This window comes from Pistacia vera, unplaced genomic scaffold (genome assembly GCF_008641045.1).
Source record: "Pistacia vera cultivar Batoury unplaced genomic scaffold, PisVer_v2 Contig489, whole genome shotgun sequence".
NCBI classification, from domain to species: Eukaryota; Viridiplantae; Streptophyta; class Magnoliopsida; order Sapindales; family Anacardiaceae; genus Pistacia; species Pistacia vera.
The window spans coordinates 272,003-343,548 of record NW_022196322.1 but is presented as its reverse complement, the minus strand read 5'-3'; the positions used below and the strand labels follow the sequence as shown (position 1 = coordinate 343,548).

General features: G+C 35.8%; 6 protein-coding genes and 1 pseudogene across 9 annotated transcripts; 3 read left to right on the top strand and 4 right to left on the bottom strand.

Moving 5' to 3' along the window:
- Positions 1-16,734: 16,734 nt before the first annotated feature.
- Positions 16,735-20,232, top strand: LOC116104952 (replication protein A 14 kDa subunit A-like). 2 transcript variants are annotated; one of them, XM_031391378.1, is made up of 3 exons: positions 16,735-16,787; positions 18,870-19,131; positions 19,900-20,232. In XM_031391378.1, exons 2-3 carry the CDS (start codon positions 18,873-18,875, stop codon positions 19,962-19,964), a joined length of 324 nt encoding a protein of 107 aa, XP_031247238.1. In that variant the 5' UTR covers positions 16,735-16,787; positions 18,870-18,872; the 3' UTR covers positions 19,965-20,232. The 2 variants fall into 2 exon arrangements, with proteins under 2 accessions (XP_031247238.1, XP_031247237.1); XM_031391377.1 differs by lacking the exon at positions 19,900-20,232 and adding an exon at positions 19,516-19,892.
- A 5,380-nt stretch (positions 20,233-25,612) lies between these two features.
- Positions 25,613-30,923, top strand: LOC116104951. Its single transcript, XM_031391376.1, has 5 exons — positions 25,613-25,798; positions 25,894-25,943; positions 26,352-26,457; positions 26,561-26,619; positions 30,812-30,923. Exons 1-5 carry the CDS (start codon positions 25,685-25,687, stop codon positions 30,861-30,863), a joined length of 381 nt encoding a protein of 126 aa, XP_031247236.1. The 5' UTR covers positions 25,613-25,684; the 3' UTR covers positions 30,864-30,923.
- A 4,452-nt stretch (positions 30,924-35,375) lies between these two features.
- LOC116104942 (heterogeneous nuclear ribonucleoprotein Q-like) lies at positions 35,376-41,610 on the top strand. 3 transcript variants are annotated; one of them, XM_031391369.1, is made up of 9 exons: positions 35,376-35,572; positions 37,422-37,881; positions 37,960-38,076; positions 38,467-38,607; positions 38,783-38,956; positions 39,481-39,688; positions 39,772-39,947; positions 40,530-40,615; positions 41,131-41,610. In XM_031391369.1, the coding sequence occupies exons 2-9, from the start codon at positions 37,456-37,458 to the stop codon at positions 41,264-41,266; spliced, it is 1,464 nt and encodes a 487-aa protein (XP_031247229.1). In that variant the 5' UTR covers positions 35,376-35,572; positions 37,422-37,455; the 3' UTR covers positions 41,267-41,610. The 3 variants fall into 3 exon arrangements, with proteins under 3 accessions (XP_031247229.1, XP_031247228.1, XP_031247227.1); XM_031391368.1 differs by having other exon boundaries at positions 37,082-37,881; XM_031391367.1 differs by having other exon boundaries at positions 36,705-37,881.
- A 518-nt stretch (positions 41,611-42,128) lies between these two features.
- Positions 42,129-47,684, bottom strand: LOC116104955 (F-box/kelch-repeat protein At1g57790-like). Its single transcript, XM_031391380.1, has 2 exons — positions 47,612-47,684; positions 42,129-43,494 (listed from the first exon to the last, which is right to left on the bottom strand). The coding sequence occupies exons 1-2, from the start codon at positions 47,641-47,643 to the stop codon at positions 42,390-42,392; spliced, it is 1,137 nt and encodes a 378-aa protein (XP_031247240.1). The 5' UTR covers positions 47,644-47,684; the 3' UTR covers positions 42,129-42,389.
- On the bottom strand, positions 45,474-46,957 carry LOC116104953 (uncharacterized protein At3g28850). The gene has a single exon (XM_031391379.1). It carries the CDS (start codon positions 46,861-46,863, stop codon positions 45,697-45,699), a length of 1,167 nt encoding a protein of 388 aa, XP_031247239.1. The 5' UTR covers positions 46,864-46,957; the 3' UTR covers positions 45,474-45,696.
- Positions 47,685-49,112: 1,428 nt separating the features above from the next.
- LOC116104937 (F-box/kelch-repeat protein At1g57790-like) lies at positions 49,113-51,601 on the bottom strand. The gene is made up of 2 exons (XM_031391360.1): positions 51,523-51,601; positions 49,113-50,478 (listed from the first exon to the last, which is right to left on the bottom strand). Exons 1-2 carry the CDS (start codon positions 51,552-51,554, stop codon positions 49,374-49,376), a joined length of 1,137 nt encoding a protein of 378 aa, XP_031247220.1. The 5' UTR covers positions 51,555-51,601; the 3' UTR covers positions 49,113-49,373.
- A 1,144-nt stretch (positions 51,602-52,745) lies between these two features.
- On the bottom strand, positions 52,746-53,878 carry LOC116104936 (annotated as a pseudogene).
- Positions 53,879-71,546: the final 17,668 nt, after the last annotated feature.

Genomic DNA, 71,546 nt, shown 5'->3' with positions numbered 1-71,546 from the left:
GTGTTTTTCTATGATAGGGTTTATGCCCATAGAAGGGAATTTACTTCCAATTCTGGATGGTTAAAAGAGGAGAGAGTTGAGTTAGAGAAGAGTTTTTATGTGCACATGAGTTGCTTGATGAAATGTCTAAGTGAAATCTGCCCTGTCACTGCCGTGACTTCTAAGTGATCTTTGGGCATGTTACGGATTGAACTGGGCTGAGACACAACATAGAAGTTATAGCTCTGTTTCTAAGCTTTAAAACGAGACTAAAACCGTAGAAATCCGAGGTGTATAACGCAAGTTATAGTCTTTTTAGTGTGACCTGTGCAGAATGACTGTTTTGAGGAAATCTTGCATTTGGCATTTCAAAAGTGCATTAATAAGTATGAACCATCCATATGCATAATTTGTGCATTAAGAAGTAGTTTGAGAAAGAAATGAATGTTGAGTATGAGCTACCTGTGAGTACTGCTTAAGAGTAAAGAATTTTGAAGATAAGCTATACTATAAGTAATAGCTGAGTAAGAAAGAGTAAAGAATGTTGAGAATAGCAACTTTAAGAGTAAAGAGAATGAGAATACTCTGATAGCAAAGAGAAAGTTGGGAAAGAGTAGAGAATTACTCTAAGGTTAAGCTACATTATGATGAGTAGCTAGAGAAAGAATAGAGTCTTGTGCACAAGAGTTAAAGAGGAGAATAGAGTAAGTTGTGCGATGGGGAACCTGTGAGTGAGAGTAGAGTCACGCAGAGTGGAACACGAGATCAGCCTGCCTCCGGTTAGATGAGGCGTGACCGTCAGCAGAGTGGAACATGAGGTTCAGCCGTGCCTCCGGTCAGATGGGGCCGTGACATTCAGAGAGAGAGAGATTGTACACTCACATGGCCAAAGGTTCCGAATCCATGCATAACTAAATCCGATCGGTAGCGAGATGAGCAGAAGTCACGTAGAGTGGTAGCGCCCAGCCGTGCTCCGGTCAGATGAGGTCGTGACATTCCAATGAATAAGAATGAGAAAGAATAGAGATGAGACAAGCTAAGAGTTAAACTATATTATGACTACTAGTTTGAGAAGGAGATGGCAAACATGAGAAAGAATAGAGAGAAATACGAGGATAGAGAGTAGGTTATGCGATGGGGAACCCGTGGTCATGGGTAGAGTATTCCCGCATGTGCGCCGCATTGAGAGAGCGGCATGAGTATGAGATAGAGAAGTGTGTGTAGCCCGTGAGAGTGCATGCGGATGAGGGCTATACCCGAGTACCCGAGTACCCGAGAGAGAGATTATACACTCACGTGGCCAAGGGTTCCGAATCCATGCATAACCAAATTCGATCGGCTAGATGAGTAGAAGTCACGTAGAGCGGGAGCGAGTCCGGCCGTGCCTCGGTAAGATGAGGCCGTAATTACTAAAGAGAGTTAACAGAAAAGAATTATGAGAAAGAGAAACAGAAATGAGAATGAGATAATAGAAAGAATTAAAGAATGCGAAAGTTTGAGCTAATAAGAATAGAGAGTAGAAGAAAGAACATGCAGTTCTGTATTATTTGCATGTAGAGCTTATACAGGCGAGAACCATGATTTTCCTTCATGGTAAGTATGATGAGAATAAGAGAGAACCATGATTGTTCTTCATGGTAAGTAAGATAAGAGAAAAAGAACAAAGAGAAAGAAAGAAATAAGAGCAGAACAGAGTTAAAGGAGAAGAACAGTATTAGAAAGAAATATGAACAGGGAGAAATAGAAATGAAGAACAAAGTAGAGTAAGGATGGGAACCAAAGGTGAGTTGCAGGGACAGGTAGTAGAGGATTTACTTACTGAGCATTGTTGTGCTCACCCCGTTATTCTTCTCTGTTTTGCAGGATTTAGGAGCAGCGATCGGATGGACGTCGAGGAGCGAAGAGTATTGGCACTACTGTCCACCAGCTATGATATTTTGTATTAATTAGAAAGTTTTTAATACATGGTATTTTGTATTTGTAAAGAAGTATATTTTTATGAGTAAAGAAAAATTTGAGCCCACTATCTTTCATATTATATACATATCTATATTTTACATAGCACGTATTATAAGAATAGTACTAAAGAGAAGTTGTTACAGAAGCTGAACCACCTTAAAGTGTTATTTCAAATTTCAAATTCAATCGTCCAAACTTCATGACGCAGAAGCCTAATTCTCGAGTAAAACTATAGCACTAAACCATTTCTGTGTTGAAACATTTTTGACCCTGCAAGACATAGAAAATTCCAGCAGTAGAATTGGTTTACAGAGACATCTACGTCAATGTTCTGAAAACCGGATCGGACAATGACCCATTCAAGGGTCTGATTTTTTATTTGACTAGTTGGATCAATCGGTTGGGCCGTAATTTATAAAATTATATTATAGTCCCTAAAGGTTTGAAATTCATCAAAAACACCCCTATAATACTCCCTTAAGGTTTGAAATCTATCTTAAAAAACCTGTTGCGTGAAGATTCTGGTGAGTGGTGGCGGCAGCGATGATCGACGATCAATTGAAGCTAGAATCTTAGGGCTTTTGATGTGTAGGTGCTAGCGACTCTGATCGTGGTGCTAGGGAGTTCTATCGGTGTCAAAACTCGTCGGAATCAACAAAAGAAATCCGACGTCGCGTAAACTTTAGGTGGAAGGCGATCGACGAAGGCTGGACGACGGCAACTGAAAATGGATGGGTTTGGTCGTGGAGATGTTGTCCGTCGAATGGGGGTGTTTTCTCTGTCGAAAGATGCCAGAATCCAGCGGGGTTTAGCTGTGATTGGACCGCGATTCGACACTATTCCGATGGTCTAACTGTGGTCCAATCCTGTTTAAATCAAAATAGCGGTTTTTTATATATATCAGACCAGATTTGCCACCGGTTACCAGTCAAACCGGTCCGATCAGGCAATCCGGTCCAATTTTTAGAACATTGATCTACGTGACTCTGCAAACCAAGGGGCATTTAAGGTACTCGAAATTACAGAACCACCTTCAAAAAATGCCAAGTCTCTCTACAAAACCTTTTCAAAAGCATTAACCCTCAATTCATGGACCCCACTCAAAGCCGCCTCGCACAAAAACGCTTGTTGCCAGTAAGTGGCCACCAGTCTTGCCAACACAAAAAACACCCAAAACTAGCCCTTCATTTCTCAACTGGGTTATGCTCAACTTCGATATTAACGACGAGAAGGTTCCAATTTTGGGAATGGAGTTGGAGAAAGAATAGACCGAAACAAGGCTATAGAGCCAGCCAGTGAGAATGGGCTTGTACTAGGCCTCAATATAAGGTCTGATTGAAGAGAGAGCAGAGAGTTTGGAGGAATTGAGGGGTTTAAGAGAGGCTTTACATGTTAGAGGGAGATGAGTTTTGGTGGAGAAGATTTGAGTTTCAACTTGAAGAAGTGAGAACGAGGGAGAGAGAGTGGAGTTTCATGGTGAAGAGAGACAGAGATGGGCATTTTTTTGACACAGGTTGAATCCAATTCAAAAAAGGAGAATTTATACTCATTAAGGTTTAGAAATTTGAATTTAACACCCTTTTTTCTATTGCTTAATTTTTATTTTTTTTTAGAATCAAAAAAATTAGATACAGAGTTTGATCATATCAATTAGAAGCTTCCAATACTGACTTCTTCGTCATCTCATTATAATTAAACAAAAATGTTTGTTGGATCAATCTATCCGAATAAAATAAGAATATATTTACTTTTCATAAGGTGATTCATGTATAAAAAGACTTATTTGTCTTTATTGAATTAAAAAGTAAAAAAATAATTTAACGGTGAGAGAGAGAATGGTTTCAAATTTCATTTAATTCTCTCTCTCATCATTAAGTCTCAAAATCAAATTCAATGAGATATTTTCAAAACATTGTATTTGTTATTTGATTTGTTACCAAGAACAAATCCAATATTTTAATTTAATCATATGATAAGAGTTATTATACACTTGACTCATGCCAACAATTATAAGTTTAATCATAATCAAGATATTTGTGATAAAAAATTAATTTCAAACAATATCTTGATTGTTGCCGAAAATTGCTTCCAATACCGCGTTTTGCTTTTTGGATTTCATAGTTCCCTTCCAAATCGAACAATGAATAAGGTTTTCCTTTCAACACAAAAATTAGCACATATTAATAAACAAAACCATACCAAACAAAATATGAACACTTGGATTACAATGGTTGGCTTAATCGAATTTTAAGTTGTCTATGCATAGATAAAAAAACCTCTTGTACAAAATCTATAAACATTCTCTTGATAGAGATCAATATATATATGAACACTTGAATAATGCAGTGGTGGAGCAACACATAGCCCGTAGCCCACCATTCATTGCCTAGATACCCTTCGACTATCTATGCAAAAGGATGCGTCACATTCTCTTAATAGAGATCAATAAATATATTAATATTTTCGTTTATTTTTAAAATTAATACAATCTAATTTTATTAAACAAATACAGAGAAAATGACTTTTATCATAATGACATGGCATACTCATTCGATATGAGATTTTATACTTGATTACTTGTATAAATTTATATTAAAATATTTTATATGAGACTTTATACGCATAATATTGTATATACAGATGTTGATACAGAATTCTGCACCAACCAGTGTGATCTGATCGACCTTGCCAAGATCGAAATCAATGTGTGCGTGATTAGTGAAAATCAATGATGACTATGAACGAAATGAACTAACAACAAAGAGATTTTTAAAATGGTTCGGCCGGGTTAACAGCCTACGTCTACTGTGTTTTTGTATTTATTGTGAGAGCTTACAATGAGATTTTTATCTGAAATTCGTAACCCCCTCCTCATTGTCTAGGGGGGGGGGGGGGTTATATACAAGATTTGTACAAAAGAAGAAACAAAATTTAGGGAATTACAACTGATTCGAATCATAATTCTGATATCCTTGCGATTGGGTGCTGTGATTACGCAATGATTACCGTTGATCCAGTCTTTCCCACAATATCTAGGATCTGAAATAATATGGGGATTGATTGAATGATTCCTTGAATTGTTCGCGACTAGCTTATTCTGGGTTAAGCTATAGCTCAACGAGCTTATACTGGTCGATCAATCATAATTGTCGAGCTCATTCTAGATCGAGTTATATTCTCGAGTTTGCCTGAGCATGGCGAAAAAACCACACACAACATCTACTCCCTAGTGTTCGATGCTCATTTCGAGCTTCGAAGACTATTGCTCAATTTGATGCCAAGCTCAGCTTCAACAATGAGTCTCCAAGTGCGTGCTCGACTGAGGCCCCATGATCGACCTTTTGCTTGGCCGACATACTTCACACTTGGATCTTTATTCCTCATGGGACCTGTCAAAACTCAGAATATGAACAGTCAGAGCATACAAGTAATTTTCGCATGGTCATGCTGCATTAAATGTGGCAGCCTTTGTCAGTTATGTTTCGTCATGCGTGGGCAACGATAGTTGTTCATGCATGAGTCGAGGCGACATGCAGCAATAGTTATCATTATAGCAATCTGACAGTTCGTCACTCCTTACAGATGGTCAACAAGTGGCCACATCTACGGTTGAGATTGCTCAATGAATGAAGGGTTAGGATTGACTGTAAGTCGATGGCCATAGTAAACTCCGCCCCTTCGTCTCCTATGTGAACCACTATAAAAGGTGACGAAAAACCTTAGAATAGTTACTCCGAAAGTTATTCTAACTCTGGTTCTCCTTTGTCATTGTTCTTACGTCGTTGCAGTGGTCTTTCTCACGAGTTCTCAGCACTTTTCTTATTCCGGTAAGGCTCTTTTCCTTATTTTCTTCCGTTTTTCTGATTTTTGCGTCAAAGGGTGGTTACTATAGTGGTCACATTGGATGTTTTAAGGTTTTTGTAGGGTTTTTGGTTGTGTCTCTAGCAGTCTCACGAGTTAAAGGTGGTCGTGGGTATCTCGGGTAGGTCGTGTCCTTTCGTTGTATTACGCGAGCTATCTCGGGTGCTTGAAATAGCAGCGAGTGTGGAATGGTTGCCGATTTGTTCGAGATCTGACACATGTTCACTTCTTTTTTCAGGTACCTAGAAGCAGGCTACAATCATGTCTTCCTCTAGTAGTCATACCATAGACCGAATGTTCGATTCGTCGGTAGGCTCAGCAGCCCTTAGGGATGTGTCTCCCGAGGTTTCTGAAGAATTCTTCGCTCAAAGCTCGGACTACGACACTATGAACTTGTCCGAATGTGCTTCGATTCAACTGGCTCACTCCCCATCGTCTCCAGCCCATAGGCTATGAAGAGAACCATAATCCTCAATCACCCTAGGGGATCTTGAATGCATAAGAGCAGTCTACGCACTGCAGCTTAACTTGATGGTTTCGGGGGGATATTCTTGGAAGGACCCCCCATATGGGTGGGTAGCAACCTTTGAGACTCTCTTTAGGTGCGAGATATCCATTCCCCCGCACTTTTTCATCGATAACGTGTTGAGGTGATTTGACATTGTTCCTCTTCAACCGACAGCCAATTCTTATGTGATCATTATCGTGATGTAAATTGCATACATGATCGCTGACTTGCACAAGTCATCCGTCGAAGAGCTCGTCCACTTGTACAGGCTAAAAAAAAAGGCAAGACTAAACGTATTACCTTTCCAAAGCAAGGAGAGTACGTTTCAATAGGATGGTCAACATCCCAAAGAAAGTTTCACACTAGGATTCTCAGTTCTTTTTCTACGAAGCCCAGGAGACCGGTGTCTTCGCTACGGAAGCGAGTAAGGCTCATGCTTCTTGTGTTTGTGCAAGGATTGTTCTCAAGCTATACATTTTAACTAATCGTCATCTTGTTTTGTAGTTACGTTGAGCAGAGTTATCTTCCAGCTGTGAGTTTATAGAGGCTGCAACGTTTTAGCAATCTACTGAATAATTAGCGCAATGTTAATAAGCTTCTTACGTTTCCTCACCTGAAAGCGTGTGGCTTTTGTCGGGACGAGGCCAATTTTCTAGTACTTTTTGAGAAAGGTTAAGTTGTTACTTGCTTGTGTTTGCTTTCCCATGCAAATAGATTGCTAACTCATTTGCCTTTTTCCTCGCAGAAATATGGGCCGAAAAGCCAAAAAAGAACAAAACGGCTACCTCTGCGGCCATCCCGAAGGCTCCGGCTATTTTAGGGACGAAGCAGCCCGCGGACATTGCCAGCTCAAAGCATGTAGGTGGCGAGCTTAGGGGAGTTATAAGCACGAAGAAGCCCACGACTGCCACTAAGGCAGTTGGTGGGAAAAGCGTTACAAAGTCCCGAAAGGGGCCAGCAAAGAAGACATCTGAGCCAACTGGAGGCTCGGGAAAAAATAAAGCACCCGAGCTGCAAATTGGCTCAGGCAAAGAGGTCGCCACACAAGCCGGCAGCCAAGAAGAAATTTGCTCCTACTAGTGAGGCAAGTGCTTCTAGGGGGAGTAAACCTAGCTCATCCCAGCCAAAGAGTAAGGAGACAGACGAAGCGGCTCAAGTTGCGGTCGATGGGTTGATCAACCAACTCCTTGACCATATCAATGTTTGGGCAGTGGTGGCTAGGGATTGTATCACCCTGCAAACATTTACGGCTGTTAGGGACTTGTCTCCCTCCCAGATGTTGGCTTTAACCTGTAGCTACGTGGCGAAGGTAGTGGTAGTTCACACCCCTTTTTCTTTTGCATGTTATTCTTGCTTCTTGCTAACTCCTTATCTCCTTTTTTCAGGTTGCCATGGCGAGCAGACTTCTATATGAGGAATGCAATGACACTTTAGAGGCAAACCACCAAAAATGGCAGGCTGCAGAGATGGTGAAGGAGGGCGCTCTGGCTAGGCCAAGCTTGCGGAGAAAGAGAAGGAGAATGAGGCTAGACGTGGTGAGCTCGAGCGACTCAGAGGGTAAGTCGCGACCTTCTAGGTCAAGGAAAGAGAATTCCTTGACAAGCTTAAAGTGAGCAAGGCTGCTCGGGCTGAGGCAAAAGCTAAGGCAACAGAGGTTGAGGAGGATTTGGTGCAACAGCGAGGTGCTAACAACAAACTGAACTTTAGGTATCCTTGGCTCAGAAAGCTGTCGCGAGCTAGGATGCCAATTCCAAACAGTCTTTGCTCGACCTTGGCCGGGAGTTGGCAGGTTGCTAGGAGGCTGAAGCTGAGGCTAGATAGCTCAAGCTTTGGATTGACGAGCTGAACGAGGCCATTACTACTTGGGCCTGGGAAACATTCGTTTTCCTTGTCCGAAAATTGTGAGAAGCCCATCCTTTAATCAACTTCTCTTTCCTTCCCCGAGCTTATCAGAAGGAAGTGGAAAGGATGAAGGTTGAAGCTCGAAAGGAGAGCTATGTTTACTCAAACCAGTCCGAGGAAAAGGACAAGGACCAAGGGGAGGCAAGAAGAAGGCTGAGCCCTAGCTTTAGGTCGAGGATCCAACTCTTTAAAACATGATTCCACCAACTAAGGTTCCTAACCTTGGAAAGGAAGTCACCGCCCCTTCTATTGACGAGCCATCTCTTCCTCTCGGCGACGACCTTCTTGGACAGGTCAAGGATGAAGCTCCTGCTCCCGCACCCGCTGAAGAGTTACTTTTTTTTTTTTTTTTTTTTTGCCTTTGTAATTAAAATTAATCAATGAAATAAACATTTATCGTTTCCATGTCGAGCAATATTTATTATACTTCTATGGAGTCGATTTGTCGTCCTAACAGGACTTGTAACACTAAAATCCGAATTTGCTTAAAGTTACGTGTAGCTCGTTTCTTAATAAGCTTTTTTGAATTTGTACGAGGAAATCTTATGCGCCGTTCAACTTCGATTTTGGACCTTATTGCCCTTTTCAAGTTTTTTGGGCGCCGACTTAAGGCTGATTTCCTTCGACGTGTTTTTCCTTTAAAAAAATAATTTCAAGTTTAACTTCATTGATTTGGTGATGTTTCACCCTCAAAGAGTTGGATTTTGGCATGACTTGTTCGGGATAAGCTACCTTTCCTAGACTCTTGACTCCGAGTTTTTTTTTTTAGAATATCATCGCTTAGGTCACGATTTAGTAAAATGCTTACGATCCTAAGCTGTTTACAATGACTCAAAGAAAATAATGAATAATACCTTGTTTATTGATCAAGTATTTTGGCCATGAATGACCTTACAACGAACGTGAATTCAGAACATAAGAACAAGTGAAACCCGAGCTGCTTATTGGTAGTACCTTCGCAAGTGCTCAGCGTTCTAAGCTTGCATTATTGCTTTGCTGTTAAGGCGTTCCAGGTGAAAGGATCCTGGTGCAAGCTTTTCAAACATCCTAAAGAGACCCTTCTATTTGGGCCCAAATGCCCCCAAGTTCGGGTTTTGAGTACCCTGAACAACTTTTTTGAGGACCAGATCGCCCACTTCAAAGTCTCTATTTTTGACCTTAGCATTGAAGTATCCCTTGGCTCGCTGTTGATACGAGGCGAGACTCAACTGAGATTTGACCCGATGTTCTTCAATCAGGTCTAGCCTCAGGCGGAGAAAGTCTTCGTTTGCTCCTTCGCCGAAGACTTCTCTTTGGAACAAATTGATTCCTACTTCAACTGACACCATCTCCTCACATCCATAAGATAAAGAAAATGGAGTTTCGATCGTCGAGCTCCTAGCAGTCGTTCTGTAGAACCATAAAGCTTCTGGCAGCTCGTCAGCCTATCTCCCTTGAAGGTCATCGAGCTTCTTCTTTATGGTGTGCTTGATTACGTTGTTCACAGCCTCTACTTGTCCATTGACTTGAGGCCGATAAACAGCAATGAAACTCTTTTTTATGCCGAGCTGCTCGCAGAAGGTCCTGAAATCTTCACTGTCGAACTGCTTCCCATTATCGATTATTATTGTGTGGGGAATCCCAAACCGACAAATTATGTTCTTATAGACAAAATCCTTCAGCCTGCTCGACGTTATTGTTGCCAGTGGTTCAACTTCTACCCATTTGTGAAATAATCCATGGCAACTACCATGAATTTAACGCCCCATTTTCCCTGAGGCAATGGGCCGATAATGTCGATGCCCTAGATCGCGAATGGCCATGGGCTTGTCAGAGTGGTCAATTCTTGCAGTGGAGCCTATGGAATATCTACAAATCTCTAGCATCTATCACATCTGTAAACATAATCTGCTGCATCATCATAAACCGTTGGTGAGTAATATCCCTGGTGGAACACCTTATAAGCTGGAGATCTGCCCCCTGCGTAGTTCCCACAAATTCCCACTTGTATTTCTCTCAGAATATAATTTGCATCCTCGTGGTCAATACATCGCAGCAATGGTATATTGAATCCACGCTTATACAATCTATCGTTGATAAGCGTGTACCAAGCTACTTTCATGCGAAGTGCTTTAGCTTCGGTTCTGTCCTCTGACAGTGTGTCGTTCTTCAAGTAAGTGGTGATTGCATTCATCCAATTGTACATTTGGCTTGTGGTTAACATTGGATCTTGTAGAGCGGAGATGCTTAGTTTCAGGAGGAATTTAACTGGGATTGAATCGGGCTTCTCATTGTTCATTGCTGAGCCCAAGTGAGCCAATGCATTTGCCTGTGAGTTTTTCTCCCTTAGGATCTGGTGAATGGTAAAGGATCTAAACTATTCGAGTTCGGCCCTTACTTGTTAGAGGTAGGATGCCATTCTATCTTCCTTTTTCTGGTATTCCCCGGTAACTTGATGGACCACGAGCTGTGAGTCACTATAAATCTTGATGGACTCTGCCCTCATTTCCCTGGCAAGTCGAATACATGCGAGCAATGCCTCATACTCAACTTCGTTATTGGAGGTGTTGAACCCAAACCTTACTGTGGCTCTGATTGGGCCTCCTTCTGGACTTTCGAGTAAGAGGCCCACTCCTGCTCCTTTTTCCATTCGAGGAGCCATCTATGTACAGAGTACATAGCCATAAGTCATCACTCTTTTGTTTTCGTTTCTCGATCTCTCCTGAGGTATCTACCTCTAGCAGGCTTGGCTTGGCTTGGCCCGACCTCTGGTTGATAGGAGAACTCGGATATAAAATCTGTCACAGTCTGGCCTTTGATCGATGTCCTCGAGATATACTTGATGTTGAGTTAACTCATCTCCATTGTCCGTTGGATCAATCTACCTGCCGCCTCGGGCTTTTGCATTATCTTCTTCAAGGGGAAGTTTGTCAGCACATGGATGGAGTGTGCCTAAAAATAGAGTCGCAGCTTTCTAGTGGCAACAACAAGGGCATAGGCTGGCTTTTCCATCTCCGGGTAACTTGTCTCCGCGTCAAGCACTCTCTTGCTCACATAATACAATAGCCATTGTATTCCTTCCTCTTTGCGTATCAATGCCGCTCTGACAGTGAATTTTAATACTGACAAGTACAGTAGTAATGGCTCACCTTGGATGGGTTTTGACAGTAGGGGAGGTTGTCTGAGGTGTTTCTTTAGCTCTTGGAAGGTTTTTTCGCACCCCTCTGTCCATTTGAAACCCTTATTTCCCTTCAAGGTCTCAAAAAATGGTAAACACCTGTCCATGGCTAGGGAAACGTACCTATTGAGTGCGGCCACACGTCCAGTCAGGCTCTGTACCTATTTTAGCCAATTAGGCTTTTCATGTCAAACAGGGCCTGAATCTTCTCTAGGTTAGCTTGTATACCCCGTTGGTTCACTAAAAAGCCTAGGAATTTTCCAGAGCTTACCCCGAAAGCACATTTCAATGGATTGAGCTTCATTTGATACTTTCTGAGGATGTCGAACATTTCCCCCAGGTGCTTAATGTGACTTTTGGCGACCTTTGACTTGACGAGCATGTCGTTGATGTATACTTCCATGGATCGGCCGATTTGGTTGGTGAACATTTTGTTCACCAAGCATTGGTAGGTCACCCCAGTGTTCTTGATGCCAAATGGCATAACCCTGTAACAATAGGTTCCACGGTTAGTAATAAAAGAAGTATGTTCTTTATCGGGCTGGTACATCAGGATTTGGTTATATCCCGAGTATGCATCCATAAAGCTAAGTACTGCGTTTCTCGCTGTCGTGTCTACTAGCTGGTCGATCCATGGTAGTGGAAAACTGTCTTTTGGACAGGCCTTGTTCAGATTCGTGAAGTTGACGCAAGTCCGCCACTTACCATTTGACTTCTTGACTAAGACTGGATTGGCGAGTCAGTCAGGGTACTTCACTTCCCTGATGAAGTTGATTTCCAAGAGTTTGTCGACTTCATCCTTGAGCGCTTGAGAGTGCTCTGTATCCATGACCCTTCTTTTCTACCTTATGGGCCGAGCCTATGCGTCGAGGTTCAACTTGTGGTACATCACCTCGGGGCTAATCCCAACCATATTCGCGTGCACCTACGCAAATATGTCAAGGTTCCTCTTCAGGAACCCGAACCCGACCAAATTATCAGCCATTTCTCTGGTCAAATTGTTACCGATTTTCAACACGCGGGTTTGATCTTCCTTGCAAACACTTATTTCTAGTAGCTCTTCGGTCGGTCCCGCTGCGAGCTCTTCTCTGTTGATGCAAGGATCTATAGTGTCCTCTAGCAGACCGAGGTTCGGCTTGGATTCTACGATGATCATTGTCTTTGGGTGTGACTATTTCTGTACGGCATTTATAGCCCGATTATAGCATTCTCAAGATTCCTTAGTGCAGCTCTTGATTGTCGCGACTCCCCCGAAGGTCAAAAATCTCATCGCTTGACAGTACATCGATGTAACTGCACTTAAATCATCCAAGATTGGCCTTCTAAGGATAACGTTGTACGTGGTTGGGTAGTCCACCACTAAGAATTCGGCCATCACTGTTCTAACATTTGGTTTTGCCCCCAGAGTTACGGGAAAGTCGATAGTACTTTGGGAACCAGGTTGTCAACGGTGAACCCATAGAGTGGTGAGGGGCACTCTCATAGGTTCCTTTCTGTGAATCCCATTCCTCGGAAGACTCCCAAGAATATGATGTTTGTCGCGCTCCTGTTATTGACCATAATCCTTAACACTTTTGCATTGTCGATCCTGGCCGCGATTACAATCGCGTCATGATTATGACGTGGGGATGCTTCACACTCGTCAACTGTGAACCCCACTACCTCTCTTTCCTGTTTGGGCCGCTTGGGTTGCTTCTTCTCATAGCTCATTATTCGGGGGATCGAGTCCGTCCTCGCTTCCCAAGCATACGGCTCGCAAGCCGGTCTTGAGCTCCCCATTATGTCAGGCCCTCCATAGATCATATTCACATAGACTTCGTTAGGATTTGGTTAAGCCTGTTGAGCTGGAACCTGATCTTGTCCTAGGGCTTGACTACTTTGCTCGCCAAGGTTTTCGTGAGCCGGTTCTGCCTTAACAAATTCTTTCAGGTGGCCTATTCTTATCAGGTCTTCGATGGCGTCTTTTAGGGCTTGACAATCATTCATGTTGTGCCCGATATCTCTGTGGTACCGACAATATTTCTACCAATCTCTTCTGCGTAGAGCCCCCATCATCCTTTCTAGAGTGAGCAATCTCTTCGCCTCTCGGGACACTTCGTAGATGTGGGCGATGTCTTGAGTGAGGGGGATGTATTCTGCATACCGCGGGAAAGGTTGCCTGTCACAATGGTTATCTATCCTTTGCTTCTTCCTAGACCTGTTGCAATCCATATCGTTGCAATCTTGACTGCCACACTTATTTGAGGGGCGATCTCTTTACTCCCTGGTATTTCACGGCCATCTGGTAGAATTTAGCCAGACTCACATGATCTTTACTCTGAAGCTCTTACCACAGCTCGTGTTAGGTCTAATCCCTGCAATCAGCAGAGTTTGAATGGATTCATCGAGGGCGTTAACGACTTTTGCCTACTCATTTTGGAACCTCGTTAAATACGAGGTTAGTGATTCGTCTTGCTCTTAGCGAATGTTGCTCAAGTAGCTAAGCGGCATTGCGAACTGCCTCCTCCCTTGAAATTGTTGTAAGTACAACGAGGAGAATTGTTGCCAGGAGTTGATAGAGTTCGTCTTGAGCCTTTTGTACCACCTCTTGGCATCTCCGACTAATATGACTACAAAACACCAATATTTCGCTAAGTCACTGACCTAGTGTAGCTCCATCAAGTCGTTGAAGTTGTCAAGGTGGTCTCTGGGGTCTCCTTTCCCATCGAACTTGCTTTCCAACGCCCTGAATCCTTGTGGGAGTAGGGCCTAACAAACTTCCTCTGTAAAGGGGGAACTTATTACTTCCTCTGCTAGGTTGTTCTGGCGAGTTTTTAGATCATCAAACATCCTCTGCATGTAATCTAAGTCTTCTTTTGGTTACCCTGGCTAGCTCTGTTAAGTCTCACCTCGAGCAAATGAGTCTGCAAGTCTATTGCTTGCAAAGCTCCTCCAGCGTGTGCATTGATGCGTGAGGTCGAGTCATGATGGCTGGGTTGATATGTGCTATCATACTCGTCAATGCGTTGCTCACGACGTCGGTCATAACCGGAACATCGGTTATTGCCAGATTGACGTACATGACTCGCTTCGCGAGCCTGTGAAGATCAATCTTGCCTTGTATATGGGTTAAAACTGGCATGTTGACGTTTGGGATACCACCGAGCTTCTCGGTGGTATCCATCGCCTTCGCTTTCCCTCAACGGTTGCTTCATCGACTGCCTCCCAGGGTTTGTTTGCCCACAAGACTGAGGTGTTGATCTCCCCTTAGCGATGACGAAATAGACTGTCCAACTGTAGAATTCATACCTGTTGGGATTGCATTGGCGAAACGCGGTTGGTCGTGGTTTTGGGCAACTAGTTGTTGGTTCCTCAGCTCAGCCATGTTCTATTGTACCGCTTATGCAACCATTGTCCTAATCATCTCCATCAGCTGGCCGTTCTCGAGGGCTGACGTCCTTGCCCTCTAATTGTTCGCAGTGTGCTGAGTTGGCGGCACAGGTGGTTGGCGTCTGGCGTTCTCCTGTTGCACCTCCTGGTGGGTGGTTTCCACGTTCTCATGATTTTCAGTGGTAGTTTTCGATTTGGTGTACACCATTTTGGTCTTAGAATAGATAAATTGCGGTGAATGTTTGTCGGAATCTTTGAAATATTGGCGGAAACCCTTCTTCTAACGCCAAAATATTGATACAAAATTTTGCACCAACCAGGGTGATCCGATCAACCTTGCCGGGATCGGAACTGATGTGTGCGTGATTAGTGAAAATCAGCGATGAATATGAATGAAATGAACTAAGAACAAATACATTTTTAAAGTGGTTCGGCCGGGTTAACAACCTACGTCCACTTTGTTTTTGTATTTGCTGTGAGAGCTTACGATGCGATTTTTATCTGAAATTCATAACCTCCTCATCATTGTCTGAGAGGGGTTTATATACAAGATTTGTACAAAAGAAGAAACAAAATTTAGGGGATTACAACTAATTCGAATCATAATTCTGATATCCTCACGATTGGACACTGTGATTACGCAGTGATCACCGTTGATCCAGTCTTTCCCGCAATATCTGGGATCTGAAGTAATATGGGGATTAATTGAATGATTCCTTGAATTGTTCGTGACTAACTTATGCGGGGTCGATCAATCATAGTTGCTGAGCTCATTCTAGATCGAGCTATATCCTCAAGTTGGCCCGAGCTTGGCGGAAAAACCACACACAACAATAGATATATATAATCATGATTTAAGGTGATTAAGAGTATTTAAGAAAAAGTACTTTGTTATCAATATTCAAAACACATATACATAAAACATTGATACAGGAAAAACATTTTCTTTACAGCTCTCTCTATTTTATCCACACAATATTCCGATCAATAAACAAAAAACATTTTTTTATCTACCTTTCTCTTTTTTATCCACACAACATTCAAATCAATATATATATAAAACATTTTTAATCCAACATTATCTATTTTGTCCACACAATATTCAAATCAATTACAAAAAATATTTTTTATCCAACCACTATTTTATCACAATATGAACTAACGTATTCATTTGTTGGCAAAAATGAGATAAAATGGTGTGCCTTTGTATGAAAATATGTTGAAAGAAGTTCTTACACTTGCAATAAGGGATTACACTTTCAACTTTGGGAGATAAAACGGGTACCTTTACATGTTTTGTTTTGTTTTTTTTTTTTTAAGCAATTTAATTATTAAAATAAATTAATTCTTACTTTCCAATAAATTAATTATTATTTTCTAACCTCTATTATTGGAAACATTAAAGTAATAATTATTACTCTCTCATCCTTTCATCCTTTCATAATGTAAATTGCTTTTCCTCCAAAAAGCAGGGCTTAGGAGCTAAAAATAATTTTAGTTTACTAAAGGGTAAATTTGTAAATTAATCTTTCCAAAAAAGTTTTTGATTAGGCCAATTGATCCAAATAGCACTACTCATAGTTAAATACCCAACAAAGTTAAACACCTAATTAAATTAATCACTTCCTATTAAACTTATTTATGCTAAGTAACTAACTAATTAATCTAAAGCTAATTTGAAATGTGAGCAGACCAACTGGTTATTCCGTTCTAGACTTTTGAACGGCTGAGTGTTTTTAGGAGTTAGAATTAGGGATTTACGATTTAGGTATTTTGGGCTTTTTTTTTCTATAATTTTCAATGGATGCCCGTGGTTATATCCAGCCCACCCGAAAAAAAGGACCGGACTAGATACAAGTCCAAAATAAACGGGTTCATATTTATGGACCCGTACGCTATATTATTTTGACGGATAGGGGTCCATCCACAGATACGGGCCCAAACTCTCAGGTATAACTATATATAAGGCTCCCCCCGACCCTGAGGCCTCCAGTCCTTTTCATTTTCATTTTTACGCGCCTTCAAAATCCCGCGCTTTCTGCTCAGAAAAAGGTACCGCAAAACCTAAACTTTCTTGGATTGATAAAAAAATTTAATTTCTGTAGCTTAATTTTCAAAGATTGAATCTAAGTGTGTTTCGTGCGTGTATTTGTTATTTTTGTAAGTCTTATTTTGAATCTTTAAAGTTTGGTTGTATTTAACTGTTCAGAAATTTGAGGTGATGAGATTTGATTGTGTATTTTGTGGTTATACTTGTTCTCTAGTTGAATATAAACGTTAAACACTTAAAAGTGTTAGAAATTAAAATGAAAAACCAAAACGGAGCCAAATTTAAGACCCTAGAAATTGAAAAATTGTTCAAAATAGCCTAATATTTCTCTGTTTGGGTTAGGGTTTTGTCAAACAACCACCTAACCAAACGGTTTCTGTGCTAGGGTTTTGCTGTCTTTTTCAACCTGGTGTTTTCTATCTCCTTGCCTACATTTATATAATTATTTTTCCTTCTTTTGACGAATATGATATAAAACATCCCTCTATGAAATTGTTTCACTCATTCTTCTTGTTTTGATTTGAATCGACTATAGTACAGTAATGAGTTTGGTTTGTTTGATCTTATAGTGTAATGGGTTCTAGTTGGTTGGTAAGGTGCAGGACTTTTTTCAATTACGTGGGTTGGAAATGTTTGTGCTTCAATTGGGATTTAGCTTTTCTGAGGAGTTAACAACATGTGTGTACTACGGTATTGTACAATATATGAGATGTGTCTTGAAAATGTACTGAATAGGTGCTGCTTTGTCAGGACTTGGAAAGTAAATATTTGCTCACTAGAGCTAGAAAATGGGGTATTGTGAGTTATGAGTGGTCAACTTGTTTATGTTTTACCTGGGCTTAGTATGTATTACAGTGAGTTAAACTATGATGTTTCCGGTAAGGTGTTGTATAATATAGGAATGGTCAAGATTGAAATGACTTTGAAATTGTATCAAATAGGTATGGCTCGCAAAGGAAGATAAGAGTTCGCTTTTCAAGTTAATTAGATTTTACCTAAGATTGTTCTCTGATATTTGATGCTACAGTATCATTTCAAATCGGCTAAATTAGCGGCATGGACATTTTATATATTAACAGTATAATCAGTATTCACTTAATGCTCATACATATAGATTGGATTTAAAAGCTGTAGTATCTGTAACAATTTAAAATTTCAACAATGCATTATGCTATTTCCAGCGTATGCTTTCATGTTCGCAAGTGATGTATCCTTTTCCTTTTTCTTTTTGAAATTGCTGAGAGGAAAAAAAAATTATGTGTTATGTTATATTCGAATATATGCCTAAATTCATGTAACTTTTATATAAATGGAAGATTCTCTGTACAGTTAAGAATCGCTGAAAATTAATATTGCAAATCCAGGTATGTGTTTAGAAGGAGATTATATGGACCTGGATTTTTTTTTTTTCGTAGTGAAAAGCATTTTCCAATAGGCGAACGTTTATGCTGCTATTTTACAATGTTGTCAATAGCATTTGACTGCATATAAATTACAGATTAGGAACTAGAGGCTTTTTGACCTTTTACATTGCTGTTCACTTCTTTTTTTTACTGCATTAAAATCGCTTATTTGTAATTCCACCTCATACAGATCAATTCCTCATTTCTCATATCTTTTTTTTATGCACTTTTCCAGATATTTAGTTTGCCAATTAATTGGCCATTGTTTTTCAGAAACTGTCATATATGTAATCTTAAATATTGAGAGATTTGTTGCTAAATTGTTTTTCAACCGGTTGAGCATCATCATCGTCTTGATTATCATTCCGAATCTGATTTACCGGTCTCTATGAATACTTTTACTATATTTTGATCCCTAATTTGAAAATCGCTCACATTGTAACTCCTTGGAGCCATATCTTATGGCACAAATTCAATAAATAATGTGTGGATAATGTGAAGAGGAAGATACGAAGAAGTTTAAAAATCAAAATTGATTTTTGAAATTAAAAATAAAATTCTTGGAAAGCAATTTTGAAAAGCTTTTTCAAAAATAAGTTTATTCTGACTATCTTTCCATTTGGCTTTACAATAAGTTTTACTGCTTCTTTTATTCAAGGTGTGCCATTTTGTATTTTGCAGGATATGGATACATCAAACCCTGCAGTTTTTGTCAATGGAGGACTGCTGCGGATGTATGTCGGACGGCGGGTTCGAACAGTGATTCAGGTTATACAATCTGACAGTGGAGGTGTGACTGGAAAATCCACAGATGATCACCAGCTAGTTGTGAAAGGCTCCCAACCAACATTTCCTCTGACAAATTTTGTTGAGGTTATTGGCATTGCTGATAGTGATAGATCCATCAGAGCTGAAATGTGGACCAACTTTGGGAACATATTTGGTATGATTTTCTGCTACTTTACCATCTTTTTGTCTCAATATTTGTCAATCCTATAATTTTCTTGTATGATGGCATGAACAGTTTGATAAATTTGCTGTAGTTTCATAGATCTGCTGCTTGAAGATGACATTGTTTCTATAAGAATATAACCTCTTCTCAGCAGCAGTAGCAAACATCATTTGCATTGGCCTTCTGCTTCAAGAAACTGCTTGAAGCTTTAACAATGCCATTCAACAAATTTTAAATGGGACTAAAGTTATTGATGCCTGTAATATATTTTTAAAATTACTGTTAGAAATTAGGAGTACTTAACTTGCAGTATTGTTAACAAAAACATGTTAGCATGTAGACACGTTTTGAACATATTCTTTTGGTGCCATCTAGGAATTCTTTCGACAGACCAGGTTGTAACTTTTTCTATAAGATTTGTGGTGTCTATTAGCTTCCAAAACCTCACAATGACATCAAGAGAACGTTATGGTAACTCTGTGTTGATTGCTGATCCTATGAGCTTTTGAATAAGGGTAGATAAGGATGAGGCCGTCCTCATCAGCAATCCCAATACACTAGTGTTGAATTTTCCTGGTATTGTAAAATGACTCCCATTTCAAAAGGTAATATCAGATTCAGAAAATAATTGTATAAGATGTTTTGTGTAGATACCAGAAACCCATCCTTGGTTCTTTAGCAAAACTTGTATGTTCTTTGATTATCTAAACCTTTGTGTGGTTTCTGAAACACTTTTATTCTTTTTCTAAACGGTGGCAGACACAAATAACTATAATCAGCTTTGTCAGCTTGCAAATGGAGAATACAAACATTTGTTCATCTGAGGTACACTTGGTATACTTTTATGATACTGTTTGGTATTTTCCATCCTATGACAATGTAAATAGGACTCCATGATGAAGTTCTCTTGCTTTTGATCTTGTCTTTGGAATTCTCATGAACCTGAGTTTGGTTTTTTGATGATAGTAAAACCAGTTGTTAGTAGTTCATTACATTTTTGCGCAATCCGAGTCTATATTGCCTTGTGAAATATTACAATGGTGAGAATTCTTTGGATTTGAGTGTTGCTTATGAGATTGATAGTTACTTATTTATTGACTTGAAATAGTTTTCATTGAAGGAGCCAAGCCTGCTGTTTATATCTTCTCCAGGGGACACATTGTTTCCTTAGGTTTTATTAACAGCTAATTATCCCTCTGTTTATAAGTTTAAAAAACAAACAAGGCTTTGGATGTCACAATGTGAGAAAGCTGCAAAGGAATCTGTTGTTATTTTTAAGTTAAATTTGAGATAAACAAGGGCAAAATAGACATTTTTTACGTGGAGACAAAGTCTTAGGGTGCGTTTGGTTTATTATTTTGGATAGGATTTTGGGAATAATATTGGATAGTTGAATAGAGGAGTATTACGAGGTAAAATTTAAAAATTTATAAAAAAACCCTTAGGTTTACTAATTTAATTAAACGTCCTAATATATAAAATGACAAGAACACTTTCACCACCTGTAGTGTTAGATTCCGGTCAGATTTTGGCTGGAAAATTGCGTTACGACATAGATCGATCCGATTTGTGTCGTAACATGTCAACCTGGCCTTTTTCGGCCAGATCCACCACGGATCTTGTTGGAAAAGGCCAGATCTATGGTCAAATATGGCCGTTGACGGTTGTAAAGGTCCATCTTTGGCTGTCGACGGCCGCAAAGGTCCATCTTTGATCGTCAGCGACGGCTAAAGATATGGTCGTTGTTGATCATCAACGACGACCATTTCTTTGGTCGTTGCTAACAGCCAGATTTAGCTTTTTTTTGGTCAGATTCACTGTGGATTTGGCCAAAAAAAAGTCAAATTGGTGAATAATCTACTAGTTTCGTTGTGGTGTAAGTCGATGTGATAGATTCTGGCTACCATCGACAGTGGTTGTCGGAATTTGGTAAGTATGAGTGGGTGGGGATGTTTTTGCTAATTTTTAAACTTTTTTTGGGGGTATTTAATGAAATTAATAAATTTAAGGGGTCTAAAAGTAATTTAAAAAATAAACTAATATTTCTAAAATAATGTGCCAAACAATATTTGAGGAATATGGGTAGAAATATTGAATCAAACGCACCCTTAATTTTCTAACTGATTTGTATTTTCTTTTTACTAAGGATGTTTTCTAATTTTTTTCTTGTATTGTTTAAAATTTAAAATTTTGTTAGTTTTATACTGTTTAAAAAATTGAAATAAATTGCAAATATGTAAATATATGGTTTTTGTAAAGGAATTTTTTTTTTTTTTTAGTTTAAATAAATTAAAAAATAAACAAAATTACAAATATATATATCTTCCAAATACAATTATAACTGAACAATAGTCAAGTATAGAATATAACTTATGGGTCAATTTGTAATTGCCTGAGGCAAAATTCATGAAGGCCAAACTAAAGAAACCTGATACGATAATCCATGTTTAATAGGCACAATTATTTGAGCCCTTCTAATGCTCTTTTTAAAATCTATATTAATTAAAATTCTTTTAGTAAAAACTTTTTTTCCAAATATATCCTTATCTTCTTTCATTCTTATACTTACCTCTCATATATATTATTATAACCAAAACATTGTGCCAAATCAAAATAAAAATTTGTTAGTGGATGGATGTGTATAACCATGACTGATTAAAGATAATAGTAGAGGAATAAGATAAGGTTAATTTTAGAATATAATTTATTAAATTCGGGGTTTAGAAACATTTTTGATGATGTTAAAATTACAACACTCTCGTCAAGTTTTATCCAAACTTTTTGTAAACCCCATTATAAATAAAATTAGTTGAAAGCATTAATTTCTAGATATTTTATATTTATTACGGAAAATGCTCTTGTATCATCTTTTCTTAAAATGGTTATTCTATCTTATGTTTTTTTATTTAGTTATACGTTTGGTTGTATGATTCAATTGCAAACATAACATTATTTACATAATATCAATCCAATTAAAGGTAAAATATGAAAATTGTTTTTATATAAATCATCATCCATCAATGCTAATAATAAGGTTATTAAAAAGAAAAGCTACATCTACAGTCTTTTTATGTTAAGCAATTTTCATACATATTAAAAAGCTTGAGAGAATTATATACTTTTGCTCTAATTAAAATCATTCTATCATCGTTAAATAAAAATGGTTAGTAATTATGGATAGTGGGGATATTTTGATAATTTCAACTGATANTTGCCTTGTGAAATATTACAATGGTGAGAATTCTTTGGATTTGAGTGTTGCTTATGAGATTGATAGTTACTTATTTATTGACTTGAAATAGTTTTCATTGAAGGAGCCAAGCCTGCTGTTTATATCTTCTCCAGGGGACACATTGTTTCCTTAGGTTTTATTAACAGCTAATTATCCCTCTGTTTATAAGTTTAAAAAACAAACAAGGCTTTGGATGTCACAATGTGAGAAAGCTGCAAAGGAATCTGTTGTTATTTTTAAGTTAAATTTGAGATAAACAAGGGCAAAATAGACATTTTTTACGTGGAGACAAAGTCTTAGGGTGCGTTTGGTTTATTATTTTGGATAGGATTTTGGGAATAATATTGGATAGTTGAATAGAGGAGTATTACGAGGTAAAATTTAAAAATTTATAAAAAAACCCTTAGGTTTACTAATTTAATTAAACGTCCTAATATATAAAATGACAAGAACACTTTCACCACCTGTAGTGTTAGATTCCGGTCAGATTTTGGCTGGAAAATTGCGTTACGACATAGATCGATCCGATTTGTGTCGTAACATGTCAACCTGGCCTTTTTCGGCCAGATCCACCACGGATCTTGTTGGAAAAGGCCAGATCTATGGTCAAATATGGCCGTTGACGGTTGTAAAGGTCCATCTTTGGCTGTCGACGGCCGCAAAGGTCCATCTTTGATCGTCAGCGACGGCTAAAGATATGGTCGTTGTTGATCATCAACGACGACCATTTCTTTGGTCGTTGCTAACAGCCAGATTTAGCTTTTTTTTGGTCAGATTCACTGTGGATTTGGCCAAAAAAAAGTCAAATTGGTGAATAATCTACTAGTTTCGTTGTGGTGTAAGTCGATGTGATAGATTCTGGCTACCATCGACAGTGGTTGTCGGAATTTGGTAAGTATGAGTGGGTGGGGATGTTTTTGCTAATTTTTAAACTTTTTTTGGGGGTATTTAATGAAATTAATAAATTTAAGGGGTCTAAAAGTAATTTAAAAAATAAACTAATATTTCTAAAATAATGTGCCAAACAATATTTGAGGAATATGGGTAGAAATATTGAATCAAACGCACCCTTAATTTTCTAACTGATTTGTATTTTCTTTTTACTAAGGATGTTTTCTAATTTTTTTCTTGTATTGTTTAAAATTTAAAATTTTGTTAGTTTTATACTGTTTAAAAAATTGAAATAAATTGCAAATATGTAAATATATGGTTTTTGTAAAGGAATTTTTTTTTTTTTTTAGTTTAAATAAATTAAAAAATAAACAAAATTACAAATATATATATCTTCCAAATACAATTATAACTGAACAATAGTCAAGTATAGAATATAACTTATGGGTCAATTTGTAATTGCCTGAGGCAAAATTCATGAAGGCCAAACTAAAGAAACCTGATACGATAATCCATGTTTAATAGGCACAATTATTTGAGCCCTTCTAATGCTCTTTTTAAAATCTATATTAATTAAAATTCTTTTAGTAAAAACTTTTTTTCCAAATATATCCTTATCTTCTTTCATTCTTATACTTACCTCTCATATATATTATTATAACCAAAACATTGTGCCAAATCAAAATAAAAATTTGTTAGTGGATGGATGTGTATAACCATGACTGATTAAAGATAATAGTAGAGGAATAAGATAAGGTTAATTTTAGAATATAATTTATTAAATTCGGGGTTTAGAAACATTTTTGATGATGTTAAAATTACAACACTCTCGTCAAGTTTTATCCAAACTTTTTGTAAACCCCATTATAAATAAAATTAGTTGAAAGCATTAATTTCTAGATATTTTATATTTATTACGGAAAATGCTCTTGTATCATCTTTTCTTAAAATGGTTATTCTATCTTATGTTTTTTTATTTAGTTATACGTTTGGTTGTATGATTCAATTGCAAACATAACATTATTTACATAATATCAATCCAATTAAAGGTAAAATATGAAAATTGTTTTTATATAAATCATCATCCATCAATGCTAATAATAAGGTTATTAAAAAGAAAAGCTACATCTACAGTCTTTTTATGTTAAGCAATTTTCATACATATTAAAAAGCTTGAGAGAATTATATACTTTTGCTCTAATTAAAATCATTCTATCATCGTTAAATAAAAATGGTTAGTAATTATGGATAGTGGGGATATTTTGATAATTTCAACTGATAATATACTTTTATTTATGAAAATTTAATTAATGGGGTTTAAAAAGAGTTTAGAGAATGGGGCTTAAATAACACTATTCAATAAAATATAAGATCTGTCTAACTTGATAGTTTCTGTACTTTGTGCGGCCGGTAGATAGTAATTTCACTGGTTTTAGGGCTGAGGAGGGTATTAATTCTACATAATTAGATGAATTATCAATGTATTTTTAAAGAATTATATATATACTACAATATATCAGTGATTCGCTAATAAAGACGTACTGTATGGGTTAAAAATTGTGTTAGGCCCGACGAGCCCCAACATACAAGACATATAGATGAGAATCGAAGGTCTTAGTCTAATTCCGATTGAGCTTACGCTCAAATCCATCTTGTAAATTGTTTTCTCTACGAGTTAGGTTATCTTGCAAGTTAAACTAAGTTGGGTCAAGCCCACTAGCCTATAATAGTTCAAAGTAGGAAGCAATATCTTATTCTGTTTCTACCATCATGGATTACAATAATTAATGTTAAGCTTAACCCAATAAGATAAAAAGATCTTATCTCTTTCCTAAGAACGACTCATTTACCTAACAAGACTCTAAGTACTGGGATTTGAATCTTTTGGGTTTACTATATAAACAGGGACAAATTCTCTCATTATTCATTCAAAAATCACCCATAACACCTACTTACTCCTAAGTTCTTACTCCCAAGAACTGCCTTATTAATTTGGTACTTTGCCTTTAGCTCTCTTTCAATCTCGTTGGCTTGAGCGTCAGAGTATCTATAACAGACACTACACCGATGTCTATCTAGCCTACACGTTTCCACTTTTGTGTTATTTGTACAAGTTTACCAGGTTGTCTATTGTACAAGTTTACCAGGTTGTCCCCCCCGAATTTTCACCGTCCACAAAATCTACTTAAATACCGTTAGATTCATATGAAAACTATCATTTGGATCCAATGATAATGAATCCACTGATACCTCACAAAAGTTTAAATAGGAAGAGTTAAGTATATATACTATGTATATTAAGATTAAAAATGGTTAAAAGAGATTTACGATGGGCCAGTTTCATCTCAGCCCAATTGTATTTAACACAGACACAGTAATGCTGCCACGACATCTCCTTCTTCTTTGAAACTCAGATCGAAGATGAGTTACGAGGGCAAGGCTTGTGTAAATTGCGTATTCATCATCTTCCTTCTCGTGGCATCTACTCTTCTTTCTCGCTCTCCAGTTGAAGCCAAATCTATTCGCCCAATAACTGTAACTCATTCTCCTTGTTTCCCTTTATTTACTTATCCTATTTTATTCTATTTTATTAATTTTCTTTGGCAATTCCTGTGAAATAATTATAAAAGGACAGTGAGATCAGACAGAAGAAGCTCGAATGCTATGCTAATATAGAGAGGTACGCTTATTTCCATTCCAAAAAAATTGAATGATATTATTATAATTTATTAATCTGGATTTGCAATTTTTTGAAAGCAAAGAATAAATTTTTTTAATTATATTTGTTATTTGGTCTCTAATTTTTCTTTTCTTCCAATTGTGAATTTAAATTTCTTTTTATTTTGTTTGATTTGTATACAGGTTCTTTAGGTCTGTAATTTATGTAATAATGTGTACTATAATATTCGCTATTTATTCGTAATTATAAAATTTTAGAGGATGGCATAGTGTTTTAAAATCTTTGTTGTATAGTTGTGTCTTCTATCTTCAATTAGAAGGCAACAATAAGGTATGCTTAATCTGTAAAATTATCGATTGACAAAATGTTTTTTTTTTTGGTGTAATGTTGTGCTTTTTGATGGGATAGTGGATTATGGGGTCCGAAATGCAAGTCTTCGATGATTGCAAAGGAGAACTGTGCGTTGCGATGCCTTTCCCCTACTTGTTATGAGCTCATTTATGAGAGTGATCCTGTAAGATGGTTCATTTCAAGTTTTCCTTTTCTGACTTCCATTTTATTATCTCTTCATTTTTTGGGGCTATAATTTATATTTATGTCATTGTTTGTAACTGCAGCTTGAAGAAGGAGAAAAAGATTTTGTTAGGGGCCAAGAATACAAATATTGTATGCATAAGTAAGTTCAGCAATATCCTTTCAGTTTCATGTATATACTCTCTCTTAATGTATGCTTATTAATTTCTGTACGTTATTTTGTCATGCAACTTGATTATAAAGGCCGTAAGTAGAAGTTTTCACTTGATTGTATCTAGTGATAATGAATGGGAAATGAAGCTTTTTTTGTTTAATTGAAAATTGGATGTTTTTCTTGCTTCCTTCCTATGCTCTTGCATTTTTGCAAGGATATAGGTGATGTGGATAATCCACAAATGATTTTATGTCCATGGGTTTTGATATATGGTCTTTCTAGTAAGATTGTATTGAAATAGTTCATTTTAGTAAAGCATATAGGTAGATAACAAGTGAATGGACTTCTAGTTAGTAGATATTTTGAAAATTCCATAACTTTTATTTTGGAGAAATCATTTTTCTTTTCTGGGTATTACTGTACTGAGTATTATGACTATGAAATCCGGGTTTGCTTTCTATATTTCTTGTGTTGTTTTTTATTTACCGTCAGACACCTGGGCCTAATTGATGGTATAGGTTTAACCACTAACCTGTCTTCTGTCAATTTCTTTAGAAAGAGCTTTCTTGTTACATAATACTAACTGTAAACTATAAATTTCTGTATCTCAATGGTTGTTTGTCTTTATTCTAAGTAGAATGTGGATATTATTATAAATCTTGGTTTATAGCTTTCTCAGGCTGCTAAGTAGTTAGAATACTTTTCTTGAAGGATAGCTTTGTTCATGTGAGAAAGAAGTTGAAGACATGCGTAAATGTGTGTGAAACTCTACATAATTGTGTATGAAATTTGCGTTAAAAATAATAAATATCTAAATTATGAAGCATCATATTTTATGGCATGCATTTGTGAGACTTGTGGAGGATGCATTATAAGAAAATAGGTTTGTTGTATTGTTATAATATTGGGATGAGATTCCTTTGTTCCTTTTCTCATACAGCGACTAAAAATGGAAAAAAATAAAAAATAAAGAACTCCAATATAATAGTTGAAATGTTTTACCAATCTAATTACTTTGGTGAATTTTATTGTAGAGTACTAAGGTTTTTTTTTGCGATGGAAGGTGAACTGTAATGGACCATGATGCTGTTGTGTTTGTGTCTTGTTCTTGGTGGTTTTTGAGACAGGTTGTGCCTTGTATCATGTGTCTAAGTTTGTGCCTTTTGAAGCATGTAGTGGTCAGGCAAATTGTAAACTAGAACATTGGAAGGGAACATTGTGCGTGTATTGTTTATTAACTTCTAATTTAGCAACATGGTCTAGTTATTTGCAGAGTGGTGCAACTTGATGCTCCCCTTATAGTCTACATAAAAGTTAAAAAACACTATATATATTGGATGGTGATCTTCACTGAATTGCATATTCACTCTTAATGATTGGCACTGCACTATTAGATTAGTAAATTTTCTGAATTTAGTAGAGTGACAAGTATGTGATCTTAATCTATAAGCTTGCTCTAATCTATCATAGTGAGCTGCCCATTTAAGAACCCCTAAGATAAGCCACTAATTTTGATCATTATAGTATAATTTAATTGTTTAAATATAGCATTGTGTTCATTTTCTTCTGTTTCTGACTTTGTAATTAAGAGTTGCTTAATCATGTAAAAACATCAGTGAGATTGTCTTCTTTGCACTTAGTGTAGTTTTTCAGCATTGTTGATGCGATTTTTCACACCAATGAGATGTACGCAAGCCTTCAAAGAAGTTTGCGCAAAGGGTCTATAGGAGACAGAGAAAATATAATGCTGAATCTATAGATTAATGGAAGAAACATGTAAAGTGAATGAAATATGAAACAATAAATAATAGAGTAAACAAGAGCAATTTTTAAAGTAGTTCGGGTGCAAAGTGCAACTCTTATGTCCACTGTTATCTTATTGATGTGTTTACAACAAAATATATTTGATTCTAAAGAGAAAAAGTTGCTCTATAACTTTTGAGAAATTGAGAGCTTGGATCCTTGATTTGGCATGGGAATCCCCTATTTATAGTATTCTGAGGGTGATCTTTGGTGTGAAGTAATCCACATGCAGCTTGATATGTGTCATTGCATCAATTAGTTTAGAGGTGAAATAGTTAATATGCGAGTTAACACGTAGTTTGGAGAACAACTTACAGCTTTAAAGGGTGAAGAACTTCACATGCAGTTTGACATGTGTCACTGCATCAATTAACTTTTAGGTGAAGTAGTCCATATGCGAGTTGACACGTAGCTTGGAGAACAACTTGCAGTCTTAAAGGGTGAAGAACTTCACATGCAGACTGACATGTGGCATGGTGATAATGCATTTTGAATCTTACCTTTGAAGCAATCCTTGGTCGACTTATAAGTGAAGTAACTCTTTCATGGTTTGTGTTAGGATCCCACATTGAAAGGGAAAAGGGTGGGCATGTGGGTTATAAAGGCTTGGGCACCCTCCCTTGGCAAGTTGGTTTTCCAAGAAGAGTTCTACCCAAGCCCATGAAAGACTCATGGCCCAGCCCAAATTATTGAGTTATTGGAGTAGGTTCCTATCAATTGGTATTAGAGTATGATTATGCGCACGCGTGACAGGTTGACTTTGGGCCTAGGCTGTTACCCCAAGGAAAGGGGATCCGCAAAGTCACCCAAGGGGTTAAGAGGCTGACGTGGAGCCCACGCAATAGGGCCCAGTGGGCCCCCACGAGGGGTCGAGAAGGAGAGTTATTGATAGGCTTCTAGGCAAAGTAAGACCCAAAGGGAGGGCAGTAAAGCCTGATGAGGGCGGGCGCTCTTTGGAAAGAAGACCAACGAGGGCGTTGGGTCTCGAAGCGTGGGGGAATGTTAGGATCCCACTTTGAAAGGGAAAAGGGTGGGCATGTGAGTTATAAAGGCTTGGGCACCTTCCCTTGGCTAGCCAGTTTTCCAATGAGAGTTCTACCTAAGCCGATGAAAGACCCATGGCCCAACCCAAATTGTTGAGTTATCGGAGTGGGTTCCTATCAGTTTGACACACAAGTTGGAGAGTTTCAACACGTGACGTGAATTCATTCTGTGTGGATTTACAACACACGCGAGTAAAAAATTGATGCCACGTGCATGCAAAAGCCAAAAACCATGCGTGCAAGCACACGCATAGGAAAGGCAAAAGCAACACATGTGAGCAAAGATTAAAAACTATGTGTCCGAGTAGGGTTAAGATCGCAAGAATGGATGAAGTTCGCTGAGACCAAAGTAAATCATTAAGGAGATGTCCTCAACAAAGCTACTCATGGTGCAACAACCATCCAAGCAAAATGCATGAGTTTTTGAAGTCCGAACTTGAACTTCAAAAACTGAGGGACTATTGTTGGACAGTAAATTCACAAAGAATGGATTCACGTTACGTATTGAAACTCTTCAGCTTGTGCGTCAAACCATGAAAGAATTACTTCACTTGTAAGTCTATTAAGGATTGCTTCAGGGTTAAGATTCAAGGTGCATTATCATCATGTCACATGTCAATCCTCATTTGAAGCTCTTCACTGTTAAGGCTGCAAGTTGTCCTCCAAGCTACGTGTCAAATCGTACGTGGATTACTTCACCTATAGGCTAACTGATGTAGTGCCCATGTCAAGCTGCATGTGGATTACTTCGCACCAAAGATCACCCTCGAGACACTATAAATAGGGGGTTCCCACCCCGAATCAAGGATTCAGACTTTTATTTTCAAGAGTTATAGAGTCTCTCTCTTTAGAATCAAATATCTTTTGTTGTAAACACATCAATAGTGGACGTAGGAATTGCACTTTGCATCCGAACCACTTTAAAAATTGCTTTTGTCTACTCTTTAATTTACTGCTTCATACTTCATTTAATTTACATATTTCTTCCATTAACCTACGGGTTCAGTATCATATTTTCTCGGTCTCCCATAGACCCTTTGTGCAAACTTCTTTGAAGGCTTGTGTACATTTCTTTGGTGTGAAAATACGCATCATCATAGGTGGATTATTTAGCATGTTAAACACAAGGTGGATTATTTCTCAATAGGACTTTTTAGTTATCCTGGAAGAATAATATGGTTTATTGGAAAACTAGAAAAATCAGAAAAGAAACTTTGTATGTGCACGGAGCCACTCTCTGTCATGTCAAAGATTAGTTTAATGTAGTATAGTTATGATTTTTTGAAAAGATATGAGTTCAATTATTATCATCCACTTATCTCATTGACTTGCAGAGTGTCACTGGGAGAAGGCCTTGAGGGTATCAGGGGTTCGTTCGACTACTAAAATATGTGGGCTGGCATGAAAACATTGTACTGAATAGATTTATGGCCTAATTTGTTCCTTCACGGTAAGAAAAAAATTTAAAAGAAGTGGAAAGCAACTATGTTTTCAAATGTTGGTTTGAGTGTGTAAAACAATTGCATCTCTATTTATTCGTGTATAGGACAGGACAGGAAAGTATTTTAATTTTCAGAAGCTCAACTATGAATGCTCTTACTTTCTTTATAATGGATTTGAACAGTCTCTAACCTATATATGTGCTAGTAATAAGGGAGTCATCATAATTTAAAATGGGCTTTTAGAATTAGTTTTAAAACTATGGAGGTTTTCTATAAATTTTCAAATCTCAAGGGAGGTTATGTAATTAACCAAGAACAAATTGCAAATACCATCTTTAAGATGTGAAGTGTTACTAAACTTTGCTTACTTAAGGAGGTTTTTAAAATGCTGTTCGTTTAAGAATTGCAGTAACGGTTCTTGGAAAAAAGAAAGTGAAGGATCGTTGTGCAAATCTCATATATATATATATATATGTGGGTTTTCTTTAAAACTTCGGATTAAAATTTTAAAATGAGGTAGCCTCGATCATGAAACTACTTGAAGATAACTTCAAAAATAAGATCGTTTTATTATAATATATAAGAAGGGAAGTGACTTTTACTATTTATGTCCTTTAAATTTAATTAGGTTTATTTTCATTAATTTCAAACTTAATTAGATTTTTTGTTTTACACCATTTTTTTCAATCTCAAACTTATTTAGGTTTTTTCTCTACATTTTTTTCCCTACTCATAATTTCAACTTATTTCCTCTTTTTAGATTAAGATCTATCCTTAGTTTTAGTTCAAACAAACAAATATTTAAAATAAAACAAAAAAGGTTTCAATAATTATGAAAAATGGGGATTAGATATTGAAAATTTAGGGCTTAGGTTTATGTAAGATTAAATGTTACAAATTTAAACAAAAATATAAAATATACAAAAACTATAATACTATTTCTAATCATTTAAATTAAAGCTAAATTGGTCAAAACAAAAATTATATTTAAAAGTCAAGGATACTGATCATACCTTAAAAGTCACTTCGATTTTCTAATCTCTAAGCAATGTTATAAAGTAATTTTTATTTTAATTATACATAATATTTCTTTTCCTTTTTTCATTTGTTTAGTTTTTGGAGAATGAAGGACAATTCAACTCAAATAAATTTAGAACTCATCAAAAATAGGGATAGGCACGGGCTGAGGACCCCTCTCTCCGACCCCGGCCTGAAAGCTCAAAGAGATTCCCCGGTCTCGACCCATAGCCCGAACAGAGAATTTGGAGAATCCAGGAATTAGGCTCGATCCCCCAAACGGAAAATTCAGGGAATCCTCGAAATCCCTGTTTGGGGTTTTGCATTATAATTTTTTTAAAAAAATTAGTGATTAAAAAAATTATAATGAATCAAAACATAAAAATATAATTATGATACATTATACGTATATGTAAATATATTATATATTAATGGTATAATATTATATATTATTATATATTAAGTAACAAGTATTAACATATAAATATATGATATTATGATTACGATAATAACATATTATATGTAATGTATAATATATAATATATTATAATAAATTCTAAATAAATAGCTACCATAATATAACAAGGGCAATTAGGTAATAGAATTGAAATAATGATTCAATGAGAAACAAAAAAAAAAAAAATTATAATAATTTATTGATTTATTATAATTAATCAAAATATCAAATGATACATTATATATATATATATATCAAATGATATATTATACATATAGAACATATTTATTATGTATTACAAGTATTTATAATAATTTATTATATTTAATTTAGTTTTATTTATCACCTATTTGTATATGGTTTCATAAAATACTCACACAATTATAATTTGTTCTTTTATAACTTATGGCTTCACTGATTGATTTTTAACTATTAAAATTAATATAAGATTAAATGGTTAAAAATAAACCTTACTCTCTCTCTCTCTCTCTCTCTCTCTCTCTCTCTCTCTCTCTCTCTCTCTATATATATATATATATTGTACAGACCGAGTTGAGGAATTCAGGGCAGGGACAGGTCGGGCCAAGACCAATCGTCTCCCCGAATTTGGGGACCGATTTTTAGCCTGGGCTCAACCCAAACCTCGAATAATTCGAGGAAACTTTGCCCCATTCGGGGCGGGTCGGGACAGGTATTATGTCCATCCCTAATCAAAAGGCTAGCTTGATCTAACCTCATTTAGACATGACTACCAAGAAAGGAATTTGATTGTTGACCTGTTAGCGAAACCTTGGTCATGACCCTTTTTTAGGACTCCCATATTTTTTACTTTCCTCCTTCTTCTTTTGCTTATGATGTAAAGATTTTTCTCTTCGAGTGGAACCTAGAGTTGTGTCTTCTTAAACTCTTATTTGTTCCAAGGTTTTAAAACCCGACCCTGAGTGAAACCCAACAAAGTGGTTGGGTCTTGGGTTGACCGGTTGAATTGGTTTAATCGATGAGTCAAACTAGTGATGTCAGCATGTAAAAAGTTTGAAATTTAGTAAAAACACCACTAAAAGTTCCATAAGTCCCTACAGGTTTGAAATCTTGCAAAAACACTACAAATTACACTACCGACATTGACAACCCAGGCTAAATAGGGCATGTTTATGGCTTCGAAAACACACCCCATCACCACGAAAGCTTTCTCCTTAGCCTTCTAACCAAAACCCATCTCACCTCACCTCCATTCGCCTTGCCAATCGTTATTGTTGTCGATTTATTTTTGGGATTTTCGATTGTTTCACTCACTGAAAATCAACTCCTTCACCAACTTTCCTAGGGGTGAGCAAGTCCAAGTACCTGCCTAAATCCCATGGAACTAGAACCGGTTGGTTCTTGGGATTTGGAACCAGAACTAGAGTTGGCCAGTTCTGTTTCCTACAAGCCTGTAACCGAAACCCAAAACATAGTTTTTGGTTCTGGGTACCTAAGAAAATCATGATTACCCCTACTATTCACAAAAATGACAAATACACCCTCTAAAAATCACAAATAAACCCCCAAAAGTTCACAAAAACTACAATTTAGTCTCGATTTCGATTCCCAGTTCCAATTATGGTTCCGATTCCTGTAGTGGTGGAATCAGAACTAGAATTGGAACAACACAGTATTGGTTTCGATTTTTTAAAACCGGAACCCTAGGTACTTGTCGGTTCCGGTTTCGGTTCCGATTCTGCTTGGTTCTTTTGCACACCTCTAACTTTTCCACTCACCGGCCATTCCTCTTCAAAAGCCCCAATATACTAGCCACTAATTATTCACCGATTGTCGTCCTAATTTTTAAGGTTTGAGATGAATAGTAAAATTGATAACTTGGCTCGATGAAGGTCCCGGGTCCAGGTTGAACCGGTTTAATCAGTTGGGTTTTAAAACCATGCTTTGTTCTGTCTGTTGTAGGCTTATGCTCCTTGTTTCACCCAAAAAGGGAAATTTTCATTACCCAAATCCACCCTTGGAGAGACCGAACATTTTCATCCATGAGGTTTGAGTAAAGTGGAACACTTAAAAGATTCGAAAAATCACAAATCCAACCAATTTTTTTTTTTTTTCACTTAAAAGACTGTAATACCATAAATTATCACTTCTTAGTTTCTTGTTTGAACTTGCTATATAGTGTTTTTATTAAATTAGAAAATGTCGTGTTTGATTTGTGTGTTTGAAGATGATAATAGAATATTTTATCTAGTTATTTGTAAAATATTAAAAAATATTTACTTTTTTTTTTTTTACAAATTCTTAAATAAATCCATTATCAATTTTAAATTTAACTAAATAATGTTAAAATCTAGTGAATTATTACATAACTCAAACCTCAGGGGTGAAAATGTTTTAATCTCCCTATTTTTCTAATAACATTAGAATTAATTTATAATGAAACAAATTAACAGATCTCCCCCGAAGTTTAAACATTTTGTAGGTGCCTAGAAAAGATTATTAGGTTAATACAAACACCCAACTCTTTTAACTTCCATTAGGGCTTCGTTAGGGTTATTTCTTTATACCCCTCCAACATACAAAACTAACAACTTATCCCCCCTTAATTAGTCACTTACACTTTTTATCGACAACGTCAAGTTATAATTTTTATTTTTAAAAAGAAAAGGTCATGGTTCAGTTGATCCAATAATGGGTGTTTCCACAATAAGAGATCATCGGACACCTTTGAAATAATGTAATTCATTTTAAAAATAGTATTAAATCTTAAATATGTATTATTTTTAAAATATAAGGTCTTTTTTTTCCTTTCTCTTAATTAATTTTAACACCAAAAATTTATAGTAAGGGCTAATTATAGGGGGTAACTTGTCATTTTCTTATTTTAAAGGGGTGCAGAGAGCCTTATCTGAAGTTAGAAAAATGTTGCTCGTGTTTTTGTATGCGCATGTGAAATGTGAAACCTTAGTGGAGGTCTGTGTCATTTACCTCCTTACAACTTGAGTTATTTGTCTACAGTATAAACTAGGGCAAAAGCTCTGGAATTCTTTCGACCGGGAACCAAATTCAAGACCCGCGAAAATTAAAAACAAAAATCAAATTAATCTACTAATACTTCTCTTTTAGGGTTAGGGTTTTGTCAAAACCACCACCCAGTCCAACGCTTTCTCTGCTAGGGTTCTGCTGTCTTCTTCGACCCGGTACTTTCTCTTTCTTCGCTTACATTTGTATTTTTTATCTTCTTTTGATGAATGTAATATAAATAAATATCGTTTTTTGAAATGTTTTACTCATTTTTGTTTGTTTAATTCAAATTGACTGGAGTAGAGATGATTTATGAGTTTAGTTTGTGTGATTTCGCTGTGTAATGGGCTCTAGTTTCCTAGATAGATCTGGGTTTCTGTTGTTCTTCACTTTCGAAATTTGGAGCCAAAATGATTTAAAATGTTGAGGTTAGTTATTGTTAGTAGTGGTTTTGCTTCAGCATATCGAAACAAGGAACAAATTGGAATGAAATTTGTGTTGGTTATTGAAGCAATTACAAGAAGTTCTAGTCACTTTTTGTTGGAGGAATTACCTTCTTGGTAGGTGCTGAAATTACTAGTTTTGTTCATAAAAGCTAGCCAATGGGACCTTTGTCAATTACTTGTGTTGGATGTGTATATGCTCCACCTTGGATTTAGGTTTTTTCAGGAGTTAACAATGTGTGTATTATGGTCTTGTGCAATATAGGAAATGGGTATGAATCGAGATGGATATTGAAAAGTAACTGAGTAAATGCTACTTTAGGTGCTTTTTTGTGAGGATTTGTAAAGTACATATTTTCTTACTAGAGCTAAGTAATGGGGCATTTTGATTTTGATTGGTCAACTTGTTTATTCTTGGCCTGGGTTGTAGCATGTATTATAATGACTGAACTATAATTTGTCTTAGTGTGGTGTTGTATAATAAAGGAAATGATCATGATCAAGATGTCTTTGAAAAAGTATCAAATGGGTATGGCTGGTAAAGTAAGATAAGAGTTTAGTTTTCAAGTTAATGAGAGTTTCCTTAAGATTGTGCCCTGATATTTGATGCTACATTATTGTTTCAAATCGGCTAAATTAGCTTTGTGGACGTACTACATATTAACTTTAATGATTATTAAATTGATGCTAATACATATAGACCGGATTCAGAAATTGTGTATTTGTAACAAATTTCAATTTCAATAATGTGTTATGGTATTCCCAGCATATGCTTTCATGTTCATGAGTGATGTACTTTTTTCCTTTTACTTTTTGGAATTGCTGAGAGGGAAGAATTTATGCTTTATGTTATATTGGAATGCAGGCCTGAATTCATGCAACTTTGATAGGAATAGAAGATTCTACGTACAGTTTAGAATTGCTGTAAAAAATTATATTGCAAATTCAGATTTGTGTTTAGCGGATATAATATGGAACTGAATTTTTTTTCTTTTGGTAGGGAAAAGCTTGTACAAATAGCCTAACTTTTATGCTGCCATCTTTCAACCTGTGATTTTGATTGCATATAAATTATAGATTAGGAACTGGAGGCTTTTTGTCATTTTACTTTGCTGTTCCCTTGTATTTTTTTTACTGCATTGAAATCACTTATTTATAATTCCACCTCAGGCAGATTATTTTCTCATGTCTCATATCTTGTTTTGTTTTTTTCTTGTGTCAAACGCATTTTCCAATATATAGTTAAACAATTAATTGGCCATTGTTTTTGGGCAACTTTCATATCCATTATCTTAATTATCGAGGGATTCATTGGTTCATTGTTTTTTCACCTGTTGAGCATCATCATCCTCTTGATTATCATTCGGAATCTGATTTGTCTCTCTTTGAATATTTTTACTTTATTTTGATCCCTAATCTGAGAATCATTCACATTGCAACTCCTTGGAGCCAAATCTTATGGCACAAATTCTATCAAAAATCTTACTCTGCAACTCCATTTGGCCTCTCATTTTGTTTCCACCTTTCCATATATGTATTCTTTCTCCTTTGAATGCTTCTGGCTTCTGTGATTTCTTCACAGTTGCCTTGCAAGCTTGCTTTATTAGATACATAATATGCCAAGGACAAGGGCAAGCACTGCAGAAGATCATAATCCAGATGGACCTGAAAATCTTACTGAGTCTGAAAAGCATATAGAACCTGAAGAGCAAGTAGACCTTGATGGAGATAATGATCCTGAGGAGGTAGTGGAGGAAGAGGTTGAATATGAAGAGGTGGAGGAGGAGGTGGAGGAGGAAGTGGAGGTAGAAGAAGAGGTGGAAGAGGAGGTGGAAGAAGAGGAAGAAAATGAGGAGGTTGATGATGGAGCTAGAGAGGAGATGGATGTTGCAGAGGCAGACAATGAAGACGAGAAAAAGAAGCAGGCTGAGCTTCTTTCACTTCCTCCGCATGGATCTGAGGTCTATCTTGGTGGCATTCCTTATGATGCTTCTGAGGAGGAATTGAGGGGCTTTTGTGAATCTATAGGAGAAGTCACAGAGGTAAGATCAATGGATGATTTCAAAATCTGTCTGTTGTGCTCTATGTTTAGGTTGATCAATGTCATATTCTTTTTACAGGTTCGGATAATGAGGGGTAAAGATTCAGGTGAGGCGAAGGGATATGCTTTTGTGACCTTCAGAACTAAAGAGTTGGCTTCTAAGGCCATTGAGGAGCTAAATACTTCTGAATTTAAGGTAATATAAGCAGACTGCTAGTTATGCCTTTTCACTGTCATGTTCATTTTTGCCATGGCTTTTCAGTATGGGACTATTATGCTACTGTGGTCTTACATATACATAGTCTTGTATACAAAATGATATGGCATAACTCTTGTATTGCCTTGTCATTCAACCTTGTATATTGTGCATGTATTAAGTTGACTTTTTATATTATTTCATTCATTTATTTTGTGTCATGTCTCTTTTTATGCAAGACTTTGTATAGAAACTTTGTAGGTATAGCATCATTGATACCTTTCTTGTTCATATATATACTTTCAATCAATTTAAGGAAATATTTTCTGGAAATTTGCCAGGTCTTGTGGTACTGACTTTCCTGTTAACAACCTGTTTCTTCTTTTGCAGGGGAAAAAGATAAAGTGCTCAACAGCTCAAGCGAAGCATAAATTGTTCATTGGTAATGTTCCCAGAAATTGGGGTGAGGAAGATATGAGGAAGGTTGTAACAAAGATTGGGCCAGGAGTCATTTCTATTGAGTTGTTGAAGGCATGTTTGTCTTAATCTTTTATATTTTGTCTGTGCTAATGTTTTAATGTAGTTTATTACCATTGTGTGTTATGCTGTTGTTTATTTATAAGCTTTTGCTCTAACTCTGTTCATAGTAATGGTTTGTAATTTATGTCATGTATGTGCTATTGATTGAAGTTCTTTTACTTTACAGGACCCGCAGAATTCCAGTCGGAATCGTGGATTTGCTTTTATTGAGTATTATAATCATGCATGTGCAGAATACTCAAGACAGAAAATGTCAAACCCAAAATTTAAGCTTGATGATAATGCTCCAACTGTGAGCTGGGCTGACCCTAGAAATGCAGATTCCTCTGCTGCTTCTCAGGTCTTCAAATTCTTCTATCTTGGACCTCTTTTTTGGCAGTGGAATAATAAAACTAGTGGCTATACATCATTTGATCATTACTAGATTTTCTCATGATCCTCCCATTTTTTTGTGTTGTTGCAACATTGGAAACCTTGAATTTATGTAAAACACCCATATTTTGCGCTTATAATTCCTTCATTTCTCCTTTGTTTTTCTCTTTCTCCATATGTTGGTCATTGCATTATTTGATTTTATCACTCGCTATGTAGTATTCCTATTACAAGAGTAATGGCAATTACTTGCATGTTTAAAAAAGAAAGGGTTATATAGTATAACTCTTAGAATTAAGATTTTAAATAATTTTACGTCCAATTATAGATGAGTTTGATGATTTACCTATAGATTTTGTTGTATATGAATCTTGATCTTGTAACCCTTCTCCACATGACAACTCTTGTATGTGAAGCATTTTGGCTATCATTTGCTTGCTTTAGTGTGCCTTGAAAGGTTTATCAAATCATTGCTTCGTACATTTGATACAGGTTAAGGCATTGTATGTAAAGAATTTGCCAAAAGATATAACACAGGATTGCCTAAAAGAGCTGTTTGAACGTCATGGAAAGATTACAAAAGTGGTTCTTCCACCAGCGAAAGCTGGTCAGGAAAAGAGTAGATATGGTTTTGTGCACTTTGCTGAAAGGTCAAGTGCCATGAAGGCATTGAAAAATACTGAGAAATATGAAATTGATGGTGAGTTTTACTTTTGCACAATTTCGTATGCTATATTTTCTTGCCATCGCTCTTGATGTTTTTGGCTGGATTAATTTTAAAAGGTCAAGTTTTGGAGTGTTCTCTTGCAAAGCCACAAGCAGATCAGAAGACTTCTGGAGGACCAAATTTGCAGAAGCCAGCTTTACATCCAAGCTACCCACCTAACCTGGGTTTTGGTTTGGTTGGGGGTGCCTATAATGCTGTGGGTGCAGGATATTCTCCTGCAGGCTTTGCACCGGTAAAGTTAAATCTTTCCCTTCTCTTGTCTGCTTCAAATACACCCATACACGCGCTCAATTAAGTAGTCTAAGCTTTTCATACTTTGGGTTCTTTTGAATTAGTAGAGCGATTCTAAGAGTTTTAAGTGCATTTGATTTCATAGCAAGACAAAGGATATAAGGTCTTCACTTTTTATTGGTTTTAGCTGATTTATAGTAGAAGTGGGTTTATATCTGTTAATACCAGCAAAATCCTGTCACAGGCTGTTGGTTTAGGTTCTTAATTAATGAACCCAATGAACCTGCTTTGTGTTTTATGTTATCATGACTTTGCATATGTTTTTTTCTCTGCTAAAGGGAAAAAAAAAACACAACTGTGAAACTTGGTGTATTTATTTGTTGCTATAGTTCATCATGTTAGTCTTCTTAAAAGAAATGAAAATTGCAATTAATGAAATTAATATATTTGCAAAAAATTCTGATTTGGATTTGTCATAATTAACTTATGATGAAAATACTATATACCTGGGATTTCTGCTATCTTCTGCTTGTAGCATTCTTGTTTGGGTTCATGTGCTGATGTAGTTTCCATAATCTTGCAGCCATTGATATATGGTAGGGGAGTAACTCCTGCTGGCATGGCAATGTTGCCAATGCTATTGCCTGATGGACGGATTGGATATGTTTTGTAAGATCTGCCGACTTTTCCTTGTTTTTTGTCACATGGCCTTGTTTTTTGCTGGGTCATATATAAGAGTTAAATGCTTGTCTCCTCATCCTTTGTAACTTGGCTGATAGTCTTGATCTTTCATTACTACTCATCCAAACTTTGTCTCTCATCTCTCACTGACTTTAGCTGCAGTTTTTGAAATAGTTATATTTATTGCTTTTCTTTATTTTCATCCTCAAGATCATATCTAGCATGATAATGTCATTTTCCATCACCCTTTCATATTGTAGTTAAATTTTTAACTTGTGAGTTACATGCCTAGGTCATGATGCAACCTCATATTACCCTAGCGAATACAACCATGTCAAGTTAACATTTCTGCTTGTAAATTTTTTATAAACTCAGCACTTTCTTAAACTTGTAGCTTGCAAATTTAATTACTTTTTTCCTTGAGCTTGGAGTTTTTAGCTTTGTACAGTTCTTGGGCATGTTTGACACGGCTAAGTTGTAACTTCATGTATTTTTTAATGTAGGCAACAGCCTGGAATGCAACAACACACTCCTCCACCACAGCCCAGAAGTGGCAGGGGTGGGGCTGGCAGTAGCTCCAGTGGTGGAAGACGCAGCCATGACAGTGGCCGTGGACGCAGCCGGTATAACCCCTATTAGTTTTAAATGCATTACCATTTCATGCAGCTAGAAACAGAGGATATGAATGAAACACTCCTGCAATCAACTTTCATTTTGGAATTGGGCTTATCAGTCTATACTTTCAGTACGGGGAGCTGCTGAGTTTATAATTAAATGCATTTTGATTTTGAGCAGTTCAGTTCAAAGTTAAACCCAATCGCTCCTTTGGTTGTTAATGTTAATTAAATTTATTGATTTTGTTATCTAAAACAGATTGTGTCTCCTATTAGTTTCAATGCTTTAGATTTTTTCTAATCGGAAAGATCTACTGCTCATCGAATTATCTTGCTACATATCAAATTCATTCCCATATTATTTTTTCATCTTATTTAATCCTTTTATCACCAAAGCTACACCCTTTTTAGAGCAATGGACATCAGACTGGTCATTTAATGATTAAGGTTTGTCATCCATTTGGTACACTTTATGCAATGGTTGTAACCGAGAAGATTCAACAGACTAATTTTTTCAGTATTCCATGCAATTGCAAGAACCATACCATCATTAATACATTAAAGGTAAAATCAAAATATTTTATCAGTACAATCTCAAGTGCAAACTCAATTCAACAGGGAAAGACAAAGATGGAAGAAAATCTATGTGATATATCAAATCTTACATCGAAAGGGAAGGTAAAATATTCAATGTCACGGTATCATTTAGAGCTCTACTGGGTCTAATTCATTATATCAACTGTTATATAAAAATAGAAAGCAAGTAAAAACCCATTAACAAAATCTTTAGAACTGAACAGCACAAGGCAATCTGAACTCAATATAGTTCAAAATAACTTAATCAAAGGGATTTGCACCGTCAAGAATTGGTGCATACTGACTTAGCATCAACAAAACTAAATAGAAATTTATATTAAGAAAATTCAACAATACATGAATTTTTCCAGGAGCATCTACTGGTACAAAGTGCACATTGACTTCAGTTCAATGCTGTTACTTTGCAGAGTCATAAGGTAGCAACTACTTATACATAGAGCATCAATAGCATTCTAATACAGTTAAAATTAACTTATAACAAGAGATAAGAGATAAATGAGCTTGCCATAAAATCTTAACTGGAGAATATTCACTTGTTTCTTTGGTTTTCTTCAAATGAAAGGCAAGATGTCCTGCCCCTGAGGTGGTTCGATCCAAATGTTCTCAAAGGCATCTTGCTCTCCCCAGTCATAGCACTGCTTACGAGGATAGTATCGACAATCATTGAGAGAGTATGATATGCAACGCTTTCCAAAGAAACGAACTTTTGAGAAGTACACACTGTCCCGCATTATTCCCGGAAGGTCAGCTCTTGAATGAGATGACAAGAAACTTGCAAAAAGTGTCACACCATCAAGGGTTTTCATCTCTTCCCAGACCATGTTTAACAGGTCTAGCCTATATACAATGGGATTTTCACTACAACATGTATAAATAACTAAAATGTCTCCTTTGCTTTCAGCCATAAATTTCCCCTTCCACCAATTTTTGGCGAAAAAGTTTTCAGGACACTTGGGTGGGGGCACAACAAGAACACCCCAATCACGCTTCAATGGATCATAAACCCCTAACCAACCAGTGAGACTTAAACAATAAAATAGTCCATTGCAGAAAACAAGCTTATTCCAAATACTACTAACAAAAGGAAGCCGATTTTGATAATTATTAGTAACCCATTCTGTTGCCCCTGGATGACAAGTGCTGATAGCAACAACTGTTGGACTGATGTGCTTCACCGTGAAAACTACACAATCGGCAGATGTTGGGGCACACGAGAAGGCAACAATCTGATATGTCAACTCAAATCTTGGCAGTTTGATCATATCCCTAGTGAAGGGATTGAAGAAGAACACACGATGAGTTCTCATTTTGTATAGCAATAACCAACTATCTTTAGTGTAACAAACCCTAGATCCATACAGCTCTGGTAACTCAAAGGAGTAGGTCTTCCTCCGAGAAGGATCATAGAACTCATACAAGTTGCCATATCTAGGGAAGTACATGAGCCATGGTGATTGGTTTACCACCCGAACAGAAACGGCTGGGCCATGCCAATTTTTGCATACAACTGAGGCACGAACGTTAGCCTCTAATGTTAGACGGGACATTATCAGTTCCAAAAGTTCAGGAGGAAGGTCGGACCAGTTTCGTAGTTCCAGGTTCTCTTTCTTCTCATCTGAAACCATTCTTTCACCATCTGATCCTGTTTCAGCTAAGCTACAAAGTCCAACAGAACCTCATTAATGACTTAAAAGTTGGTATCAGCTAAAATATTCTAAAAAGGAGATATTTAAAACAGACCTTGATCTCAAAGAGATTATAACCATACTTAAGAACGAAAAATCAAATACTCCAAAAAGGAAGCAATATTTTATTGAAATTTCACATCAATCTCAGTAATCTCAATTCCAAACTCATTCAATGCAGTATGACTTATCAGCTACCTATGGGCATCACTAAAAACATCCAATTCCTAGAAACAAACAGTTCATGTCTGACAAACTTAAAGGGAAATCACTATAGGCACACCCCAATATTCACATAAATTATTGAAAATTAAGGGGCAGTGACCATTATGACAGCTAGCATCAGAAAAAATATTTACAGTATAGCAACATATTGTGACAATAGTTACTGCAGTACCCTTGATTTTTGAACAAGTGATTTATGAACCTGCAACATACTTTATCCACCAGAAATAAACTATGTGACTCAGAACGGAACTCCGATGCACAAAGATGAACCTTTGAAAATTCCAACCGATCAAATTGCAGTCACGACCGCGACAATGCTCCAAAGCCTCCAAAAATTTATTCCAGTCAACATTGAAACAATATCTCTCTCCAATTATATTCAAACAATCACAACTCACAACTCACAACAGCCACAATAACACTATGATCAAAACATGACCACATTCAAAAACCCACATGAAAAAAACTATCAAATAGTTCAATGTCACTTCGATTCATAAACTTCAAATTCATCAATACACATTAGCCCTAAAAACCCCAGATTGCCCAACTCCCTAAACCCCTAAAATCATTTCCAACATGAGCGCAAACTGAAAACCCAATTCAAAACCACATTTAAAACACTGAAAATTGAGTTTAATTTTCACTAATTGAATTTCAATGCCAACAATTAATTCCATTATTTAATTTCTGTAACCCTAGAATAATATGTGAAAAAACAACATTTAGCAAATAAATTAAGTAAAGCTAAAAAAAATTCACTTGAAAGTAACAAAACGACTTACAGTTTCAGTTTCCTTCTCTTTTCCCAGCTAGTGGCACCACAAGGAAGCAAAATTTTCAGTTAAAATAAAAGAGAAGTGAAGGAGAAAGGAAAGAAAGAGAGAGCGACAGTTATATGTTTAAGTGATTGTGAGAACACAACACGTGTAAAGTTAACTGAAATCAGCTACGAAAGCTCATGCTACATCAGCAACAAGCTGTTCATTTGGCCTATTTTGTGATTTCTATGATATGGCGGATCCTGTTGGTTACTTTAGTGGGAGAAATGGACTCAGCTCAACGAACTATAAATGAAAAATTTATTATTGTAAAAAGTATTTTGCTTTAGGGTAACATCAAAAACAAAAAATTATTTCATTTTTTTTTTGTAGGTATTTAAGATATTCAGGTCACATGAGTTACTTTAAATATAACTAACTTTAGTAGTTAAAGGATTTATCATCTTCAAAGATATTTTATTTCGTTTTTACATTAGTATAACTCATCTATTTGTTCAAAAAGTTTAAAAATATTTATATAAATTTTTTTTTTTACAATTTTGTAAGAGAATATTTTCAAAAGAGTTTTTGATATTTAATGGGTTTTTACACACAAACGTTTTGAAGGAATGGATGAGAGCGATCTCATAAAAAAATTATATAAATAACATATTTGTATATAGACTGATTTTTATTATTAGATTTAATCAAATTTTACGGGTGATGCCATGCCAATATTTATTAATAATCAAACTATCAATTTTGATTAAGGGAATTTCTTTTTGCTTTTCTTTCTTGGTTTTGTGACTAAATGAAAACATTTACTCCTTTCCAACTTTATCTTTTTTTTTTTTGTGAAAGCTTTAATCCTACCAAGGTTGAGGGAGAGGCATTTCCAACCTTTAAATAACAAAGAAATGTACCGACTCAATAATTAAGAGATTGAAACACCAAAGATAAAATCTCTAATTGAAATAACTAAATCAAATCATTCTTCCATTAATAGGAAATATCTACATTCATATTGCAACAACAAACGTGTCCAATCAAGTGATCAAAACAACACCACACATGATGAAATGAGGGAGGCCTAAAACCCAATTTAGAACCCCCAAAAAATAGGACCTTTGTTCTACACATATCTCACCTACAAAGCTCAAAATCAATCCAGAAAGTTAATAAAATCAACAGCAAATAGGGCATTGTAAAAGCCCATTTTCATTACACTCACCACATCTCATCATTTTCTTCTGCTCTTCATCCATTATTTTACAGCTTCCATTACACTCCATACACATCACAAATCTCACTCCACCACATCCTTCACATCCGCCCATAGCCTTCGGTATTCCCTCAAACAAAATCCCCAATTTCCCTTCCTCCTCCATCTTCACTACCTCATCAACACCTCCAACCAGCCTTCCTTTCACAAACACAAGTGGAACTTTCACTTCTTTTGTCTCCATTAACGTTCTTAACTCCTCCTTAAACCCTGAATCCATCGATATGTCGCGCTCGAACATCTGTATTTGATGTGATTCAATTATGGACCTCACGTTGTTACACTCCTCAAATGTCTTTCTTATTCCTCTCAATGTGGTGGTGTAAATCACGACAGCATTTTCACCACCCGGAGGACACTTCTTTTTGAAAGATTCAAGGATAGAATCCGAAGAAATCTTCGCCTTTCGAGTAGTAAATGTTGGTAAAATGACCCTTTTGACATGCTCTTTCTCTTCTGATAATTCTCTCTCGTAACTTTCAACAAGCTCCGGATCAAACAGAGGACTATAACTCTCTTTTTTCCCGGGCAAACTCAAATTCAACACTTTCTTGCACGAACTCTCTTGAAAATTATTCACTTTCAAGATCGATCTCGGGCTTAATTCTGATTTAATTGGACCAGTCACCACTCCATTAACACGCACCTTATTCTCTTTACCTCCAAATTTCTTCACCTTCCTCGGCGAACCGAACTGATTGAAGAACTTCAATGGACTTTTCCCTTCAACATCCGCAAACCCGCGAAGTAAAGTACGTGACTTTGGGCTCTTTTTGGGTTGATTCGAAACGGGCATTTCTTCTTCCAGTCCCTCCATGAGCTCCCAAGCGTTGATAACTTCTGGCTCTCCGCGAGGCGGCGACCTCTGCACGTTCTTCTTCTTCGTCTCCACAGCAATCTCTTTAATGGGTTCTTGTTCTGGTTGTTGTTTTTGTTCCTTATCGAGATTCAGAACGCCGTAGGTGCTGGAAGTTAGAGAGACGACATGGTTGACGTACTCGCCGCCGTTGTTGAGGATGATGTCCCGGCGGAGTTCTTTCTTGACGAGTTTAGAAGAAACACAACCCATTGGTTTGGTGGGGGTTGGTCTATGTGTTACGTTCTCTTCTTACGTTGTTGGTGGTGTTGTTAAAGGAGAAGAAGAAAATTGGAAGCAAATACAAGACAACAACAAGAGGGAGTTATGTTTTTTTTTTTTAATTTTTTTGTTTATTTGAATCTTAACGGTTATCATGTCTGCAACGGGCCCCAACGGTCAAAATTTCGAATGTGATGGGCAATTTTCTTGGAAACCCTCATTATTTTTATGTTTTTGCCTCATAACTTTTTGTATTTCTTTTGATACTCCAGATTTATTTTTGTTTGCGAAATGCGCACAACTTGTTTATTTTACCAAAATGTGTTATTTATGAGAATTATATTCAAACAATCACAACTCACAACTCACAACAGCCACAATAACACTATGATCAAACATGACCACATTCAAAAACCCACATGAAAAAAACTATCAAATAGTTCAATGTCACTTCGATCATAAACTTCAAATTATCAAACACATTAGCCCTAAAAACCCCAGATTGCCCAACTCCCTAACCCTAAAACATTTCCAAACATGAGCGCAAACTGAAACCCAATTCAAAACCACATTAAAACACTGATAATTGAGTTTAATTTTCACTAATGAATTTCAATGCCAACAATTAATTCCATTATCTAATTTCTGTAACCCTAGAATCAATATGTGAAATACACAACATTTAGCAAATAAAATTAAGTAAGCTAAAAAAATTCACTTGAAAGTAAAAACGACTTACAGTTTCAGTTTCCTCTTCTTTTTCCCAGCCATAGTGGCACAAAGGAAGCAAAATTCTTCAGTTAAAATAAAAAGAGAAGTGAAGAGAAAGGAAAGAAGAGAGAGAGCGACAGTTATATGTTTAAGTGATAGTGGAACGCAACACGTGTAAAGTCTAACTGAAATCAGCTACGAAAGAGCTCATGCTACATCAGCAACAAGTGTTCTTTGGCCTATTCGTTGATTTCTATGTATGGCGGACTCCGTGGTTACATTTAGTGAAAGAAGGACTTAGCTCAACGACTATAAATGAAAAATTTATTATGTTAAAAGTATTTTGCTTTAGGGTAACACAAAAACAAAAAAATTATTTCATTTTTTTTTTTTTAGGTATTTAAGATATTCAAGTCCTATGAGTAGGCTATAAGGTCTATGGACTAAGACTTGATACAAGACACTTTGAGTATAACTAACCTTAATGGTTGAAGATTTGTCATCCGAAAAGATTTTATTTCGTTTTTGCACATGTTACATAGTATTAACTCATCTATTTGTTCAAAAAGTGTTAAAAATATTATATAATTTTTTTTTTTTTACATTTTGTAAGAGAATATTTTCAAAAGAGTTTTGATATTTTAATGAAGTTTTTACACACAAACGTTTTGAACAAAATGGATGAGTAAAACTAAGCGATCTCATAAAAAATTATATAAATAACATATTTTGTATTATAGACTGATTTTTATATATTAGATTTAATCAAATTTACAGAGTGATGCCATGCCAAGCTTAATATTTATTAATAATCAAAACTATCACTTTTGCACAGTTGAGAGTAACTAATATGGAATTTCCTTCTTTGCTTTTCTTCTTGGTTTTGTGATAAAATGAAAACATTTACTCCTTTCCAACTTTATCTTTTTTTTTTTTGTGAAAGCCTTGAATCCGGTCGGGGGCAGACATTTCCAACCTCTAAATAAAGAAGTACCACTCAATAATTAAAGAGATTGAAACACGCCTTTATCACCAAAGCTACACCCTTTTTAGAGCAATGGACATCAGACTGGTCATTTAATGATTAAGGTTTGTCATCCATTTGGTACACTTTATGCAATGGTTGTAACCGAGAAGATTCAACAGACTAATTTGTTCAGTATTCCATGCAATTGCAAGAACCATACCATCATTAATACATTAAAGGTAAAATCAAAATATTTTATCAGTACAATCTCAAGTGCAAACTCAATTCAACAGGGAAAGACAAAGATGGAAGAAAATCTATGTGATAAATCAAATCTTACATCGAAAGGGAAGATAAAATATTCAATGTCACGGTATCATTTAGAGCTCTACTGGGTCTAATTCATTATATCAACTGTTATATAAAAATAGAAAGCAAGTAAAACCCCATTAACAAAATCTTTAGAACTGAACAGCACAAGGCAATCTGTACTCAATATAGTTCAAAATAACTTAATCAAAGGGATTTGCACCGTCAAGAATTGGTGCATACTGACTTAGCATCAACAAAACTAAATAGAAATTTATATTAAGAAAATTCAACAATACATGAATTTTTCCAGGAGCATCTACTGGTACAAAGTGCACATTGACTTCAGTTCAATGCTGTTACTTTGCAGAGTCATAAGGTAGCAACTACTTATACATAGAGCATCAATAGCATTCTAATACAGTTAAAATTAACTTATAACAAGAGATAAGAGATAAATGAGCTTGCCATAAAATCTTAACTGGAGAATATTCACTTGTTTCTTTGGTTTTCTTCAAATGAAAGGCAAGATGTCCTGCCCCTGAGGTGGTTCGATCCAAATGTTCTCAAAGGCATCTTGCTCTCCCCAGTCATAGCACTGCTTACGAGGATAGTATCGACAATCATTGAGAGAGTATGATATGCAACGCTTTCCAAAGAAACGAACTTTTGAGAAGTACACACTGTCCCGCATTATTCCCGGAAGGTCAGCTCTTGAATGAGATGACAAGAAACTTGCAAAAAGTGTCACACCATCAAGGGTTTTCATCTCTTCCCAGACCATGTTTAACAGGTCTAGCCTATATACAATGGGATTTTCACTACAACATGTATAAATAACTAAAATGTCTCCTTTGCTTTCAGCCATAAATTTCCCCTTCCACCAATTTTTGGCGAAAAAGTTTTCAGGACACTTGGGTGGGGGCACAACAAGAACACCCCAATCACGCTTCAATGGATCATAAACCCCTAACCAACCAGTGAGACTTAAACAATAAAATAGTCCATTGCAGAAAACAAGCTTATTCCAAATACTACTAACAAAAGGAAGCCGATTTTGATAATTATTAGTAACCCATTCTGTTGCCCCTGGATGACAAGTGCTGATAGCAACAACTGTTGGACTGATGTGCTTCACCGTGAAAACTACACAATCGGCAGATGTTGGGGCACACGAGAAGGCAACAATCTGATATGTCAACTCAAATCTTGGCAGTTTGATCATATCCCTAGTGAAGGGATTGAAGAAGAACACACGATGAGTTCTCATTTTGTATAGCAATAACCAACTATCTTTAGTGTAACAAACCCTAGATCCATACAGCTCTGGTAACTCAAAGGAGTAGGTCTTCCTCCGAGAAGGATCATAGAACTCATACAAGTTGCCATATCTAGGGAAGTACATGAGCCATGGTGATTGGTTTACCACCCGAACAGAAACGGCTGGGCCATGCCAATTTTTGCATACAACTGAGGCACGAACGTTAGCCTCTAATGTTAGACGGGACATTATCAGTTCCAAAAGTTCAGGAGGAAGGTCGGACCAGTTTCGTAGTTCCAGGTTCTCTTTCTTCTCATCTGAAACCATTCTTTCACCATCTGATCCTGTTTCAGCTAAGCTACAAAGTCCAACAGAACCTCATTAATGACTTAAAAGTTGGTATCAGCTAAAATATTCTAAAAAGGAGATATTTAAAACAGACCTTGATCTCAAAGAGATTATAACCATACTTAAGAACGAAAAATCAAATACTCCAAAAAGGAAGCAATATTTTATTGAAATTTCACATCAATCTCAGTAATCTCAATTCCAAACTCATTCAATGCAGTATGACTTATCAGCTACCTATGGGCATCACTAAAAACATCCAATTCCTAGAAACAAACAGTTCATGTCTGACAAACTTAAAGGGAAATCACTATAGGCACACCCCAATATTCACATAAATTATTGAAAATTAAGGGGCAGTGACCATTATGACAGCTAGCATCAGAAAAAATATTTACAGTATAGCAACATATTGTGACAATAGTTACTGCAGTACCCTTGATTTTTGAACAAGTGATTTATGAACCTGCAACATACTTTATCCACCAGAAATAAACTATGTGACTCAGAACGGAACTCCGATGCACAAAGATGAACCTTTGAAAATTCCAACCGATCAAATTGCAGTCACGACCGCGACAATGCTCCAAAGCCTCCAAAAATTTATTCCAGTCAACATTTAAACAATATCTCTCTCCAATTGTATTCAAACAATCACAACTCACAACTCACAACAGCCACAATAACACTATGATCAAAACATGACCACATTCAAAAACCCACATGGAAAAAACTATCAAATAGTTCAATGTCACTTCGATTCATAAACTTCAAATTCATCAATACACATTAGCCCTAAAAACCCCAGATTGCCCAACTCCCTAAACCCCTAAAATCATTTCCAACATGAGCGCAAACTGAAACCCAATTCAAAACCACATTAAAACACTGATAATTGAGTTTAATTTTCACTAATTGAATTTCAATGCCAACAATTAATTCCATTATCTAATTTCTGTAACCCTAGAATCAATATGTGAAATACACAACATTTAGCAAATAAAATTAAGTAAAGCTAAAAGAAAATTCACTTGAAAGTAATAAAACGACTTACAGTTTCAGTTTCCTTCTCTTTTTCCCAGCCATAGTGCGCACCAATGGAAGCAAAATTCTTCAGTTAAAATAAAAAGAGAAGTGAAGAGAAAGGAAAGAAAAGAGAGCGACAGTTATATGTTTAAGTGATAGTGAGAACGCAACACGTGTAAAGTCTAACTGAAATCAGCTACGAAAGAGCTCATGCTACATCAGCAACAAGCTGTTCATTTGGCCTATTTTGTTGACTTTCTATGATATGGCGGACTCCTGTTGGTTACTTTAGTGGGAGAAATGGACTCAGCTCAACGACTATAAATGAAAAATTTATTATTGTAAAAAAGTATTTTGCTTTAGGGTAACATCAAAAACAAAAAAATTATTTCATTTTTTTTTTTTTCAGGTATTTAAGATATTCAAGTCCCTATTGAAGTAGGCCTATAAGGTCTATGGACTAAAGACTTGATACAAGACACTTTGAGTATAACTAACCTTAATGGTTGAAAGATTTGTCATCCGAAAAGATGTTTTATTTCGTTTTTGCACAATGTTACATTAGTATTAACTCATCTATTATGTTCAAAAAGTGTTAAAAATATTTATATAATTTTTTTTTTTTTTTACAATTTTGTAAGAGAATATTTTCAAAAGAGTTTTTGATATTTTAATGAAGTTTTTACACACAAACGTTTTGAACGGAATGGATGAGAGCGATCTCATAAAAAAATTATATAAATAACATATTTTGTATTATAGACTGATTTTTATATTATTAGATTTAATCAAATTTTACAGGGTGATGCCATGCCAATATTTATTAATAATCAAAACTATCACTTTTGATAATGGAATTTCCTTGTTTGCTTTTCTTTCTTGGTTTTGTGACTGAAATGAAAAACATTTACCTTCCAACTTTATCTTTTTTTTTTTTGTGAAAGCCTTGAATCCGGTCGGGGGCAGACATTTCCAACCTCTAAATAACAGAAGTATCCACTCAATAATTAAAGAGATTGAAACACGAAGATAAATCTCTAATTGAAATAACTAAATCAAATCATTCTTCCATTAATAGGAAAAAATCATTCATATGCAACAACAAACGTGTCCAATCAAGGGATCAAAACAACACCACACATGATGAAATGGGGAGGCCTAAAACCCAATTTAGAACCCCCAAAAAATAGGACCTTTGTTTACACACATTCTCACCTAAAAAGCTCAAAATCAATCCAGAAAGTTAATAAATTAACAGCAAATAGGGCATTGTAAAAGCCCATTTTCATTACACTCACCACTTCATCATTTCTTCTGCTCTTCATCCAATTTACAGCTCCATTACATCCATACACATCACAAATCTCACTCCACCACATCCTTCACATCCGCCCATAGCCTTCGGTATTCCCCAAACAAAATCCCCAATTTCCCTTCTCTCCACTTCACTACCTCATCACACCTCCAACCAGCCTTCCTTTCAAAACACAAGTGGAACTTTCACTTTTTTGTCTCCATTACGTTCTTAACTCCTCCTTAAACCCTGAATCCATCGATATGTCGCGCTCGAACATCTGTATTTGATGTGATTCAATGATGGACCTCACGTTGTTACACTCCTCAATGTCTTTCTTATTCCTCTCAATGGGTGGGTGTAAATCACGACAGCATTTTCACCACCCGGAGGACACTTCTTTTTGAAAGATTCAAGGATAGAATCCGAAGAAATCTTCGCCTTTCGAGTAGTAAATGTTGGTAAAATGACCCTTTTGACATGCTCTTTCTCTTCTGATAATTCTCTCTCGTAACTCTAACAAGCTCCGGATCAAACAGAGGACTATAACTCTCTTTTTCCCGGGCAAACTCAATTCACACACTTTCTGCACGAACTCTCTTGAAAATTATTCACTTTCAAGATCGATCTCGGGCTAATTCTGATTTATTGGACAGTCACACTCCATCAACGAACATTATCTCTTTACCTCCAAATTTCTCACCTTCCTCGGCGAACCGAACTGATTGAAGAACTTCAATGGACTTTTCCCTTCAACATCCGCAAACCCGCGAAGTAAAGTACGTGACTTTGGGCTTTTTGGGTTGATTCGAAACGGGCATTTCTTCTTCCAGACCCTCCATGAGCTCCCAAGCGTTGATAACTTCTGGCTCTCCGCGAGGCGGCGACCTCTGCACGTTCTTCTTCTTCGTCTCCACAGACATCTCTTTAATGGGTTTTGTTCTTGGTTGTTTTTTTTTCCTTATCGAGATTCAGAACGCCGTAGGTGCTGGAAGTTAGAGAGACGACATGGTGCGTACTCGCCGCCGTTGTTGAGGATGATGTCCCGGCGGAGTTCTTTCTTGACGAGTTTAGAAGAAACACAACCCATTGGTTGGTGGGGGTTGGTCTATGTGTTACGTTCTTTCTTACGTTGTTGGTGGTGTTGTTAAGGAGAAGAGAAAATTGGAAGCAAAGACAAGACAACAACAGAGGAGTTATGTTTTTATTTTTTATTTTTTGTTTATTTGAATCTTAACGGTTATCATGTCTGAACGGGCCCCAACGGTCAAAATTTCGAATGTGATGGGCAATTTTCTTGGAAACCCTCATTATTTTTATGTTTTTGCCTCATAACTTTTTGTATTTCTTTTGATACTCAGATTTATTTTTGTTTGCGAAATGCGCACAACTTGTTTATTTTACCAAAATGTGTTATTATGAGAATATATATTTTAGAGTGTATATTCTCACAAATCATTTAGAGGACAGAGTTTCATAAACAACATTTAGATGTGTTTGATTGTTGTACTTATTATGTAATTATAAAATGACATTTACCCATAAATTTAAAATTAAATTACATAAAAAAATGACTTAAATTTAACAACTTAAAAATGTAGAAAAATAAGAAAAAACTATTCTTTTTCAAATTAGACTTATAGAATGGTGAAAATTATGTTAATAACCTTTCCAGTTTCTATTGTAAATTTAATAATTTATCACCATTATGTGTCCTTAGATGTTTCTACGAAACTTCTAAGTGTGAATTCTAAAAACTCTAATTTTCTCGCGGTAAACAAATGAGTGTCTATTTATAATTTATTTATACATAAAAAAAAAATTAAGAAAAATATGATCTCGTAGATCCTCTTTGTTTATTGGTGTTTTGTTAAATCAATTAGGATATCATATTCCATATGTGTAGATATAGTCTCAAAATTACTCATTCTATTATAAATAATTATTAAATGTTATACTTCCATCGTGTAATTACAATTATTAATTTGAAACAATCAATGTGAAACATTGTGCTTGAAACTGAAAGTTAGATGTAATAATCCAATAGTGTGAAAGACAATGACCAAATCTATATCATTAAGGTATTATAATCATAAAGAATTTCCTTTAAAAAAAAATTAATAATTAAAATGATTTTCTTTAATTAAATTATAAAATTGGCCTTAATTTATCCTTTAGTGAAAAAAATATTGAAAATTTATTTCCCAATCTATAACCAAGAAGAAAAAAATTTAAGCCTTTTAAATTAAAATTTTAAGTTTTGATTTTCAAAAAAGGCTCTAAATGGATTACACCAACAGGCCCATTTATCTTCATGTATTTGTGGATCTTGCCCAAATTTAAAGTTTATTAAGTTTAGGTTCGAGTGTGTTATTTGAATTACCAAAATTATTTGTAAAAAGTAAAAACGATTTTAAATAAATTTTATTTAAAAATTAACTTTAAATAGATCCTAATTTATTCCAAAAAGACCATTATATATATATAAGGAAGATATATTTATATATATTATTTATATATATATAAATCTCCTTAACATTATCAAGCATATAAGTAGTTGTGGCATATTGGCAGAAATGTGTGTTTTTTTTTTTTTTAAAGAATCACAAACTAAAAATTATGTAAATGTGTAAATCAATTAAAAGTTAAAAATAATAAATATGACAAAATAAACCCAAAGAATTAAGTATATATGTTACTTATCAAACTTATTTCATCTTGATTATTAAAAATAAAATTAGGGTTATGATGTAGAAAAGGAAATAGAAAATTTAAATTAAAAACTTATTTAGTAATTTTCGTAAAGGATAAAACTGTAATAAAGAAAAAAAATAGTAGTGGGGTGCAACTAAGATAAAATGTGGGGGCCAATAGTATCACTCTTTTTAAAAAAAAATATAATAATTAGTTAATTTTTAAAAAATTCTATTTTGTTTCTTTTTATTATAATATTAATTCGTTAATTTATTTGTTAGTAAAAAATTAGGAAAGAAGTTAAGTGGAGCATCACATTAAAGAAGTCGAAGCAAAGAGTTAGCATATGAAAATGTTATACATCTCATGTCTTAATTGGATGTGGGCTCAAACTTGGGCTTTATTTATGGAATTGTTTTCTCCTTTAAACTCTCTGTCAGCCCCAAAATCAATTAGAAAAAATAAGGCTTCGTTTGGTTGATTGGGAATACTACTTTTAGTATTCAAAAAAGTTAAACAGTAAAATACCCAAACATCACAATATTATTCAACTTTATTCAAATTTTTTAAACCCCCTAAATTTGTTAATCAATTAAATACCCCTAAATACTTTTAATATTTTGTTACGACGACTCCGACCACCCTCCGGCGGTGGTGGCCGGCTGTCCGTATTGAGGGTGGATTGGGGGTATTTTTGTTAACTTTTAATGTTTATTATAAGGGGTGTTTTGTAAAAAAACAAACATAGGGGGTATTTATCAATTTGTAAATCCTAAATCGTAATACCTGCCCAATTCAACTTTTTTTTTAACTTTTTTCAAAAAAATTTGCCAAAAACACAAAATTGTGAACCAAACGGAGCCTAAAATTTACTCAAAAAAACTATGATTTTGACCACGTTAGAAAAAATATAAAAACAAACCAAACCAAGGTTGAAAAAACAAATTTCTGCCATGATTTGCAAACAATGTCAAGGGTAAGAATTGAATGTTATGCTAAATCAAATATTAATGACATAAGAAAACAGTTTAAATGGTTTACTTCAAGCCATAAGTTACAAATATGAAGATGGAAGCAGAGTAAAAACGTTTAGAAAAGTTTCTTAAAAATTCCAAATTCTAGAAAGTCTACGGAACTCATTTAGTAAATAATCCGGAAAAAAAAAAATTGAATAATTAATAATGGTTTTATCCCCAACATCCCTTGAGGTTGATTTAAATTAGTGGACACCCCACAAGTATGGAATAGCATCTCTCCTCTCCCTCTCCCGCTGTTTACTAACATATCCCTTTTAATTGAATGAGGGTAATAAGTAATTATCTTGCCTTCGAGCAGCTCATCATTAATGATTAATACCTTTAGCACTATCAAGATGGAGAAACTAATTCCCATCAATGTTCTAAAACTGGGACCACCTTTAACCGATTGAGGGCCGGCTCCAGGGTTGACCATCCAATTGGTGAGTCAGCATATCCAGCAGGTTTGAAATAGCAAATCACTCTTACAAAATTCTATAGTCCTATGGGTTTGAAATCTAACAAACACGCCCCTGAGATAATGTGATGCCGATGGTGGTGTTAGGTGGGGGGTGGTGGTGCCTGAATCTGCTGAATCAAGGAGGAGACCAGCACCGAATCGTCAATTTTTGGTGACTCGATTGTCACCGGTTCGATTGGACCGATAGTTCGCTTTTACTCCGCTAGTCCAATCGCGGGTTAATATCTAAAAATTGTTTTTGGTGTAACCAGCTCAGCCAAGCCTTTGATTCGATTGATTGAATTGGTGGTTCGGGTGGGATTCAGAACACTGATTTTTCTATTTTGTACTTAACATTACCTCTTGCCGTTTACATACATAATTTCGTAGTCTTATTTTCAATATCGAGATATAATAACAAGCCATCACTTTCAAATTCCAAAATATATTATTTTACTATTTTGTTTTGTTTTATTTTATTTTTCTTATTCTTCTTGTTGAATTCCTTTTTACCTTAATGTATTTTTTATTCATGCTTTTAATGCATTTAATAAAAGGTATATTTTTTATATCCATGAAATAAAAATACAAGTTAAATAAACATTTAAAAAGATTATATTCTTTTTTTTTTTTTTCAACTCATGTCAATACCGTCAAAGGACAATTAACTAAAGCTGTCACTAAAGAATACGAAATATTAGGGCAATTATGGAACTTATTTTTTCAGGTAAGGAAGTTGTTAGTAAACTGTGGAAAAAGAGGTATGGGATAATTTAAAAAAAAAAAATGTGAAGGGAGGCTTGAGATGCTATTTACACTTATGGGGTGTCACTGATACAAATCCAAACCTCAGGGAGGTCAGGATAATAACCCATAAATAATTAGAATGATGTTTAAAAGTTGTTAAATATTTTGATATAATAGTATTTTTATGGCAATTTGCATATATACAATTTAGATTTAAAAAATTTATAATAAGTTAAAAAAAGTTATGACAACAACTCTTTTTGTTTTTTGTTGGGGAAGTGACAACAACTCTCTATAGAGGGTTGTATAGGATGTAACTTTCATGAAGAAACAGAAAGTGATTACAATTTTCTCTCACTTTCTCATTTACCAAACCAACTTAAAAAAATCATTGAACGAAATCATCTCTGTCAATCGGCTGACTTTTCTGACTAAACAAACAACCAAAACTCTTAATAAATTTTGATGATTGAACTCTAAAAATCATTGGAAATAGGGTAAACGTAATTGAAAGTAAAAATAATAAAAAAATTTAAAAACCTAAAATATATTAGACAATTAGGAAAACTTAAAATCATATATATATATTTTTTAAAATTTAGCAAATGTATAAAAGTTTGAGAAACATTTAAAAAATTCTAATAATAAAAACTTACAACTTACAAAATTTATAAAACTTTTTCAAGTTAAAAAAAAAAAAAAAAAAAAAAAAAGTTGACTACCAATAACTAAGTGGTTGGTTGTCACTAACTGGCATAGCTCGTTTTGGCGAAGCTTGGCCAGATTGATACCATGCCTGGCCTCGAATGGCTCAATTTGGCCATGCCTAGCTACATCGGTGCTTTTGTGGCTCAATCTGGCCATGCCAAGCTAGATTGGCGTTGCATTAGGTACGACTAATGTGGCCTTCCTAGGTCATGCGACGCCGATCGCTGCTTGGCCGTCAGTGGAACTTTTAGTTTTCTTGAATTATTTAAATTTTTTTAATTAGTTTCAAGATTTTTTTTTTCAGTTTTCTAAATTTTTTATTACATTTTTTTTTTTATGTTTAGTTATGTACCATAATTCAATTTTATTTTGTAAAAAAGTTAAGGGTAAAAAGGTGAAAATCAAATAACTATGGGCAAATTCGAATTTACAACGGTTAATGAGTTTGACATCCATTTAACGACTTAAACTGACGATAGGGTGGGGGATTTAGTTTCTGAAAGGGCGAATTGCATGTTCCCACTTGAAGTTTGCCCTAAAGACTTTTATCCAAAAAGTTTGAAAATGACAATTATGCACCAACCGTTAATATTTATCTGTTAACTGAGAAGGATATGATGAAAATTAAAAAACAGTCAAAGAATAATTATGTCATTTTACCCTATATCTAAAACAAAAAAACCATAAACTCCTCCTTCTATATTCTTCTTCTTCATCTCCCCTTCCTCCTCCCATCTTCATCTTCTTCATCTTCCCATCCGGTCAAATCGCAGTCGGTTGCTCGTGACTAGAAAATTACAATAGAACAACAACACAAACACTGCAAACAACAAACAACAGTTCAATACCAAAAAAATCTGATGTTTTGCAAAGGATTGGGGTCGTAAAACACGACTGCCTCATGGTGGCAGTTGCAGGTCATGGGCAATGAATGACAAACGGGGGGAGCCATCAGAGGGAGGGGTTATGAAGAGGTGACGATGGGGGTTCGAATGATGGTGACATGAGCGATTTTTGGTGTAAAAAACAGTCAGAATCTGGCAAACCCTATCGCTCCCACCCTAGTGCTAGAATTAGGCTAGATTAGGCCTGAAACGGTGACCGGTTGGGTGGAGATGTGTCGCGAGAAACAGTGCAAAAACAAGCTAGAAAATGCTCAAAGAACCTTCAACCAGTGTTGGGCAGCTGATTCCTATCGATTTTGGTGGTTAGAACCAACGAGGAACCTTTTGAATGGCCGACGGCTGCGTCGGCAATGGACTGGATTGAGAGAAGTAAAAGGGTTGGAAGTGTTTGTATTTGTGGTGGTGGTGATGGTTGTATGTGGTGGTTCTAGTGGCAATCTGGAGTTGGTGGAGGTCCAGGTGTAAGTGGTGCGATTTCGACGGAATCGCCCCCAGTTGGATACGATTCCGATCGAATGCAATATGAGATATGAATTCAAATAGTAAAAGGTATTTATGTCTTTACATTGACTATCAATATTAATTAACAAATTTCACTAATAGATATTAACGATTGGTGGGTAATTGTCGTTTTCAAACTTTTCGGGTAGTAAATCGTTGTTAGGGCAAACTTCGGGTGAAAAGATGTAGTTCAGTCTTTCTGAAAAAGGTGGTGGGTGGTGTGGTTTTGGAAGTTTCAAGGGTAATATCAATCAAGTTTATAAAAGCTTAATAAATTGACCAAAACGAGTTGCAAACATTTCATATTTAGTTGATGATTGTTAGGCACAAATAAACTAAACGTTTAAACATAATCTTTTCTAGAAGCTAGAAGCTTTATCATATTCATATTATTATTTCCTCGGCGGCTGTGAATTAAAGCCAAAATATTGTTAATTTCTTTGACTTGTTATTTTAAAGTCTCAACTATACAGACTAACCAAACCTTTTGCTTTGTCTTCGTTCCTAAGTATACAGTATTTAATTCAACTTGGCCATACGCCGCTAAATTAAGTAATATCTACATCTAGTGTTGATAATGGGAAGAAAACAATCTCACAACATACAAAATAAATATTAATAGGTAGGTAAAACTCATTGTCTCAGTTTTATTCAAATTTACCGCTCACATGTAAACTATTCTCATTTTAATCAAATTCAATCGTCACTTCAATATATATATATATATATATTTGAGATTGATTGTTTTCATTAGAATGAATCTATATATCTTTTAATTGCATAACACCATTTATAAATATTTAACATGAATAAAAAAAAAAAATTAAATAATTTTTAAATAGGTTAATAGATACATGAAATCAGCGATTGATGTGAAATTATAATTATTAAATCAAATCAAAATTAATTATTTACTAAAAAACCTTAATGCGTTGAATGGTATATTAATGTAACATTATTTTAAGTTTATGTCATTTCATGGAGCTTAAAATCAGTAAATTAAGTAAATGAAGCAACCCAAGTCGTTCGATGTTTTCAAAGCAATTATTAGATATAATATTTAGGAATTATAAAAAAATAATTTAATAAATGAGAGTCTATAACATATATTATAACTTGCTATTCATTGCAAGTTATATCGCCCTCAATCAACTTTTCAAAGAAGACCAAACAAAAAATCAATATAAAAAAAGGGTTAATCGGAAATTAATATAGCTAATTAAGGGTTTCTCATATATTTCATGGACTAAAAATATAGAGAAGAAAGAACAGAGTTTCAGTATTGCGTTTGAAAAATCAAATTCAATAAATTAATTTACCAATTTCATATATAACAGTGATGTCTTTTATCTCATGTATAGTTGTTGGTATCAAACTTTAACATTCATTAGGAGACGAGGGTTTTGATTGCTTATATAATATAATGACACCCTCATCACCTAAAGATGCATTTTCAAGATAAAACCCAGGATAAAACCGTACGGTCCTACCAGTAGCTCAACCTATTATGCAAAGTGTATAATACTTCTGAGAATCCACCTACTGTGTGACTGGAGACGACATACACCAAGAATAGTCTCAATTCGTTAAATATCTACTTCTAAAATTATATTTAATTTAAAAGTTAATGTTTTGATATTATAAATATGACATCTTATGTTACGATTTCGAGTAAAAAAAAAAATGATATTGAAAAGATACAAGTAATGTTAGGCATATAAATGAATAATTTGCTAGACCCGTGAGTAATAAGACAAATACTCTTTAAAATATCACATGGTTGCCGCCTGTTCATTGCTATAAGACTAAGAAATTGATATATTTAATTTAAAAGTTAATGTTTTGATATTTTAAAACGCTTATTTTTCCATACAAATAATAATTGGAGGTTATTAGATAACTTGTCCGTGATTATTATTTTATTTATTGCATTTTCTTAACGTGTACTTAACAAAAACATTTTCTTAAATGGTTATTTATTAATAATATTTTCCTAGAGATATTATGTGGCAAAGAATCTAGAGAATTTGATATTTTAATCTTTTGAATTTTGAACCAATTAGAGATATGCATGTCTTCTACTAATGAACTACTTTAAAAATAATTTTCAAGCCCGTATAAAATTTATACTTAAAAGCAAGGTTTTAAAACCCGACCCAGGGGGCAACCTAGCCAAGCTATCGGGTCACGGGTTTTACGGGTCAAATGGTCCGATTGGCGGGTCAGATTATGACATCATTATATTGATGTCAACATGACATCAGCAAAAAAACAAATTTTTTTTTTCTAAAAAAATGCAGATTTTAATTTTTAATGGGTTTTTATTTTTATTTTTCTTCTCTGCTATGTTAGTTTTGTCGAATAAAAATGGGGAAGGGAGAAGAAAAAAGCTAAAAAGGGTTACTTTTAATTTTATTATTTTTGAATATTTTGTTGTAGCAACCCAGTTTATACCGGTGGTTCGTTGGAAAAAAACTGATTCAACCACTGGTGGAAGCGGGTCAAATGTTATTTCCGGTTTTTTACATGAACCGACTTGGTCTAGCCACCGATTCCCGGTTGAACCGGTTCAACTGGCTGGGCCGGGCCGGGTTTTAAAACCATGCTTAAAGGCAATAATATACTTCTTATTACCTACAATTTGGTATGTAAAACCATAGTTGTTTCATGATAAATGGAAATAATAATATACTTATTTTTTTTCCAAATTTACACAAATTGAAGGGTTGAATTAGTTTATAAACTGAATAGATCTGAGTAGTTGAATCTAAATGATAAATTAGTTTGGTTACTGTATGGGCAAAAATCCATATTGAGCCTTCATCATGCCTAACTGCAATTGGCTCTATGCCACGACCCACAAATAGTTAGCTTTACGCCATGACCCAATTATGGTTGGCTCTATATCAAAGCCTGTCTCGTAGAAGATCCACTCTGTGATATGGCTCATTCTATATGTTGGTCCGCTCTATGGGCTGGCTCGCTCTACGAGTCTGTCCACTACATGAGCTAGGCTACTCTACGGAGTGACTTGGGCCGCTCTACAGATTGGATCGACCTACGATTCGAGCCGCTCTATGAGTCAAGTTGCTCTATGGGTTGGACTATCCCATGCCCCAACCCATTGGTCACACGACTTGTTGTCGCTCCATGGATCAGGTCCCACATCACAACTCTTCGTCACTCCATAGATTAGGTCCCACGTCCCTTCAACCGAGTCAAGACTAACTTAGAGTCTCTAGCCACGTAGTGCGATACTTGAAAAGGGATCACAATGTCTTTACCAAGTCAACAGACTTAGAGTTGACGCTTACTCCTCAATGGGACTTCGAGTCTCATGGAAGCTTTAGCCACCCTAGTTGCCTATAAATATCGAGGTTGACCCTCCCAAGAGGGACCTCAAAACACACTCTTCACTTTTCTATATACTACTTAATTTGCTCCTTATATTTTCATTCTTATTCTCTCATATAGTTATTGATTCACATCAGCGAGCCGAGTTTTGACCACTCTATGACGGTTGTCGTGCCATAGCTCCACGGTTGTGGTGAATTCTATCAACTCTAACTCTTTCTTTTCCTTACTTAGACTCATTTTACTTGTATTGACTTGACCATCGGAGTGCCTACGACCGACACCACATTGGTGTCAAGAACTTCACGTTCATCCTATCTTTCCCTATGTCTCTGCTTATAGGTCTAGCAGGTTGTCGGTGACCACATCGTCACAAGGATCAATCGTAGAATTTTTGATTGTCTACAGTTACAAATGTTAAATTGTTTGTTTTTGCACGTAAAAACATCTTAAAATTATCATTTTGATATTAAATAATATATTACTTAAAAATGCAAGAGGCTACTAAGTTGGCATCTATAAACTAAATTATATCAAAACCAATATTTCCATTTTTTTTTCATTTAATTTAATATTAAAGAAATAATAATATTTTAAAATACATACTTGACTTGGATATATGAAGGCTAATGTTTGTTATTTATTATCCATCTTCTAAATTATATATTTTGTATAGGTTGGTTTGTTTTAGTAGCACTAAATATGTTGGATCTTGTCAGTAGAGGCAGGGCAATTAATTAAGTAGAATCTAGATTTTAATTATTGGGTGAAGATGCTTCATAAAATTTTGATTAAGAAAACTAATATTGTAATTCTTTATTTAAAGCATGCCGGTAGCATTGATTCCATTTCGCAACTAAAACCCAACTTCATTTGGGGGCAGTTTATTAAAAGGCCATCTGAAGTTTGAATTTAATTAAAAGGCTATCAAGTTTTAAAGTTTTAACTAAATAGTCATATTATTGATTAAGGGTAATTAAAATTGATTAGTGCTTAATTAGGATTAAAGAAGTATTATGTAATCTTTTAAAAATTATACTATATTCTCAAAAACCCAGAATTCTTGCAAACAAACCCAAACACCTTCTTCTTCCTCCCGCCATTAACGCATCTCCACCTTGGTTGATGTTTCTTCTTAGCTTCGTCTACATCTTCTTCTTCGTCTGCATCTTCTTATTCGTCTACATCTTCTTCTTCCTTCTTCCTCTATATCTTCTTCTTCCTTCTTCCTCTACATCTTCTTCTTCCTCATTCCTCTATATCTTCTTGTTCCTCCGCCATTAACACTTTCTTTTTCCTCCACCATTAACATTTTCTCCGCCAAAGATCCCCCTCCTTCTCCTCTTGACATTTCTTGTAAGCATGTGTATCTCCTCTTTACATTTTATATTTAAATTTACAAAGATTTAATAATGGATGGGGTTTGGGTTTTGGTTTTGATTTAGTTGTTTAGGTTGTTGGGTTGTGTTTGATGTAATGCAAGTTGAAATGAGTGAAATTTGTTGAAAATTTGTTCTAGGTATGATGGATCGATTGTAGGTGGAGATCACTAAAAATGTGTTCTGGGTACGATGGATCGCTTAAGCGATCTGGTGTATCACTTAAGCGATCTGGTAGGTCTGGTAATGCAGCAGATAGATCGCTTAAGCGATCAGGTATGTGGCATAAGATCGCTTAAGCGATCTGGTAAAAGTCTGGTGTATAGGATCAGATCGCTTAAGCTATCAGTAAATGGCATAAGATCGCTTAAGCGATCATGGTTATTTATACTCGATCACTTAAGCGATCAAGTTATCGCTTAAGCGATCCAGTATAAATTACCATGATCGCTTAAGCGATACAACAGACCATATAAACGACTGTGCATATTCTTTTTAAAATATTTGAACCCTTAGTACAACATTTAAGAACATTTTTTTCTTGCATTACAGGTAGTTGGCTATTATCACACATGGGACAAGTTGTTTTGGGTGTTAAGTATTTTGGTGAGTGGGTGGAGGAAGAAAGTAGGTGGAAGTGGATTGGAAAGAGCAAAGAAGTTATACCAATTGCTGTGAGCATAGAGGTTAGTTTTGATGAGTTGATTGATAAAAAAATTAGAAGAGGTAATTTGAGTTGCTCGCATAGTGATATAGTTGTGAAGTATGTTTTAAGCAGAGTTCCTGAACATTATAAGGTACCTCCTGCTATATTAAAGTTGGATGAAAGTGTGAAGTTATATATGATTGATGTGGCCGATAATGGTTCGAGGCCGATTTTAAGGGTTTCTTTNGGTTGTGTTTGATGTAATGCAAGTTGAAAGGAGCAAAATTTGTTGAAAATTTATTCTGGGTATGATGGATCGATTGTAGGTGGAGATCACTGAAAATGTGTTCTGGGTACGATGGATCGCTTAAGTGATCTGGTGTATCGCTTAAGCGATCTGGTAGGTCTGGTAATGCAGCAGATAGATCGCTTAAGCGATCAGGTATGTGGCATAAGATCGCTTAAGCGATCTGGTAAAAGTTTGGTGTATAGGAGCAGATCGCTTAAGCGATCAGTAAATGGCATAAGATTGCTTAAGCAATCATGGTTATTTATACACGATCGCTTAAGCGATCAAGTTATCACTTAAGCGATCCAGTTTAAATTACCATGATCGCTTAAGTGATACAACAGACCATATAAGCGACTGTGCAGATTCTTTTTAAAATATTTGAACCCTTAGTATAACATTTAAGAATATTTTTTTTCTTGCATTATAGGTAGTTGGCTATTATCACACATGGGACAAGTTGTTTTGAGTGTTGAATATTTTGGTGAGTAGGTGGAGGAAGAAAGTAGGTGGAAGTGGATTGGAAAGAGCAAAGAAGTTATACCAATTGTTGTGAGCATAAAGGTTAGTTTTTATGAGTTGACTGATGAAATAATTAGAAGAGGTAATTTGAGTTGCTCGCGTAGTGATATAGTTGTGAAGTATGTTTTAAGTAGAGTTCCTGAACATTATAAGGTACCTCCTTCTATATTAAAGTCAGATGAAAGTGTGAAGTTATATATGATTTATATGGCCGATAATGGTTCGAGGCCGATTTTAAGGGTTTCTTTTGTAGAAAAACCGTTGGAAGTTGGTTCAAAGGAAGGGGATAATGAGGAAGTAGGTGGAGATTTGCCTGGTTTTAAATTTGAATTACGAGGCCATTGATTTTTTAGTTGAAAAATCAAGAGTAGACGGTGAATTGGTTGGTGAGGATAAGACTGTAGAAGAGGTTGGCGATGAGGGGCAGAATGAAAATGTTGATGAGGAGGACCCCATACATGTTCCCACAGATGTAGAGATTCCTTTAAATACAGATTATGCAGAAGGCGTAGATTGTGAGGAAGAGAACACTATGGTCGTTTATGCAGGTTTAGAGGGGGCAATTGGAGGTAGTAGTGAATCAGCTCATGTTTTTACGGATGGATTGGAGTTACGCATAGGGTATTTATTTGACAACAAAGAGGAAGTGGTGAGGTAGCTAAAACTTGTTGCCGTGAGAGGTAATTTTGAGTTCATCACCAAAAAGTCAAATTCATTGGCTGTGACGGTTGCATGTCGTGACCGAAAGTGCAAGTGGCGGGTTTATTGTAGAAGGTTCGCGTAGTCGGAAAAATTTATTCTTAGCACATATACCCGTGAGCACACATGTAGTTTGAGACATATTTTAGGTGAGCATCGACAAACGTCCCTTGATGTTATTGGACAATTTGTCAAAAGTCAGTTCGTTGAAGGGAAAGGTCCATCTCCTAAAGACATTCAGAGACTTGTGCGCACAGAGTTGGGATGTGCTGTTATTTACTGGAAATGCTGGAAAGGGAGACAAAATGCACAAGATTTTGTGAGGGGCACACCGGAGCACGGGTACGCAATATTAGAAGCGTACCATTATATGGTTGAGTTGACAAACAATAGTAGCAAAATGACTTTGAAGTGGGACAGGAATATGATGTTTAAATATTTTTTTGTTGCTTACGGTTCTGCTATAAGGGGTTTTGCAAACATGAGAAAGGTGTTGGATGTTGATGGTTGCTTTCTGACGGGAAAATATGGAGGTACATTGTTGGTAGCCACTGCATAGGACAGCGAGAATCACACCTATCATATTGCATGGTGTGTGGTTGACTCTCAGAATGACGAGTCGTGGACTTGGGTTTTTTCAGCAGTTATGTACGATAGTGTCTGACACTGACGAGTTGTGCATAATATCTGATAGGTACAACTTTATAAAGAAGGGGATTGCCACTATTTACCATCAAGCACAACACGGATTCTGTATGAGGCACCTTGGTGAGAACATAAAACAAAAGTTTAAGTGTGCTGGCCTCCTTCAGACATACTACAAAGTAGCAAAAGCTTATCGGGTTGATGAGTTTGAGGAGCACTTCTAGTAAATCCGAATCAAGGATGATAAAGTTGCTAAGTATCTTGAGCATGATGTTGGTTTCGAGAGATGGAGTAGAGCTTACTTTCCTGGAAGAAGGTTTGATGTCATGACCACGAACATAGTCGAGTCTATAAATTTGAAGTTGTTAATAGAAAGAGAGTTTACAATAGTTTCAATTTTTGATGCAATCCAAAGGACATTGTCGCGGTGGTTCCATGAGCGTTGTACGGAGTCAGATAATTTTACTACAACCCTTGTTCCGTCAGCTGAAAAATTATTGCGAGAACGTATGGAACTGTCAAATGCACTATTTGCCTATCCTCTTAATGCTCAAGAGTTCACTGTGCGCGGCTATAGTCTGGATGCTCTAGTTAACCTAGAAAAACTTGCAGTTGTAAAGTGGTTGACATTAAGCATTTACCTTGTCCTCATGCACTAGCATCACTGAAACACCAACGGAAGCCGAATTTTGGTTTAAGAATTTACATGGAACTTTGCTCCCCTCTCTATATGACAGATCACTACATTTTAGCTTATTCAGAAACGATATATCTAGTGCCTCCAGAAGAGCAGTGGGTAGGGCCGCCAGAGATGGCTGACATTATCATCCACCCGCCATTCAAGAAGACAGCAAAGGGGAGAAAAAGAGTTAAGTGTATTCCATCAGCCTTTGAGGTTCCCTAGAATATGAATAAGTGATCAATTTGCAAGCAACCTGGCCACAAGAGAAGCACTTGCCAAAAGCAATCACATGCAGATCCAGAAAATTAGGTTCGAAGAAGGATGAAATTCAGGGAGTTGCCAAGGCCAACCGTTGATGTTTTAAATTATTTTCAATTATTGATGTTCATATTTAATATTCTTGTTACATGGCCTAATAAATTTGATTGTTTCATTTAATAAATCATTCTTTATATTTAGTATTCTTGTTACATGGCCTAAATATTTGTTGGTGATTCTAGTTTGGTGTTAGGTTGTCAAATGAAGGAGAAAGTATGGAATTAATACATGTTGGTAATTTGAGTTTGTCAAAATTCAGGAGAAAAGATGAAAAGTATATATTGCCCATGATCGCTTAAGCGACTAAGTGTATCGCTTAAGCGACAAAGGGTTATTCATACAGGATCGCTTAAGTGATATTAGGATCGCTTAAGCGATCATGCACCTGGGCAGATTTGATTATGTCATTCACAAATATTGCTTAAGCGATATCAATGATCGCTTAATCAACCATGTGAAAAAGCCAAGAATATCTTAAGCGATATCGCAGATCGCTTAAGATATCATGCACCTGGGCAGATTTGGATCTGCATTCACTGATATCGCTTAAGCGATATCAACGATCGCTTAATCGACCATGTGAAAAAGCCAAGAATCACTTAAGCGATACTGCGGATCGCTTAAGCGATCATGCACCTGGGCAGATTTGGATTTGCATTCACAGATATCGCTTAAGTGATATCTACGATCACTTAATCGACCATGTGAAAAAGACAAGAATCGCTTAAGCGATCCCAACGATCGCTTAAGCGATTCTTGTCTTTTTCACATTTGCTTCTGCCATTCATAGATATCTCTTAAGCGATATCAACGATTGCTTAATCAACCATGTGAAAAAGGCAAGAATCGCTTAAGCGATATCATTGATCGCTTAAGCGATCATGCATTCGATTCCGCCAATAACATGATCACTTAAGCGATATCTACGATCGCTTAATCGACCAGGTTAAAAAGAAAAGCATCGCTTAAGCGATATCTACGATTGCTTAAACGACCCTGTGTAAACAAAGTTCCTTTGACTATTAAACTGAATTTTATTGCTCGAACTCTTAAACATATAGTTCTTTGACGTTAGTATGAAACATATCAGGTGTAGTAACCATTACGTCAATGCTAAACATATAAGGTTTACGATTCGTTCAGTGGACCATGATCGTCATTATATTAATATTAAACATATAGTTCTTTGACATCAGTATGAAACATATCAAGTGTAGTAACCATTACGTCAATGCTAAACATATGTTGTTCTTCTTTGTTTATAATATAAAGGGTGCGTTTGGTTGAACATTTCTATAAATATTACAAATCCTATTCCCAAAATTTTTCTTTGTTTAATTATTTAGGAAATTTTAGTATTTTTTGAATTAATTTTAGACCCATTAAGTGAATTAATTTCATTAATACCCCCTAAAAAAGTTTAAAAATTAACAAAAACACCCTTACCACCCAACTTCCCAGATTTCGGCTACCACTGACAGCTACAAATGACCGCTTTTACTTGGTCGCAACGAACTCTGCTCGCGACGAACAGATCTGCTCACAGTCCGACTATATCTGGTCGCAACGAACATATTTGGCCATAATCAACTCCGAGCCAGATGTTGAGATTTGAGATCGCTTTTATCTGGTTGCAACAAACTCTGCTCACAAGAACATATCTGCTCGCAACGAACATATTTGCTTGCAACAAACAGATCTGACGATCATATTTGAGATCGCTTAAGCAATCTTGTTCGAGGCAGTATGTATATCTGCCTAGATCTATGATCGCTTAAGCGATCCTCTGTATCGCTAAAGCGATTTTGGTAAAAGACTCTTGGGTCACTTAAGTGATTTGGGATCGCTTAAGCGATCATTTATGGAAAAGTGTTTGGGGTTTAAGAGATATATGTGGTCGGTCATATACGTAATTTTTTGGTACTAAAAAGATTTCAGATCGCTTAAGCGATCCTCTAGTATCGCTTAAGCAATTCTTCGCTTTTACTCTTGGTCGCTTAAGCGATTTCAGATCGCTTAAGCGATCATTTGAGGAAAAATCTTGGTCGCTTAAGAGATATATGTGGTCGCTCATATATCGCTTAAGCGATCATGACAAAAAGAGAAGAATCCTACATTTCTCCTGAATTATGTAATAATCTGTCTTTATAGAGCTAATTTCGAAATAACTGTGATTGTGATACATTTTGACCTCACTCATTTTCCTCCCAAATCCGAAAAGAATAAGCAGCAAAATGAAGCCGTTTATATCAATCGAATCCATCACAGATCAAAATATAAGAGACATTAATGTAATTGAAAGTTTAAACTTAAAATCATTCATAATAGTGCCAAAACAGAATAAATCCTAAACCACTTTGACAAGTTTTTGAATTCGGTATAATCACTGTCTGAGATCATTCGTTGGTATCATGCCTTGCCAACAGCCTTGATTGCAGATGCCTTGCCAACAGCCTTGATTGCAGATGCCGCCACTTTGAGAAGTTTTCAAATTAAGCATAATCATTGTCTGAGATCATTATTTGGTACCATGCCTTGCCAGCCGCCTTGATTGCAGATGCCTCCTCTTGGCCACCAACCTTGATTATAGATGCCTTCCCGGCAGCCTACTCTGATAGTCCAAGCCAGTTTGAGAAGTTCCTTCTCATTGTTTGCCAGCAACCTGCAAAATTATCCGGCACACCTGCAGCCACGTCAACTTTTCTAAATAAAACACAAAAAAACAAAAAGTTTTTCAGGGCCAATTTGTTAAATGGAAAGTTGGGATGTCCAGGGAGTAAAATTTTCTCTCTTCACGAACCTAAGTTATGGAGTGCAAGATTGAAAAGTTCACTGAGTCTGTCTATTTCGATAAAACTCTATATAAGTATGACACCTGCAGCATCAGCACCATAACCCAAGTATCAACATCAACATCACATAAACTATAAAATTCAAAGTACAAGTTCCAAACCTTTTGATTGGGTTGTGGTCACTCAAAACGGATCCATTTCCCTATGGAAGCACTCAACAGCCCAACGCTCCCGAAAGATGGTCATTGTTTCGTCATTCAATCCGTCCATCAGGCTGTTGGTCATGTCGAACTGAATAAATTTCAGGGCATATGCCCCACAATCAGCACTGCAATAGGAAGATGACATTAGCATTAGAATCAGCTTATAGAACAATTGTATTATATAAGTTTTATACAAAA

Coding starts and splice junctions, on each gene's coding strand:
- LOC116104937 (XM_031391360.1), bottom strand. CDS start 51,554: ATGGCTGGGAAAAAGAGAAGGAAACTGAAACT. Junction 50,479..51,522: donor AAGAGAAGGAAACTGAAACT/GTAAGTCGTTTT, acceptor TGGACTTTGTAG/CTTAGCTGAAACAGGATCAG.
- LOC116104953 (XM_031391379.1), bottom strand. CDS start 46,863: ATGGGTTGTGTTTCTTCTAAACTCGTCAAGAAAGAACTCCGCCGGGAC.
- LOC116104955 (XM_031391380.1), bottom strand. CDS start 47,643: ATGGCTGGGAAAAAGAAGAGGAAACTGAAACT. Junction 43,495..47,611: donor AAGAAGAGGAAACTGAAACT/GTAAGTCGTTTT, acceptor TGGACTTTGTAG/CTTAGCTGAAACAGGATCAG.
- LOC116104942 (XM_031391369.1), top strand. CDS start 37,456: ATGCCAAGGACAAGGGCAAGCACTGCAGAAGATCATAATCCAGATGGA. Junction 37,882..37,959: donor CTATAGGAGAAGTCACAGAG/GTAAGATCAATG, acceptor TTCTTTTTACAG/GTTCGGATAATGAGGGGTAA. Junction 38,608..38,782: donor TTTCTATTGAGTTGTTGAAG/GCATGTTTGTCT, acceptor TTTACTTTACAG/GACCCGCAGAATTCCAGTCG.
- LOC116104951 (XM_031391376.1), top strand. CDS start 25,685: ATGAGTTACGAGGGCAAGGCTTGTGTAAATTGCGTATTCATCATCTTC. Junction 25,799..25,893: donor AATCTATTCGCCCAATAACT/GTAACTCATTCT, acceptor TAATTATAAAAG/GACAGTGAGATCAGACAGAA. Junction 26,620..30,811: donor TACAAATATTGTATGCATAA/GTAAGTTCAGCA, acceptor ATTGACTTGCAG/AGTGTCACTGGGAGAAGGCC.
- LOC116104952 (XM_031391377.1), top strand. CDS start 18,873: ATGGATACATCAAACCCTGCAGTTTTTGTCAATGGAGGACTGCTGCGG. Junction 19,132..19,515: donor CAACTTTGGGAACATATTTG/GTATGATTTTCT, acceptor GGTGCCATCTAG/GAATTCTTTCGACAGACCAG.